Source organism: Staurois parvus, unplaced genomic scaffold (assembly GCF_062004578.1).
Source record: "Staurois parvus isolate SC_StPar_1 unplaced genomic scaffold, SC_StPar_1.0 ptg000155l, whole genome shotgun sequence".
In the NCBI taxonomy this organism is placed as follows: domain Eukaryota; kingdom Metazoa; phylum Chordata; class Amphibia; order Anura; family Ranidae; genus Staurois; species Staurois parvus.
The window spans coordinates 14,484,612-14,549,360 of record NW_028317951.1 but is presented as its reverse complement, the minus strand read 5'-3'; the positions used below and the strand labels follow the sequence as shown (position 1 = coordinate 14,549,360).

The window sequence follows — 64,749 nt, the reverse complement described above, 5'->3', positions numbered from 1 at the left end:
TTACATCTGTGGTCAGTGTAGAGTCCCTCTTTACAATGGTAGCCAGTATAGAGTTCCACTTACATTGGTGGTTAGTTTAGGATCCCCTCAACATTGGTGGTCAGTATATGATTCCTTCTTACATTGGTGGTCAGAATAGGGTCCCTCCTTACATTTATGGTCAGTGTAGAATCCCCTCATACATTGGTGATCAGTGTAGGATCCCTCCTAACATTGGTGGTCAGTGTAGGGTTCCTTCTTACATTAGTGGTCAGTGTAGGGTCCCTTCTTACATTGGTGGTCAGTGTAGGATCCCCTTCTACATTGGTGGTCAATGTAGGATCTCCTGCTACATTGGTGGTCAGTGTAGAATCCCTTCTTATGTTAGTGGTCAGTGTAGAATCCCTCCTTACATTGGTGGTCAGTGTAAGATCCCTCCTTACAATGGTGGTCAGTGTAGGATCCCTGCTTACATTGGTGTTCAGTGTACAGTCCCTCTTTACATTGGTGGTCAGTATAGGATCCCTCCTAACATTGGTGGTCAGTGTAGGGTCCCTTCTTACATTAGTGGTCAGTGTAGGGTCCCTTCTTACATTGGTGGTCAGTGTAGGATCCCCTTCTACATTGGTGGTCAATGTAGGATCCCCTGCTACATTGGTGGTCAGTGTAGAATCCCTCCTTATGTTGGCGGTCAATGTAGAATCCCTCCTTACATTGGTGGTCAGTGTAGAATCCCTCCTTACATTGGTGTTCAGTGTAGGATTCCTTCTTACATTGGTGGTCAGTGTAGTATGCCTTCTTACATTAGTGGTCAGGTTTTTTTTGCACAGAGTGGCCCAGAACCTCCTTTCTGGGGTTCTCTGCTGGCTGTGTCCACTCCTCCTCATCTGTTCCTGCCCCCATAGCAAGCGTTTGCTATGGGAGCAGATGTGCGGGCTTAATCCCGAGCCGGGCTGTGCGCATCTATTGACACACATATCGTGGCTCAGCCCGCCCTCTGCTTACAGAATTTGATTGACAGTTGGTCCCACTGCTGCCTCTGTGAACTAAGAGAGAGGAGAGAGGCGCTGCAGATGGGCACAGCGCTGGATTGAGATAGGACTCAGGTAAGTATAAAGAGGGGTGAGGGTTGATACAAACACTGAGACATTTTTTACCTTAAAGTGGTACTAAAGCCAGGACCCTGCATTCACTCTATCTGGTCTTCCACAGTACATAGAACATGTAAGTGCAATTATTTTAGCAAATATAAATGGCTAAATACCTTTTCTCATCAGCAGATAGAGCAGTTTTGTGACTTCTATCAGTGTCCAGCCCAGCACTAGCTAAAGCTTGTAGGAGGAGTTTTCTTTCTGCTCTAGGAGGATGGAAATCCCCTGACCTCTGTCTGGACAGGGCTGATTGACCCTGTGCTGATCACATGTACTCTCCCAAGAAAAAAAACCTCTCTAGCAATATACACGAAACTGAGCATGTGCATGCCTACAGTTCAGTCTGGACATAAGTGGTGGTCGCTGGAAAAAAGGGAGGAACAGAGAAGACAGGATCAAATAGCCTTTTTACACAATGCAGAGGATTAACCCCTTAGGTTTAACAGTGAGTATAACAAGCATGCTTTATTGCATATACAGACTGATTTTACTGTTGTGGGTTTAGTAACACTTTAATGAAGGGAATGCATTAAGATAAAAATGTCCAGGCTTTAGAATAACTTTAAAGGTTTTAGCTAGCTAAACAAACAAATAAATAAACACATTTTTGAAAATGAACATGTCTTCTTTGCTATATTTCTGCTTTATTATTAAATACTATGCCTACAGTGGCTTGCTGGATACACAGCCTAAAAGTTTTTTTTTTTCTTTTTAAATCAGGGTAACTATGCCTTTAGTACCGCTTTAATGCGGAACTAAACCCTCTTATCCTTTTCAGGCATGAAATCTGCCATCTTAGCCTCTGTTAGATCTGCAATTGGTATTGTGCTGCAAATGTGATCAGTTATGACACCAGACATTTAATGGCTTGACAGTTTGCTTGAGAGCACAAGCAAATGTGACAGTTAATATTCATAGCAGGTCTTGAACGTACTTGCTTTGGGAAACATTTAAAAGAGAAGTGTGTTTTTTTTGTTTTTTAAATGATACCTAGGTGGATGCAAAATCAGTTTGATGCTGCATCTGTCCCCTGCCGGCTCTAAGGCTGAGAACTCAGTGATCACATGACCGCTGTGAGCAGACAGCAGTAACTGTCAGTCACTGCCATGCTTACTGGAGCACTGGGCTGTGGAGGGGGAGGGAGCGGCTTGCTCAGGTTCTCAGCGCCTCTCTCAGAGGCTGAGCCAGGTGCCGCTGCAGAGTCTGGGGTGGATCCCGACTTTAAAGTCAAGATCTTTCCCCAGTCTGGACCATTCTTCTTTGCAGATTGCTGATACCATGGCAGTGGGGTTGATTTACTAAAATGGGTTGATTTACTAAAACTGGAGAGTGAAAAAAGTCATGTATATATATCTACAGACATATCAGACTGGATGTCACACCACTTCCTAAAACTCAATCTATCCAAAACAGCTCATAATATTTCCTCCCCCACGTGCTTCTTCCCCTGATTTCTTAGTCAGGATCAATAACACCCCTGCATGCCAGGGTGCTAGGGGTAACCCTGGATTCTGAACTATCCTTTCAGGCCCACATCCAATCCCTGTCCAAATCATGCCACCTCAACCTCCGCAACATCTCCAGAATATGTCCCTTTTTAACCAATTATACCACAGAGCTCCTAACTCACTCCATGGTTATCTTTTGCATCGACTACTGCAACTCACTCCTCATTGGCTTACCTTTACATAGGCTATCCCCCCTCCAGTCCATCATGAATACTTCTGCCAGGCTCATCCACCTTACCAACCGTTCAGTGTCTGCTACCTCTCTCTGCCAATCCCTCCACTGGCTTCCACGAATAAATTTCAAAATACTAACAACAACTTACAAAGCCACCCACAACTCTGCCCCCATCTACATCACCAATCTGGTCTCAAAATATAAGCCAAACCGCTCTCTTAGATCCTCCCAAGACCTTCTGCTCTCTAGTTCCTGTGTCACCTCCTCCCATGCTAGCCTCCAGGACTTCCCACAAGCTTCTTCCATCCTATGGAACGCCCTAGCCCAGTGGTTGGCAAGCCGCGGCTCGCGAGCCACATGCGGCTCTTTGCACACTTTAATGCGGCTCTTCTGTGTGCCGGGCGCCCGCTCCCCTCCCTTCTCTCGGGTGGCCGCCCCAAAAGTCAGGACTCTGCAACTAGCCCAGCAATGGGCAAACTACGGCCCGGCGGACCTTTTAATCTGGCCCGCGGAGTGTGGCAAACATTGTCTGTCAGGATGTAGGCGGGGCAGCGTGACAAACTCCTCTCCTCTCACAGTCCGCCCTGAAGACCGGAACGGCGCGGGAACACGGCGAGAGGAACGCGCGGAGCAAAGGTAAGTGAATTGACACAATATGGGGAATGAATTAGTATAGGGGGGATGAATTACTATATGGGGGATGAATTACTATGGGGGATGAATTACTATATGGGGGATGAATTACTATGGGGGATGAATTACTATATGGGGGATGAATTACTATGGGGGATGAATTACTATATGGGGGATGAATTACTATGGGGGATGAATTACTATATGGGGGATGAATTACTATGGGGGATGAATTACTATGGGGGATTAATTACTATGGGGGATGAATTACTATATGGGGGATGAATTACTATATGGGGGATGAATTACTATGGGGGATGAATTACTATATGGGGGATGAATTACTATGGGGGATGAATTACTATATGGGGGATGAATTACTATGGGGGATGAATTACTATATGGGGGATGAATTACTATGGGGGATGAATTACTATATGGGGGATGAATTACTATGGGGGATGAATTACTATATGGGGGATTAATTACTATGGGGGATGAATTACTATATGGGGGATGAATTACTATGGGGGATGAATTACTATGGGGGATGAATTACTATATGGGGGATGAATTACTATGGGGGATGAATTACTATATGGGGGATGAATTACTATATGGGGGATGAATTACTATGGGGGATGAATTACTATATGGGGGATGAATTACTATGGGGGATGAATTACTATAGGGGATGAATTACTATATGGGGGATGTATTTTCAGTTTTAAAAATGTGGCTCTCAAAATAAATTTCAATCGTGGTTTTGGCGAGATTTGGCTCAGTTGAAAAAAAAGGTTGCCCACCACTGCCCTAACCCAATATGTCTAGCTATTTCCTAATCTCCTAATCTATCCACCTTTAGATGATTCCTGAAAACCTTTCTCTTTAAAGAAGCCTATCCTGCTTCTAACTAGTAAACTGCCTTTTATTTCCTCCATCAGCTCATCCCCCCACAGCTATTACCATTTGAATCACTCAACCCTTCCTCCTAGATTGTAAGCTCTGATGAGCAGGGCCCTCTGTTTCCTCTTGTACCAAATTGTATTGTAATTGTAATGTCTACCTTCATTTTGTAAAGCGCTGCGCAAGTTGTTGGCGCAGTATAAATCCTGTATAATAATATCTAGATTGCATTTCAGTATATTAATGTGATTTTTAGGTAGTGGTTTGTAAGGAATGTGTTGATTGTATGCATTTATAAGAGATATGTATACAAGCATATTGTAACTTTAGTTTATGTGATTGTATTGCACTTATACAGAACTATTCACAGAAGTAAATTCAGTTTTTGAATGAAAAACTGCTCCTGTCAGTTTTGTTGGCTAGCTTTTGGCTTACCGTTAATAGGACAGCATAATGACTGATAATAGGAGAATGCAAATGATTATTTTCAAAGGAAACAAACATTTTCGGAAGCTGATACCTAACAGAAGGAATGATAGGTGTAGCTTCTGTGGCATTTCCCAGGAAGGCTGATGTGTCTGAGGGCTAGTTTGAGCTTCTATGGGTTCTCAGCCTCCATTAACTCCACAACAGTAATATAACTTTTATTGCATGATGACAAGTCATACAATTTGGTCATATATATTCAGACATGGATTGATGGGCATTTTATGCTTACAGCAGTCATATAAAACCAATTATATTACATGCAACAAGAGAGTCTGGCTAAAACACTCAGATTAGTAAATAAAGTAGGCTCAATGAAAACATAGAAACACTGACTGATTCACTGAGTGCTAATTGCTACTCAGAAGTACTACATGCTCAGTCTTGTCAGGGAATAGCCACAGCCCAACAAAACAAATCTTTTTCAATGGTGCCTTGCCTTTTAGACCTGTTCTTGGGGTTATTTGGGGTGCTGATTCAGAAAATTGCATTGGCTAGATTGCATCAGCTCTGGTTTCATAGATCTGGTCACATTTTTGTATCTTTTAGTCAGTTTTTGAAAGGATCTTGCTTATCAACTTGTTTTTCTAGTACCTAGTTTGTGTTTTTGTGTACAAGTTAGCAGATATAGTGAGAATATTTACATACAAATTCCAACTGTAATTTTATATTGGAAACATTGTATTTGAAAGTGTAATTAACCATATTATAGTTGTAGGAGGTGGTCGTATATTTCCTCTCATATTGTTTCATTTTTGCAGACTGAGCACCTTAGTGGTTATGGCTATTTTTGATCTGTTTCTGCATGCTACAAGGAAATGAACTAAAAAACTACTTTAAAATATCCTTATTTTTGATGGGCAACCAGAATGAAGAGTGGTATATGGCATTTATGCCAAATCTAGAGCTAATAGGGAAAAATTGGTGCCATTTTTGGAATCAGCGGGTAAAATACATCCAAGAACAGGTCTAACATTCGAGGCACCAAAATGTATGTTGGCCTGTGCAATGATCAGTAAAAACCTAAATTACATTAAGACAGTGTGGGCAAGCAGTACTGTGTTTAATGACTAGTTGTATGTTCAGACAGAAGCTGGATAAAAACGATCTTCTGAAAGATCAATGCCCGCATGAATTGGAGTAGGTGGTACAGGGAGTACTAGCCCAATAAAGTAAATATTGATTTGAACCTTCAGATGATAGTTTTAGTTTTGAGGTTAAATAGGTTACAGAACAATTAACACGAGGTCGAGTAGGGCTGGGGTTATGTGTAAGAATAAGGTTAAATGTCAGTAGTTAGATTTTTAGGTTTAAATTAGGAAATAGCAAAGGTGTTTTGGAAAAGTGTTTCTAAATCAAAAATAAATGTTTATTTTATTGAAGTTCACCAGCCCTCTACGAGCCGCATTTGCGTGGACACGGCAGCCCATTTATTTGAATGGGCTGCTGTGTCTCCTGAAAACGCAGGGAAAAGGACCCTGCACCATTTTTGAAAATGCTGCCTGTACGGAAACCAGAAGTGCACTATGGTTCCCAGTGTGGGAAGCCACGCTGCAGTTTTCAGTGCATGGGGGTGCCATCAGGATTAATGGCACCTACATGCATGTCCTGAACAGCAACACGTTTTTCTGTGCTGGTGGTTGCCTTTGCAGGAACATACCTAGCCTTCAGATATGGTAACTATATTTGTTTTCTTTCTTCAGGCTTTTTGCTTTATTTTCATTTGGCGATCATGCCAGTTAACACTACCTGTCCTAAGGTAACAATGCTCAACTGCATGATTGTTACCCTAGGACTGGAAGTGTGTCAGAACCATAGAGCACCTTAACAGTTCCCTCCACAGATTTGTCAGAAAACCTTTACTTTCCTTTCAGAAAAAAACATTTTCTATGGGACACTATACTATAAAATACTCAAACAAATGCAGGCCATTGATTACAAACCAGATTTGTTAATTTGCACACACAAAAAAAGTATTTTTCCTAACAAATTAATTCAAGACCATGTTGCAAAAATGGATACACCCCAATTAAAGTCTTAGGAGCAAAGTTACATTTTAGACAACAAAATCCTAATTAACAAGAATTCAACTACAGGTGAGTCTAATTCTTCATTAAATTCAAACTACTAACACAGACATACAAAGCCATTCATAACTCTGCCCCAAACTACCTCACCGACCTGATACCCAAATACCACCCTACCCGTACTCTTTGCTCCTCACAAGACCTCCTACTTTCTAGCTCCCTGGTCTCCACCTCCCATGCCCGACTGCAGGACTTCTCCAGGACTTCCCCCATCCTCTGGAACTCACTACCCCAATCCATCAGACTGTCACCTACCCTCCTCACCTTTAGGCACACCCTGAAAACCCATCTCTTCAGGGAAGCCTACTCTGCCCTCACCTAACAGCTGATCTCCTCCTACCACTCCATCCCCCACAGCCACTTCCTCCTGTACCACTATCCCCTCCCTCCTAGATTGTAAGCTCGAAAGAGCAGGGCCCTTGACCCCCTCGTGTATTGTATTGTTACTGTATTGTCTCATGTACTGTCCCCCACTATAATGTACAGCGCTGAGCAAACCTTTTAGCGCTATATAAATACTGTATTATAATAATAATAATAAACAGGTGTCCAGCAGACAGTTGATTGTAAAAGGGCATTACTTAACAAAGAAAACCCCTTCCCATTTTCTGCTGTCAGCAATGGCAACACATGGAAGAGAAATGTCACAAGACCTAAGAAAGAAAATAATTTCTTTACAGAAGAAAGGTGAAGGCTAGAAGAAGATCAGCAAAGCTGATACAAAAATTTAACAAAGATGGAACTGCAAATATCTCAAGGGACGTCCAGGCCATCCACAGAAGTTAACACCTCGACAGGAGCTTCTTCTGATGAGAAGGGTTGAAGAAAACCGTCATGCAAGTTCACTGCAGTAAGCTAAAGAAGTAGAAATCCAAACTGGGGTGATTGTTTCCTGTGACACAATACAGTGTACATTGCAGAGGAATGGCGTGCATGGCTGTCGTCTACAAAGGAAGCCTCTCCTAAAGCCCATGCGCAAAAAAGCCTGCCTAGAATTTGCCAGGGCCCATGCTGAAAAAGAAGAGTACTGGGACTCTGGAGTGATGGGACCAATGCTTTGGGAACTGATGGCTTCAAAACTGTATGGTGTCACAAAGGTGAAGAGTACGAAGAAAAATGCACGGTGCCTACAGTAAAACACGTTGGTGGCAGTGTCCTTCTGTGGGGCTGCATGAGTGCTGCTGGTGTCGGGGAGCTGCATTTCATTAATGGTATCATGAATTCACAGATGTACTGCTCTATATTGAAAGAGAAAAAGCTACCATCACATCGTGCCTTTGCCGTCATGCACCATGCCTTTGGCCATTTTCCACCATGACAATCATCCAAAAACACACATCTAAGGCTATTGTTGCATTTCTGAAGAAGAACAGGGTGAAAGTGATTCAGTGGCCAAGTATGTCTCCTGATCTGAACCCAATTGAACACCTACGGGGATTTCTGAAGAGACACTTTGAGCATCACTCTCCATCCAGGCTCTAAAAGAAGTCATTATTGAAGAATGGAAAAATATGTTGCCAACTTGTTCATTCCATGCCTAGAAGACTTGGTGCTGTCTTTACAATCATGGAGGTCATACAAAATACTAGATATAGTAGTTTTTGTTGTGGGGTGTATTCATTTTTGCATCAACTAATTTGAGTAAAAGTGAAGATTTTGTAATCTAAAATATCATATTAACCTTACTTTCATGTAATGAGCTAAGCAATTGCTCTATAAATCTCAGTTTTGTAAAAATTTTGGAAATTATTCTTGTGTTCATTGAGATATTGATTAAAGTCTTACTTTTCAAAAAGGGTGTACTCATTTACAATGAGAACTATATATATATATTTCAAAATTAAAACCTTAATGAACAGGCACACATTTAAAGGTAACATAAATTAAAAAAGCAATACATACATATAACATTTAATCTAGTTTTTCCAGAATTTTGGGTATCTGTCTACCATATTTAAAACATCGAATAATAGATTATGTTTACAGTATTTTAAAAATAATATAGCATCATGGTAATTTCTGATAAGCTTTCTGGGCTGTTTTTTGTTTGAAGTTTTCATTACAAAGGTGACTTGTAACTCATTTTCTTTTGTATGAATGCTTCCAAAGCAACAATACGCACTACTCTTCATCAGTTTTTCAGTGAATTCATTTGAAAATCAATTTGTGCTAAAGGAACATCACATGGACTGTCTTTATTTTCAGGTGCTGATACATCTGTAGCTTTTAAAGAATCAGGATCAGGAGCACATGGACTTGGCACTGTGTTGCTGCTGTTATTGTGTGCAATAGGTGATATCACTTCAGATGGCTGATCTGGTGGCACTGAAGCAGATGATGACACCGGGCCAGGTAATGATAAGCTTGTCATGTGAAATATGTTTCCCAAGCGACAGCAGATCTATGAAGAGCAAAACAGATTAACAGTAATTCAAGGAAGATAGCAATATACTGGGCCTACTTCACCTTTCTGCATAAACGGTGTAGCTATCTGTATGTGGAAGTGCATGTAGAAAGCCCGATTATGCCATTATAAGTTATAAGGCACTGCTCTCATCTCTGTCTTTGTACTCATGTTGTTTCAGTTCCATTACCTATAATGGCAGAGATATATATTGTGCACACAGTTCCACATGCATTCAATTTAATCAAAATGCAAAAGTGTGAATATACCTTAAAGCCTAACCCCAGCATCAATAGCATTTTAAATAGGGCCACCACCCTTTTCAGTGATCCTCTGTGTGTCCTTCTTCTTGGTCTAATGCCGGTGCTCTTCAAGGTACAGTGACACCCAGCATCATTTAACCCACATCTTGTGAGCCCATGGTGTCTTCAACCCGCCCCCTGAATGTGTGTCATCAAGCCAACTGGAGCTCACAGGGGCATGCTGCATTATTTATTGCCCCTCTTTTCAGCATTTAGGACCTACCTATAGGTGGTGATGGAAGAGGAAGGACAAAAAGAACCCTTGGTGCCACGTGACCAAACAACTGAAAACTGACAAACAACAGGTTTGCATATCGATTTGTTTTTTTAAATGGAGGGGAGTGAGCTCTAAAATGGGATGAGCCAGGAAATGAATTTTAATTTTAAACAGTTTTATACATATAGCAACATTTTATATACAGTATTATCTAAATTTGTCTATTAATGAGTGGTAAAAGTTCATTCACATCAGGGCAGTCTGTTGCAATGTTTTAAACATGTGCATTATGTCCCAAATTAACGCACTTTGCATTAATACAGCCCATTCTTGTGCATTCAGAAGGTGCAGGTGCATTCAGAAGGTGCTCTGGGGTGCCATTGACAATGAATGTAACCATAGAGCACCAACGTACAGACTGCAGACTGTAGTAACATATGTTTTACTGCACCACAGTGGAGGCAATGGACCCTTATTTTTGCTCACTGCATTAACTGTACTTCCTGTCCTTCCAAACATTTGTCTGACCTCAGTTTTTCTAGTACTCTTTCACTACTATTTGCTGTAGATTTTCAGTACTAGTTTCAGACTCACATAACCAGTTTCTAAACTCAATACGTTTCACTACAAGCTCCATGAACACTCAATATACTTGCTGTAAGAATTATAGTGAACAGGGGCAGACTGACAACTCATGGGGTCCCCGGGCAAAAGGGGATCATGGGGCCCCTGTGTCCTTGCCCAAACTCAAAAAAGGCCTATGAAAAAGGTACCAGGGGCATCTCATGGGGCCCCCTACTAACCCCGGGCCCTCGGGCTGTGCCCAAGTTTCCAAATGGTCAGTCTGCCCCTGATAGTGAAGTTGTATTTAGGGATCACAAATAATATTTAATATGATGCCTAATGTGAAGTATATCTCTTGAAGAAGAAACTTGGAAACAGCAGAGGTTTGTAAAAGCAATATAGGACTTTCTAAAGATATGTTGTATATTGCATTGTGCCTAACAGTGGTTATGTAATGCTAACCAGAACAATCCTCATCTGTATTTCTGCTTCTGTCTGTCAAAACTGTATTACATGAAAAGGAATCTGACGCAAAATGTGGTTGTGGATGTGGGTGAGGGATAATAAAACACAAATGTTCTGTTGGCTATGCTAATCAAGGCAGGCTCAGAAGCTGAGAGCTGATTACTGCTTACTGTGCCTTACTACACATCTTCACTGTGTCACTATGTAGTCTCAGTTTTTGGACTGTTAGGCATGATGTATCTACTGACATAGGAGCCGACCTGTCTGCTATATGGCCTAAGGCTAAATGGATCATTAGTTCTTGACATTGTATTCCCATTGCTGGTTGGTTTCCTTGCAGGGCCTCTGAGCAGTTAGCCTGGCTGTTCTTTGTACAATATTCTGCAGATGGGGTTGTTTTGTTAATTACCTTGGGTGTGCGAAAGGTTAGGGTTAGTATCAGGGGTTGGACAATTAGTTCCACTTTAGGGCTAAAGGTAAGTTTCAGTTTTGGGGAATAGTTAATTGTTGTATGTGCTTGGCTGGGGAGACAATGGGGTGAAGCTACCATCAGTTGGATTATGACAAACCCCCTAAAGTTGACGATACTGATGCGCCACAGAGCCCAGGTTTGCCTGGGATTGCCAGCCTCACCACTCTTTCACCACTTCCCTCAGGACCAGAGTGTAGACAAAAGTGGACCACCTTGCTCCCAGGTGCATCTCTTATTCATTGGAAACTTGGTTCTAAATGATTAGTAGACAGCCTGATTCTGGATCTGGGTTTTATGCATAGCAGAGTAGCTATTTTATTGTGATCTATTGAAAGTCATCCCATGGGCCAAGCTTTTGTCTTTTCCCATCCACAGAGGGGAAAAAGGGGGAGAGAACGTATCACAGCATGTTGGCCTCTATCTACCTGGGCAACAGCAGACCATCAGTTGAGAAGCTGCTAGGAGTAGGGCCTCAAGAAGTGATATCTTTACGACCCACCCTGAATATAAAAACCTAGAAAGTAACTCTTTGCCATGTGTGGTGAAGACACACTAATGCTTGGCTCTGAAGCAAGTGGCTTTAAGTGGAAGAAAAGCCTAACACTAACTACTCCTAAAATGTTTACCTTTCCCCTCCTCCTACCTATACTGCATACCTCCTCTCTCCTGCAGCAACTGACACAGGAGAGCCAGACCCTCAGGATCATATGGCCAGTCTTAAGCAGATTAAATATAGGTAAATACACAGATCTTTTTTACACAAGGTATGCATAATAGGTAGGAGGAGGTGAGAGGAAACCTTTACAAATAGTTAGTGTAAGGCTTTTCTTCCATTTTAAGTGCCTCTGGTATAAAGAGTGTCAGGAACAGTGATTTAAAGTGGAAACTTTACCAATAACAACTTGATTAAAAAATATTGTTTTTAGGAAGGAACATAGATTCCAAATGAATAATTATGCTACCAAAATTAGTGTGTACTGTGCATTGCCTCCAGTATTGCTCCTCTTTCTTTTTGCAGGAGGCTGCAATTTTGCTGAAGACCAGAGCCCATGAGCAGCAGTAAAGCTATAGGCTGCCAGCAGATTGGCCTCTAGTTGATCTGCCTTTCGGCACAGTGCCAAGAATAGAGGAAAACTGAGCATTTACAGAGCAGGTTGAGATAATGCCTTGATCCACATGTACAAAATGTTATTAGAACATCTTTTTTCCACTTAAGAAACATTGCTTGGTTGCATCCTATGCTATCATACACTGTAGCTGAAAAGCTGATCCATACATTTGTGTTCTCCCACCTTGACTACTGCAATGCTGTACTCCCTGGTGTGCCTAAATCCACTGTTAATCAACTTCAATATGTCCAAAATTCTGCAGCCAGAATCCTGACTTGGTCTGGTACAAGTGACCATATCACCCCTATCTTGGAGTCCTTGCAGAGGCTACCTGTCAGGTTTCACATAGACTTTAAGATCCTCTTGCTCACCTACAAGGCTCTTCATGGCTTGGCACCCCACTATCTGTCTGAACTGATATCAACTTACCCCCCCCCCCCCCGTATCCTCCATTCCTCAAATTCTGGTCTTCTATGTATCCCCCTTACTCACCTACTCTTGATGGAAGACAACCTTCTCCTGCTCCTGCTATGATATCATGATTGCTCAGCCACTTTGAATCTGCTTCTGGCTTGTCCCCTTGGGTTCTTGCGGAGTCATACTTCCACAGCTCCCGGGTGAGACTCCCCTGGCGATCAGCATTTGGTAATACTGTCATGTGTATTTTTAGCTGATTTGTAAGTATTAGGGTCCCTTCGGTGACCCTTGAGATTGGAACTACTTTATATATTACAAGATACCACTAGGTTGTTATATACAGTACTTGATGTTTTACCTTGCAGCTATTATACATGCATCTACTTCTGAAGAAGTGAACTAAGAGTCACGAAATTCGTTGAGTTTTTGGATACAATTTTAATGTATTTATGTATTGACATCTGGATTATATATGGACAATCGTATTTCCAATTATGTATGAAATGCTTTAATATGGATTTATTACAGATCAGCTTGTTACCATTTTATCCTCTTTTTGTTAGCAATGAAAAGTTTATTCATTTATTAAAAATTAATGTTGGAAACTAGTTATTCGTTGGTCATGTGCAACAAATAAAGTAGTATGTATGCATTTGAGAGCATGACATCACCACCCTGCCTTGACACCTCATCCAATCAGAGAATGCTTTGCATACATGTTGAGCGGCCAACCTCCTGCATTGAGAATGCATTAGGCTGGCAACTCAGTGTGGACCTAAAAGCAAGTGGAGATCGCTGGAGTAGAAAGGTCTACTTCAGATGTCCAGCTTCCAGGGGCATCAGCCAGGTAAATACATAGTTACATTGGTCCAAGCTGAACTATTTAAAAACTTACTATGACTGTAATTTATCTTTAAGGTTATGAGTTAAAGGATTAGCTTAGATGTTTATATTAGAGTTCAGAATACATTTTAGGGTGAGGATAAGTGTGAAATCTTAAGAGACAGGTCAAAGGTTTAAGGATAGGTTGAAGGGGATCTTTCAGGAAAATACTGCCTTCCCAGAAAGCTAGGGGCTGGGAATCCCATGAGAACATGCCTCTGAAAAAGGATGGAGGACATTCTCATGGTATTTTGAGTGCCTGCCTTTCTTAGGAGACAGTAGTGAGGCACAGATAGCTGTGTACTTGGATAATTATTTTTTGGAATATTTATTCATTAAAAAAAGCTTTTGCAGCCGATTTGACTTTGGGGGAAAGTGGGTTTATCATTAAAATGGAAGGTCATCTTTAAGAGTTGTTATGAGAGTTTTAAGAGTAAAAGCCAGATATATTTACTTATCTAGAGCTAATGGGGGTTAATTTTCAAAGAAAATTAGAGTACTTGACCATAGGCAGCCAATCAGATTATTAGTTGAAAAAAAAGACTGACTTGCTTCTAGGGAAAACGCTTCACTCTAAGAGCCGGTTCACACATATGCGATTTGAATGCATTTTGAACCGCATCCAATTCCCATGAAATTTGAAAAAACATTGCTTTCTACACTCACTGGCCACTTTTTTTTTAGGTACACCTGTTCAATTGCTTAGTAACACAAATTGCTCATCGGCCAATCACATGGCAGCAACTCAATGCATTTAGGCATGTAGACGTGGTGAAGACCACTTGCTGAAGTTCAAACCGAGCATCAGAATGGGGAAGACAGGGGATTTAAGTGATCTTGAACGTGGCATGGTTGTTGGTGCCATATGGGCTGGTCTGAGTATTTCAAAAACTGCTGGACTACTGGGATTTTCACACACAATCATCTCTAGGGTTTACAGAGAATGGTCCGAAAAATAGAAAATATTCAGTGAGCAGAAAGTTGTGTGGACAAACATGCCTTGTTGATATCAAGGAGAATGGACAGTCTCGATTTCAGCTGTAATATTCAGATGGTAGGGTTAGAATTTGGCGTAAACATCATGAAAGTATGGATCCATCCTAGATTGTAAACTCTAACGAGGCAGGGCCCTCTGTTTCCTCTTGTACCAAATTGTATTGTAACTGTAATGTCTACCTTCATTTTGTAAAGCACTGCGCAAACTGTTGGCACTATATAAATCTTGTATAATAAGAATAATCCATCCTGCCTTGTATCAACCGTTCAGGCTGGTGGTGCAATGGTGTGGGAGATATTTTCTTGGCACTAGCAAGGTGTACATAATAAAGTGGCCAGTGAGTGTATTGTGCCTGTTCACATATGTCTGGTGCAGCCGGAGAGCAGATTCAGTGCAAATTTTCTGAGCAGTGGCTCAGTTGCAAATTCAGGCCCATTGACTTCTAGTGAAATGCTCTGATTGGTCGTCATTCTGTTGTGAACAGGATAAATTCCTGACCTGATCCTGATCTAAACCTGGTCAGCTGAACAACTACACTGCTCAAAAAAAATAAAGAACTCTTTGAAAACACATCAGATCTCAATGGGGTAAAATATCATGCTAGATATCTATATGGATATGGACTGGGTAATGTGTTACAAACATAAGGATGCCCCATCGTTTGATGGAAATAAAAATTATCAAACTACAGAGTACTGAATTCAAAGACACCCGAAAATCAAAGTGGAAAAATGATGCACCAGGCTAGTCCATTTTGCTGACATTTCATTGCAGAAACTCAAAATGGTACTCAGCAGTTTGTATGGCCCCCACGTTCTTGTATGCATGCCTGGCAAGGTCGGGGGAGGCTCCTAATGAGACGACGGATGGTGTTCTGGGGTATTTCCTCCCAGATCTGGCCTAGGGCATCACTCAGCTCCTGGACAGTAGACATATGCAAATTGAAAAAAATTGTTTAGTTTCGATTCGAAATCTAATAAATTTCATGTAGTTGGATTTGGTAAATTAGTTCCATTTGTTTTCGAGATTCGTTTTGGTAATTCATATTTAAATTCAGTTTGAAAACATTTCAACAAAATTCGAAAAGCCGTTTGAAATCAAAAAGATTTCAACCGAATTCGAAAAAAATTCAACCGAACTTGAAAAGTTAAGCTGGCCATACACATGTCGATTTTTGTCCGAGAATATTAATTTCAAGAATATTCATTTGATTTTCTAGCCATTAGTGGGGTCAAACTGATGTTTGTTTTCTACAGCTGTGATGGAAAAATTTGAAGGGGCAAGAAAGAAAACTTTTCTCCATCAAAATAATTTTTGACCAGTGTGATTATCGTTCAGAAATTACATTAATTTTAAAATCAAATGTTCAAAGCAAAAGACAATTTTCAAACAACATTAGTCCATTCATCAAATGTGCAAACAATTTTCGTAAGACTTTTCATACGAATATTCTCAGCCGAAAATCTACATGTGTATAGCCAGCTTTAATCTTTTTGAAATCAGTCAAAATTATTTCAAATTTTAATAAGGCTAGCCACACGTGTAGATTTTTGTCCAAGAATGTCAGTTTCAAGAATATTTGTTTGATTTTCTAATCAGTAATGAGGTCAAATCAATGTTAATTTTCAAGAGCAGTGACGGAAAAATTCGGAGGAGAAGGAAGAAAAACTGTAGCTGCTGACTTTTAAAAAACAGCCACTCACCTGTATCTCGATCCCACAGTGTCCTACCCACAGCCTGTTTCACCTACTGCCCTGTGTTCCCAGCGCTGACATCTTCAGTGTGGGCACCCAGCTGTGACAGCTTGCGGTTTCACGACCGGGTGCTCACTGTGCATGTGTGAGAAGCGCTGCGCTTTGTGAATGGTCCCGTAGTCTTCTGAGACCTGTCACATGTCCCAGAAGACTACGGGAAGGGAGCGTAATTGGAGCAGGTACCTGTCAATTTTGGGTACCCGTTCCCCCCCACTCCCCAAAGGTGCCAGTCCTTAACGGGGAGCGGGTAACCAGTCCTTAAAGGTGAACTTCCCCTTTTGGGTGGAGCTCCACTTTAAATTTGTTCCATTTTGTTTTTGAATTTGTTTTTGAATTTTTGAATTTTTCTTCGAATCGAATTTCGCTATTTCAGATTCGTTATTTTTGTAATTTGGAATGCTGATACATCCGAATTTCCGAATAACGAAAATATTTGTCTGAAATTCGATTAGAAACGAAACAAACCACACATATCTACTGGACAGTCTGAGGTGCAATCTGGCGGCATGGGATGGACTGAAACATGATATCCCAGAGGTGTTCTATTGGATTTAGGTCAGGGAAGTGTGGGGGCCATTCAATGGTATCAATTCCTTCATCCTCCAGGAACTGCTTGCATATTTTCGCCACATGAGGCCGGGCATTGTCGTGCACCAGGAGGAACCCAGGACCCACTGCACCAGCGTAGGGTCTGACAATGGGTCCAAGGATTTCATCCCGATACCTAATGGCAGTGATGGTGCCATTGTCTAGCATGTAGAGGTCCCTCCATGGATATGCCTCCCCAGACCAGAACTGACCCACCACCAAAATGGTCATGCTGAACGATGTTACATGCAGCATAACGTTGTCCACGGCTTCTTCAGACCCTTTCACATCTGTCACATGTGCTGAGGGTGACCCTGTTCTCATCTGTGAAAAGCACAGGGCCCTGCCAATTCTGGTGTTCAATGGCAAATGCCAATCAAGTTCTATGGTGCCGGGCAGAAAACACAGGGCCCGCTAGAGAATTTCGGCTCTCAGGCCACCCTCATGAAATCTGTCTCTAAATGTTTGGTCAGAGACATTCCAACCAGTGGCCTGCTGGAGGTAATTTTTTAGGGCTCTGGCAGTGCTCATCCTGTTTCTCCTTACACAAAGGAGCAGATACTGGTCCTGTTGATGGGTTAAGGACCTTCTAAAGCCCTTTCCAGCTCTCCTAAAGTAACTGCCTGTCTCCTGGAATCTCCTTCATACTCTTGAGACTGTGCTGGAAGACACGGCAAACCTTCTCCCAATGGCATGTATTGATGTGCCGTACTGGAGGAGTTGGACTGCCTGTGCAACTTCTGTAGGGTCCAGGTATCGCCTCATGCTACTAGTGGTGACACTAACCCTAGCCAAATGCAAAACTGGTGAAAAATAGTCAGAAAAGATGAGTAGGGAAAAATTGTCAGTGGCTTCCACCTGTAAAATCATTCCCATTTTGGGGGTTGTCTCATTGTTGCCCATCTAGTGCACCTGTTATTAATTTCATTAACACCAAAGCAGCTGAAACTGATTAATAACCCCCTCTGCTACTTAACTGACCAGATCAATATTCCAGGATTTTAATTGACTTGATGCTATACTCTTATTAAAAGTGTTCCTTTCATTTTTTTGAGCAGTGTACTTTGTTAACCTCTTCCCATCCGGCCAATTGCCGATAAACGGCCAGACTGGAGCGTGCCGATGCGGGTGGACGTTTCTAGATGTTCCCCAGCATCCATTGCCTGAGTGCGCTCCCTGAGAGCAATGCACTACGATCGGTGCCCGCTGTATCCGGATGTCACAGCGGAACACAGATCGCTGTATGGCACCTCTTTGTGAGGTCCCGATTCATGTGATCACTGATTGGCCGATCAGTGATCCCATGAATAGTAGTAAACAAGATGTCACTTCCTTGCTTACTACTTGTGAAATCTGTGAATGATCACAGAGGTCACATGGTACAAGACTATTCACAACAGCCTTGCACCATGTGACAAGCTGTGACCAATCACAGCTCGCACAGTATTTCTCAATGGCCATAGGAATGCAGCCAGAGAGAAGGAGAAATGATTGCTTTTATAGCCTTTATGGGTGTAAAAGCAATCAGTGTAAAAAAAAGGAAAAATAAAATCTTCATCACCCCCCACAAGTAGTACAATGTCACTATCATGACACTGTACTGCTAGGGTGACAGTATGTAAAAAAAACAAAAAAAAAAACAAGGATAAATAATAATATAAAAAAAATAAAAATGTAAAACTTTTTTTTAAATTATAAGGTTTGGTTATGAACTAATTTGTTTTTTGTTTTTGTTTTACACTAAAACGATAGATGAATACATTTTGGCCAAGATTTCTGAAGAAAGATTATTTATTTGCAAAAGTTTATAAGAAAAACACTTTTTTTTCCAAAATTTTGGCCTTTTTCATTTATATAGCAATAAAATACAAATCCCAGTGATGAATACATACCACCAAAAGAAAGCTCTATCTGACTCAAAAAATTGCTAAAAATTTCATATGGGTACAGTGTTGCATGACCGCACAATTGTCATTCAAAGTGTGATAGCACTGAAAGCTGAAAATTGGCCTGGACTAGAAGGGGGTGAAAGTGCCCGGACTTGAAGTGGTTAATTAGCTGTGAAAACGGAGCTTCATTCCCACCGCACATATGTGAATTCACTGGTCTCCCAGGTTTAATAGTATCCTAAATTGATCACATTTACTCATCTGGTACAGTAATGACAGCCTCTAGTAATTCACTCTCTTTGTAGTTCAGTTAATAGAGAAAATTCAGAAACGGTAAGAAAAGTGGGTGTTCTGTAGTTCATACACTGTGGCTAAACACTGGGTGGGTAGATAATTCCAGTAATTTCTGCGGAATGCTGTGATTCATTTTAAATGGCACAGAGGTTTAGGGATGTGGAAGATGTAGCCAAAGAAAAAACAGCTCATTGCAAGACTGACAAATACATGACTATATAAAGTGAATAACAGACAGCCCAATAAGAAACTAAAATATGATCATAAAGGCAAACATAAGAAAACGGTAACTTTCCTATTTACCTACTAATGCCATAATTTCTTCTTTAGGTAGCAGCAAAAAATATAAATGTTACATCATGGTTGCACAGAGGTGTTTAAACTGTATGTAAACCCTAATCATTAACTTCTCTTTTTGTCCCCTTTGGTCTGTTAAATATATCACTGAGTGTGTTGTTTAATCTGTTGTATATGAATCGGTGCAATAGAATACCTGTTGATCCTGCCAGACATCCTGTGATGTCCTGTACATTATACAGTATCTAAAGCACACCTATTTTCTTGGCCATGACCTATAGAACATTTACCCTCTATGTTATAGAAAAGAGTTGAGGGGAAAGTGTGGTCCTAACCAGGGGCGGACTGACCATTTGGAAACTTGGGCACTGCCCGAGGGCCCGGGGTCAGTAGGGGGCCCCATGAGATGCCCCTGGTACCTTTTCATAGGCTTTTTTGAGTTTTGGCAAGGACACAGGGGCCCCATGATCCCCTATTGCCTGGGGGCCCCATGAGTTGTCAGTCCACCCCTGGTCCTAACACACTTTTCATCCTAGGGTGATAATGCTGCTCCTCCATACAGTACAGTGAGTGAGCATGGTCACCCCAGGACCTGAAATGTGCTACCGGCAGGATCACCAAAGGCACAAATGCATGAAAAAATATGCTCTAAACAATGGCTATTTTTTTGTTATGCTGCAGTGAACAACTACTGACAGCAAACAGTCAGATTTCAGTTTAGTGCACTGAGTGAAATATAAATTCTGATTGGCTGCTGTGGGTAATTTTGTGCCAAGCTATAGATATTGATAAAAATATAATGATAGAAACCACTATAACAAATTAAATATGCATACAAAATGCATGCCTGGGTCACAGGCTTTGTCTGATCACTGCTATTCATAAATATGTCACATTAAGTCATGCATTTCCACACCACTGGAATAAATACTAATGGGTACCATTTCAAAGGAAAAATGTTTTGCTCTAAGCAACAGCAATAATTATTCTCACACAGGAATCTGTTAGATACAAAATATTGTAATGGGAGTACAGATAATTACACTATCTCATATTTAATAATTTTTTTTTTACTTTTTTAAACTGAAGTTCGATACAGATTAAAAATAAGTATGTATGGATCAGTAATGGCAGTACACATATTCCTCTCAATATGGTAAACTCTAGGCAGAAATAAGGCATAAATGAAAGGCTGAAGTGAAACTATAAGTGGGCTCTTACACTTTCCAAATACTATGAACCAAATAAAACCAAATATAAAGAAAATAGAGAATAAAAGAGATATAGCTCCTTTCCTCCAAGCTAAATTACTGCCTGTGCAGAACCATAATACCATTCACATATTACCAAACGTGAAATACAAATATATATGAAACCTTATGTACGCCTGCACATTGCAATATTTCTGTAGCTGCCCCTTTAAGAGCAGGTGCGTTTCAATTTCTTCCTGAGGACAACACATGGCGAAACATGTAGAGGCTGCTTACGGTTGTTAAATCCAGCCAAATCCCTACATCATTTCCGGTATTTGGAACGCATGCCAAGGTCCAAGAAGTGGAAAGGTGGTGCTCAGACACTGTAACGAACTGCCTGACGGCACCCCTAGCAGCCCACTGGTCAGGTTTCCCCAGAGCGGAGTCTAAGTCCCGGTTCACTTGTTCACCAGGGCCACTGATGGTGGGGATGGACTTGGAGTGAACCGAGACCAGGTCGCGGCTCCTGAGTACACCCACCAGTGGTAGAGGAGCTCGCCAGAGGTTCCTGCAGGGTGAGAGTCTGATGTGAAGAGGCAGGGATACCCCGACAAGGTGGACGGATGGGTGGAAGGATGGATGAGCAAATGCGTGGTCAGACGAGCCGAGTCGGTAGCCGTGGGATCGGTGCGGTACAAAGCAGCGGGCACACGCCAGGTCAGCAACAAAAGATCAGATCCACAAGGGGGCATCCAGGAGAGAGGTCAGGCAAGCCAGGGGTCAAGGCAGGAGAAATCAGCAAGGTCAGAACGATCCGGGTCAGTAGTAATCAAATAACACAGGTACAGGAACAGAATGCAGAAGAGACCATACGGCAACCAGTGACAGCACAGGGCGGATTTAAATACCACGCCCTGCGCTGTCATTGGTGCCAGGCGCGCACCCGCGGGCCCGAGTGCGCATGCGCGAGCTCCGTCACCGCAGCCGGCCAGGACCTAGTGCCCGCACACCAGTGCGAGTCGGCACACTGCGCCTGCGCGGAGCCCTACACCACGGCGGCTCCTGACAGACACTGAGGGGTTTATTTACTAAAGCTGGAGAGTGCAAAATCAGACTCCCTTCTGCATAGAAACCAATCAGCTTCTAGGTTTCATTGCCAAAGCTTCATTGAACAAGCTGAGGTTAGAAGCTGATTGGTTTCTATGCAGAAGGGAGTCTGATTTTGGACTCTCCAGCTTTAGTAAATAAACCCCTGAGTGTATTTGTGCCAAGATTTTGGGCCCCACGTTTTGTAAGTGTAAAATGTAAAATGTTTAATACTTTTTATTGCCAAGCCTTAATTAAATACTGCACAATGAGAGATTCTGTCTTTGTGGTGCTTGGATGACACTGATGGAGAGACGTCGGGTACATATGACAAGTGATGATTGGAAGAAAAGTGAGGAACATCAGTTGGAGAGCATCTGGGGAAAACAGTGCTTCATGACCTTTCCTTTTAAATAAGAGGGTCATGGATCTTTGGTGAGTGCATTGTGGTGACACAGATGAAGCACTTTGGTAAGATTCAGTGGCACAGAAACAGTATTTCCATATTGGCGTTGGACTGCATGTAGCACTATTTATTGCTTATGTTATTTTGGTTCATGGCATTTCGTAATTGAGTGCGGGGTGTCTATGGGGAGTGTAAGCGCCCACTTATAGTTTAATTTTCATAAATTAAAAGTTCACCTTTTACAAAAATAAATAAATGCACATCTTTTTGTAGGTAAAAAAATGTGAAATTATTATTTTTTTACTCTGAAGCCTGTAAAGCATTGAACTTGCGATCAGCAGATCATGGGTGCAATGCCAGGATCTTGCAGATTCTCAGTTCACTATCCGCTTGTTCCTTGTATGGGCAGGCAGTTACTAAATGGCAGGAAGTATCAATGAACTAAGAGGACGCTCATCAGTGCCCTCACAGTTCTACATAATACCTTTATTACAGTAAGAGCAGCTAAGGTTTAACACTTCAGGTTATAATCAACTGTCGAATTTTGTAAGGTAATGGACAATCTTTACATGTTGCAATAGCATCTAGATACCTCGTAGCCAAGCCAAATTGGAGTCTGCATGATTCCACTTTAACACTGTTCTTCATAATACATACACACATCGGTGTTTAACATTTACCTGGGAGCGAATTTTTAGTGCAGGTCCAAGTTTCAGCCCCATTGTATCCAAGAGATGGTCCTCAGTGAGAAGTGGCAAGGTTATTCCATCAATGTCATGATCTTTGAAAACCTAAACATAAGTAAGAGAGACAGTTGAGACAGGGCCATGAAATGTGCCTTTTAAGCACGTGTGGGCCATGACTCACTTATAATTATTCCATGCTAAAAACCAGGAGAACTGAGCCACTATAATCAAATACAACATCTTCACTGAAGTGTTTCCAATTTCCAGAATATTACAACATGGAAGAGAAGAGTGGTTGTATATACAGTTGGCAAAAAAGGGAGAACTGCTGGAACAGAAACTGAATTGGTAACATCTGAAAGCAAACTCAAAGCTCCCTGTAGATCTTCCAGCTTTACTGGTTTACTCCTTTCTGGATAGCCCTGCCCGCATGTTATGTAATGGTAATGGTGTCAAGGACTGTAAGGGGGCTTTGGGTGAAGTATCTTATGAGGAAGGGATTGTTTGAGGAGATACTCCATGATGATAGCACCTTATGGAGGATGAATTTACAGGGAGGCCTCTATAGAGGCAGAGAAGGAGACAAAAAATACAGAAAATGACAGTGTGGGGACACAGGATGCCATCTACTGTATATATGCTTTAACCATAGCCCCTTTGAACCCCACACATTTAAAACAGAACTTCAGAGCCTTTCTCCCCCGATTCTTTTTCATTCTGGCATGTTCAACGGTTTGGCCCTGCGGCCCGTACCAGGGTGTGGGCAGCGCAGTCACTCTGATGGGATACTGGTGGGGATCTACCTTGACTCTGCTTTTTGCCGCATCCATCTTCCGACCCTCTCTCTTCTTCTCCTCTTTATAATTGGCTTCTCTTTTTTCTCTTCTCTTTAGACTCTTATCTCTTTTTTCTCTGTTTGGGTTTACACTCTTGGTTATACGGAGTTATCTCATTTTTGTTTCATACATCTTGCCTGGGGATGCTCCCCTTGCATCTATGTTTTTTCATATCTCCGTAATATGTGTTATCGATCCCTCCATCCTGCTGTTGTTTAGAATCATTTTCATTCATCCACATGGGTTATAGTCACACCTGTGATGTTTTTCTGTCCACTTACTTGACTACGTTATCATTATTTTCATGCTTTGTACTGTTAAATTTGATACAAAATATAATAAAGACAAATTTGCCTTTAAAACGGAACTTCACTCTCTCTCAATCAACACTGACTATTTTTAATCCTTATGCTGTCAGAATTAGTAAATAGATAGTAAAATGTATCATATTTACGTGTTTTAAACTTTTTTTTTACATTTCTTAAGTAACTTCCGGGTTTCCAGGTCTAGGCAAATGATGTCTTACATCCCAGAAATCGTCATTGTGACGGGAGTGACTTTGGGTGGGAGGCCCATGGAACACAGCCCCCTTTTGAGGGGTGGGAAGACCCCTGTGTCAGCTCCCCAGCTCCCTCTTATTTATAAGTCACCCTGTGCCTCTTAGGGGTACAGGGTGGAATGTTCTAATATTGGGGTGGGGGGTTGTTTATTGTTTAATGCCAGGTGGTTGTCCCACTGTTCTATTATGTGTCTTGCTTGAGAGCAAACTATTATGGGATGTATGGGTTTGTGTATTGTCTATTGCCACCTGGTGTATCCCATTGTTCACTGCCATGCAGCTGCCTCCCATTGTTCTAGCAAACTATTATGGGATGTAATGTTTCCAGCAGCCCTTCCCCCTGATGGGACGGCCTGCTGATGTGTTTCCTGTTACTGGGTATCAGGGATCGCGGCTCCGTAGTCCCGGATCGCGGCGCCGTCCCCCGCGCATGCGCACTGGCGGCAGATCGCGCCGGGACACAGGCACTAGGTCCCGGCGAGCCGCGGCTGACAGGACGCCGCGCATGCGCAGTAGGAACCGCGGGCGCGCCTCAGGCGTCCAATGACAGCCGGGGGCGCGTCCTAGCCGGCCAATGACAGTGCAGGGCGCACTATTTAAAGATGCCCTGCACTGTCACAGATTGCCGCAAGGTCTTTCTGTGATTCTGAGTTCCTGCACCCGTCTAGTGACCCTGATTGACCCTGACTACGCTGCCTGCCCCTGTGATTGACCCGGATTGCCCTGACTACGCTGCCTGCTCCTGTGATTGACCCGGATTGTCCTGACTACTCTGCCTGCTCCTGTGATTGACCCGGATTGCCCTGACCATTCTACGGACTGACTTACCCTGCTGATCCTGCGTGTGACCCGACTACTCTTTGCCCACCAATTCTGTACCCCGCTTACCCTCACGGGCCCACGATCCGTTACTACCCTGCTGGGGCCGCCATCCTCTTCACATCTGGCTCTCCCGGTACCTGTCCCCGGAGGTCTCCTCAGCCACTGGTGGGCCTGCTCGGAGGTCGTGACCTGGCCCGGGACTGTTTCAAGTCCATCCCCACCATCAGGGGCCCTGGTGAAAGCACAGCCGGGCTTAGACCCCACGCTCTGAGTAGGTCTGTCAGTTGGCAGCCTGAGGCACCACCTGGCGGATCATAACAGTACCTTGCGGCCATGACAGAGCCAGGAAGTGGACCGGCGTCCCTAGAGGATATTTGCCAGCACCTGGCAACTTTGACCCAGGCTTTCCAGAATTTCCACAGTCGCTGCGCCCGACTGGAGGACCGCATGGAGTCATTAGCCCCCCTGACTCCCCCTGCTTAGAGTCCTCCATCTGCAGAACCTCCCGCTACCCCGGTATCCGGAGCGGTTGCCACACCCCTAGCATCTGAACCCCGCGTTCCCCTGCCGGAACGATTCCGTGGTGACCGGAGCCGCTTCCGAGCCTTCCGGAACGCTTGCACCCTGTACTTCGACTTGCAGCCCCGCACGTTTACCACCGAGACCGTCAAGGTGGGGTTTATAGTCTCTCTCCTTCAGGATGAGCCCCAGGATTGGGCTCACCGTCTGATGGAGAAGCACGACCCCCATCTTGACTCCGTGACCGAGTTCTTTCAGGCCATGGCCGTTTTGTATGACGACCCTCAGCGGGCTGCTTCCGCAGAGGCTACCCTATACTCTCTACGGCAGGGCCGCCGGACAGCCGAAGAATACGCGTCCGATTTTAGGCGTTGCATGGGAGACACCAGATGGAACGATGCGGCCTTATGTCACCAGTTCCGCATCGGACTGTCTGAGTCTCTCAAAGACGAACTAGCACGAGTAGGCCTACCTGACTCCCTGGAAAAACTGATTGAGTTGGCCATTCAAATTGACCGTAGACTAAGGGAACGTCGGCTGGAAAGGAGCAGCCAGGGTCAAAGGGTGGCATGGATTCCATCGAGAGACACAGCTCCAGCCCCAGGGAACCATCCGCGAAGCACGGAAACAGGGGACAACCCGGAACCCATGCAACTGGGACTGGCCCGTTCCCACTTATCGGTCGAGGAACGTCAGAGGAGACGATCACAGAACCTATGTCTGTACTGCGGGGAAGCTGGTCACCAGGTGCGCTCCTGTCCTGCAAAAATGAGTAAGTCCACTCCCGTTTCTTTTACTTTACCTGCAGGAAGGGATGATCAGTCAAGTTACCTGGCCATTCCTGTGTCTTTACAGCTCCTCGGAGGAACATTGTCAGTGACCGCAATCGTTGACTCAGGAGCCTGTAGTTGTTTTATCGATCTGACTTTTGCCTACCGGCAAAAAATCCCTCTCCAGACCAAAGAAAGGGGGTTCAACATCTTCTTGGCAGATGGGTCCAGTATAAAATCAGGGGTGGTGGACCAGGAGACACCACCCATTTTCACCACAATGGCAGACCATCACCAGGAGTTCCTCCGTTTGGGTGCCATCGCATCTCCCCTTTTTCCAGTCATTCTGGGGCTCCCTTGGCTGAGGGCCCATAACCCCCAGATTGACTGGGAAAAGGGAACAATTCAATTTCGGTCACGTTATTGTTTGAGTCACTGCCACGTCACAGGATCCGTGGTTCCCCGGTTCCTCCTGTGCTTGGATGGCGACACCAATCTATCCCAGGTTATTCCTCCGGCCTACCATGACTTCTTAGACGTTTTCAGTAAGCGAGGAGCTGACATTCTTCCTCCGCACCGTTCCTACGATTGCCCCACAGACCTCCTACCCGGATCTGAAATCTCATTCGGCCGTATCTTTCCCTTGTCTGAAACGGAATCTGGAGTACTGAGGGAATATATTGACGAAAACCTTCGGAAGGGATTTATTCGTCCATCCACATCCCCAGCCGGGGCCGGGTTGTTCTTCGTAGAGAAGAAGGACAAATCGTTACTGCCCTGCATAGACTACCGTGATCTGAACAAAATAACGGTAAAGAATCGTTATCCCTTACCCATAGTCCCCGAGCTCCTCCAGAGACTGAGATCGGCAATGATATTTACTAAATTAGACCTGCGGGGGGCCTATAACCTTGTTCGTATCAGGGAGGGGGATGAGTGGAAGACGGCGTTCCGTACGAGATTCGGTCACTATGAGTATTTGGTGATGCCGTTCGGGCTCTGTAATGCACCGGCAACCTTTCAGCACTTTATCAACGATGTTTTTCGTGATTTCCTCGATATTTTCGTGGTGGTTTATTTGGATGACATCCTAATTTTTTCCCCCTCACTGGAGATTCATCAAGGTCACGCGTTACGGGTATTAGAACGGTTGCGTCAACACGGGCTATACGCTAAGGCAGAAAAGTGCTGTTTCGAACAGCGCGAAATCACGTTCTTGGGACTGGTTCTCTCTTCCGCGGGGGTCGCAATGGATCCCCAGAAAGTCACCGCGATCTTAGATTGGCCAATACCCGCCGACAAAAAGGGGGTACAGCGTTTCATCGGCTTTTCTAACTTTTATAGAAAGTTTGTTAGGAACTTCTCCGGTCTGGTCTCCCCGATCACGCAACTGACGAAACAAGGGGTCCGCTTTAAGTGGACTCCCGAAGCTCAGACTGCATTCGAAAAGCTCAAGAAATTGTTCACCTCTGCTCCCATTCTCTGCCATCCGGATTCTTCTCTCCCATATGTTTTGGAAGTGGACGCCTCCGAAAACGCGGTAGGAGCGGTTCTGTCCCAAAGGAATGGTACCAAGGAACTACTGCACCCTGTGGCGTTCTTCTCCAGGAAGTTGACACCGGCGGAACGTAACTATGACATTGGAGATCGGGAGCTCCTGGCCATTAAAGCCGCTCTAGAAGAATGGAGGTATTTACTGGAAGGAGCCACGCACCCAATCCTAATATTCACAGATCACAAAAACCTTGAATATTTAAGAACGGCAAAACGACTGAGACCTCGCCAGGCGAGATGGGCTCTTTTCTTTTCTCGATTCACATTCCATATAACGTACCGACCCGGTACTAAGAATACAAAACCAGACGCTCTGTCCCGCATGTTTGAGGACCCCGACGACGCCGTGGTACCTGACACCATCTTACCTTCTGGAAGCTTCCTCGCTCTACAAACGGAACTTCGCTCCCGGCTTCTCGATGCTTCTGTAGGACTACCAGTTCCGTCTGGGTCACCCCTCCAGAGCCACGGTGGGCTGTTTTGGAAGGAAGACCGGATCATGGTCCCAGAAGAAGTGCGATACTTGGTCCTAGGGCACTGCCACGACCATCCAATGGCGGGTCACTTCGGGGTTACGAAAACTCTGGAACTACTACGGCGCTCGTTCTGGTGGCCGGACATGATCAAGGATTGTGAGCGTTACGTCCAGACGTGTCCCCCTGTCAAAGGAACAAGCCCTCCAGGAGCAGGGCATGGGGATTGTTACGTCCATTACCCATACCCAAGCGGGCCTGGCAAATGATAGTCATGGATTTCGTAGTCGAACTCCCACCATCCCAAGGCTACACAGCAATAATGGTGATCGTCAACCGTTTCTCAAAGATGGCACATTTCGTGCCCCTGGAGAAGACCCTATCGGCACCGGAAACGGCACGGATCTTCATTAAGGAAGTAGTGAGGCTTCATGGGGTTCCCGAAGATATAGTGTCAGATCGGGGGGTCCAATTCACCTCCAGGTTCTGGAACGCCTTGTGTAAAGCGCTGGGAATCAAGCTGTTGCTTTCATCCGCCTACCATCCACAGACCAACGGCCAAACCGAGAGGACCAACCAAACGCTGGAACAGTACTTACGATGCTACACATCCTACCTTCAGGATGACTGGCTGACGTTGTTGCCTTCCACAGAATTCTCGTACAACAACTCGAGTCACTCAGCTACGGGTCAATCTCCGTTCTTTTCCAATTACGGGTATCATCCCACATTCCTCCCTGATCTGATGCCTGAAAATCCGGTACCGGCGTCTCAAGACATCTTGAACTTCTTTTCTGTCAATAACAAAATGATTCAGGAAGCCATCGCTAAAGCCCAAGAGGACAGTAAAAGGGCGTTCGACAGAAAGAGAAGAGGAGAGTTACTGCTTCAACCAGGGGATCAGGTTTGGCTGGCAACGACCAACTTGAAGATGCTGTGCCCTTCAAGGAAGCTGGGACCCAAGTACATTGGCCCATTTCCGGTAAAACGAGTAGTCAACGAGGTGGCCTACGAACTCGAGCTTCCACGGACCTTCAAGATACATCCTGTGTTCCATGTGTCTCTCCTGAAGCCATCCAGACCGGATCCCTTCCCGGACCGTGAATCCGGACCTCCCGAGGCAGTCACCATAGGTGACCAGGAGGAATATGAAGTGGAAACTATCCTCAGTTGCCGAAAGAGGGGGGGCCAGACACAGTTCCTGATAAAATGGAAGGGTTATGGCCCTGAGGAGAACTCATGGGAACCCGCCCAGAACATTCACGCACCCAGGCTCATCCGAGAGTTTTGTCGTAGTCACCCGCGGTGGAGAGATCAGTGGGGCTCCCGGAGGGTGCCCATTGGGGGGGGCCATGTCAGGGATCGCGGCTCCGTAGTCCCGGATCGCGGCGCCGTCCGCCGTGCATGCGCACTGGCGGCAGATCGCGCCGGGACACAGGCACTAGGTCCCGGCGAGCCGCGGCTGACAGGACGCCGCGCATGTGCAGTAGGAGCCGCGGGCGCGCCTCAGGCGTCCAATGACAGCCGGGGGCGCGTCCTAGCCGGCCAATGACAGTGCAGGGCGCACTATTTAAAGATGCCCTGCACTGTCACAGATTGCCGCAAGGTCTTTCTGTGATTCTGAGTTCCTGCACCCGTCTAGTGACCCTGATTGACCCTGACTACGCTGCCTGCCCCTGTGATTGACCCGGATTGCCCTGACTACGCTGCCTGCTCCTGTGATTGACCCGGATTGTCCTGACTACTCTGCCTGCTCCTGTGATTGACCCGGATTGCCCTGACCATTCTACGGACTGACTTACCCTGCTGATCCTGCGTGTGACCCGACTACTCTTTTCCCACCGATTCTGTACCCCGCTTACCCTCACGGGCCCACGATCCGTTACTACCCTGCTGGGGCCGCCATTCTCTTCACATCTGGCTCTCCCGGTACCTGTCCCCGGAGGTCTCCTCAGCCACTGGTGGGCCTGCTCGGAGGTCGTGACCTGGCCCGGGACTGTTTCAAGTCCATCCCCACCATCAGGGGCCCTGGTGAAAGCACAGCCCGGGCTTAGACCCCACGCTCTGAGTAGGTCTGTCAGTTGGCAGCCTGAGGCACCACCTGGCGGATCATAACACTGGGTGTATTTCCCCATCCTGTGTATATATCTTGTATCTGTGTTAAAATAAAGCAGTCTATTTCCTGTCTTTCATACAAGTCTGGTGCTGTTTCGTCTTGTATGGTCAGTGGTGGTGTCCGTGGATCTGTGTTCGGACAGGGAAGCAGGAGTCTAATGGAAATACCCTAGTGCAGTCGGGGTCCAGTTCGTTTACAGTCAGGAGGGGAGGAAGGGTTTTCTCAACTAAGCACACCCTGCCTGCATGCCTGATCTAAGGGCAGATGGATTCCAGTAAGTAAATTCTACATGTGTCATCTGCCCTTACTCAAGATGGCCACAGCCAGAATTGCTAGGGGATATTTTTCAAAGTGATTTCTCAGCAAAATAAAGCATGGAGACACAGATGAATGGGTGAGTTTGCTTTGAATATTACAAATGCATGAAATAAAATTTTTGGTTTGTGCTCAGATGCATTGTAGTTCTGCTTGAGAACTGATTCACACATGTGTGGTGCGGATTGAAGCTCAGGTTTCACAGATAATTGACACAGTAGTTGTTCAACGGTTCAGGTCAGGTTTACTTTAGTTTCGGCACAGGATTAGCTCAGGATTTTATCCTGTGACACATGTGCGGTTTATAAACAGTTCCCATAGAAGTCAATAGCCTGTAATCCACACCTGAACCGGACTGCATTGTTCAGAAATCATACAGGACTCTTTTTCAATCCGCACTGAATCCGCACCGCCAGTGCACAGGACGTATGTGAACAGGCACCATAGAAAGCCATGTCATGCGGATTGGATGCGGTTTGAACCGCATCCAATCCGCATATAAGTGACCCGGCACTTAAGTATGCTTCCTGTGCTTTAAATATTTTATACACAATCTAACGCATGTCAGAGTAAAATAAAACAATGGGCTGAAGTATGCAGAATTAGTCTCCATTCACAGTTGTGCAACTCCAAAGTCTTAGTGCGACTATGATCTAACTTTAGCACTCACATCAAAGTAGTGCAGGAACCTTTTCAAAGTCGCTGTGACTTTAAGTGAATGGTGCCTTATTTTTCAAGGAGCTGCATTATGAGTACTGAAGACTGCACCTACTTCATTAAAAAAAAACAAACAAACATTATAGCACTTTGGTAATTAACTTTATAGTATCAAATTTCATAATTTACCCTCTCAGAATAAGGTAGTCATCTGCAAAATTACCTAAGGAAATATAGAAGTTCTTAAAGGGTAACTCCACTTTTGTGGGAAAAAATATAGCAACAAAATTTTTTTTTATAGCATATGCAGTTGCTATACAATCCATATTGCAATTTATTGTTATCATAAAATGTCCTTTACCTTTTCATTCTACAGAACTGTAGTTTTCTTTGAAATTTAATGCAATATGGCATTGCATTGAGTTTCGTACACAGTTGGTATGGAACATACAGTACAGTTCTGCCCAGTCTGGTAGATTTGCCTTTGTATAGGATGGGTGAAGCTTGGGGTTGGGTTGTTGTGAAGTGTTGTGAAGCCTGAGTTAACAGTATGGAGTACTGAGATGGAGAAACCAGGTCACCCTTCTCCTCCTCATAACCGCGGGGGACATCTCCCCGAATCCTGGCCCTCCACCACCTCCCTCACCCGCACAAAACCCTCCCGCCTCCACGTCCTGCCGCAACCCCGCAACTTAGTATCTGTCCCCCTGCTCCCTAAAATCTCCCCCCCGTTTTCATGTGCACTCCTGAACGCCCGATCGGTGTGCAACAAGCTTACCGCCATCCACGACCTCTTTGTTTCCCGCTCCCTCAACCTCCTGGCGATTACGGAAACCTGGATCCAGCCCACTGACTCTACCTCCCCTGCTGCACTCTCCTACGGTGGTCTCACCTGGACCCACTCACCCAGGCCCAACGGTCGTAAAGGTGGTGGGGTTGGCCTGCTCCTGTCACCGCTGAGCACCTTCCGAGTCCTCCCAAACCCCCCCTCCCTATCCTTCTCCTCCTTCGAGGCCCACTGCGTCCGACTATTCTCCCCAACCCCCCTGAAGATTGCTGTGATATACCGGCCTCCTGGATCCATACCCCGCTTCCTGGAAGACTTCTCCTCCTGGCTACCCTTCTTCCTCTCCTCTGAGCTACCCACTATCATCCTTGGGGATTTCAACATCCCTGTCAACCTCGACAACCCGGACACAGCCCGTCTCCTCCACTTAACCTCCTCCTTTCCACTTGCACAGTGCATACAATCCACCACCCACTCCGACGGTAATATCCTAGATCTTGTCTTCTCCAACCGCTGCGCTTCCCACAACCTCACTAACACCCCCTTCCCTCTCTCTGACCACAACCTGATTACCTTCTCTATCTCCTCATCCTCCAACGCCTACCCCTCCAAATGTCACACTTCTACCAGCCGTAACCTCCGCAACCTTAACCCTGCCTCCCTCCACTCCGCAGTTGATCAACTCCATGACCGCATCCTCCCCCTGTCCTGCCCCGACTTGGCTATGACCGCCTACAACAATGTGCTGTCAACAGCCCTTGACTCACTAGCGCCTTTAACCACACGCAACATCAGACCCCGACCGCTCCAGCCCTGGCAGACTGATCACACCAAAACCCTCAAACGACACAGTCGTGCCCTGGAGCGACTATGGCGCAAAACCAAATCCCAACAAGCCTTCACCCGATACAAACCTGCCTTCCACACCTACACCTCCTCCCTCCATACTGCCAAACAAGCCTACTTCCTGACCCTCATCAAGGCCCTCTCCTCCAATCCTCGCCGACTCTTCTCCACCTTCAACTCTCTACTCTCGCCACCCCCACCTCCACCCAGCACCTCACTCACTGCCCTTGAGATTGCCAATCACTTCAAAAACAAGATTGACACAATTCGCAAGGACATTGCCGCAACTCACACGCCTTCTCAACCCGTCCCCTCTCACACAGCTACCCCCTCATCCCCCCTCCCCCTCGACATAACCCACAGGGACTTCGTCGCTGCTCAAACTCCCTCCAACCCCCTTCCCCCTCACTCAGCTACCCCCTCTACACCCCTCTCCCACGGCCCCACCACTGCTCTGACCTCCTCTCCCACCCCACCCTACATTCCTCATACTGAAGCTCCCCCAACATTCTGCACCTTTGACCTTACTACCATCGAAGAAGTCTCCAAGATCCTCTCTGATGCCCGCCTCACCACCTGCCCCCTTGACCCTATCCCCTCACAACTCCTACAACCTCCCTCCCCCTCCATCCTACGCTCCCTCACCCACATCTTCAATCTCTCCCTCTCCTCCGGCACTTTCCCTTCCCCTCTGAAACATGCACACATCACCCCCATATTTAAAAAGCCCTCCCTGGACCCCAATGACCCGAACAACCTCAGACCCATCTCCCTGCTCCCATTTACATCTAAACTCCTCGAGCGCCTAGTCTACGCCCGCCTATGCTCTCACCTCAACGACAACAACCTCCTCAATCCCCTACAGTCCAGCTTCCGTCCCCTACACTCCACCGAAACTGCCTTACTCAAACTCTCCAACGACCTGCTAACCGCCAAAGCTAATGGCCACTATTCAGTGCTCCTACTCCTTGACCTCTCTGCGGCCTTTGACACAGTCGACCACCCCCTCCTCCTCAAAAAACTACACTCCCTCGGCCTCAGAGATTCTGCTCTCTCCTGGCTCTCATCCTACCTGTCACAACGCTCTTTCAGCGTTACCTATAATGCCACCACCTCCCTCTCACTCCCCCTCTCTGTTGGGGTCCCTCAAGGCTCTGTCCTCGGGCCCCTTCTCTTCTCCATCTACACCTCCTCCCTTGGCCAACTCATACACTCTCACGGCTTCAACTACCACCTCTATGCCGACGACACACAAATCTATCTCTCAACCCCCCACCTCACCCCCTCGGTCTCCGCCCGAATCACACACCTGTTGAGCGACATATCAGACTGGATGTCGCTCCACTTCCTTAAACTGAACCTCTCCAAAACCGAGTTTCTTGTCTTCCCTCCAGCCCGGACACCACCCCCCATTGACTTCTCCATCATGTCCAACAACGCCACCATCAAACCCGCCCCACAGGCCAGAGTACTTGGTGTCATTTTGGACTCCAACCTATCCTTCCAGCCCCAAGTCCACTCTTTAACAAACTCGTGCAGACTCCACCTCCGCAACATCGCCAAAATCCGCACGTTCCTAACTCCAGAAACCACTAAACAGCTCATCCACTCCCTCATCATATCACGACTAGACTACTGCAACTCCCTCCTCACTGGCCTGCCTCGCCGCTGGCTATCCCCGCTTCAGTCCATCCTGAATACGGCTGCCAGACTCATTCACCTTTCCAACCGCTCCGTTTCCGCCACCCCCCTCTGCCAATCCCTCCACTGGCTTCCGATTGCGCAACAGATCAAATTCAAAATCCTAACGCTGACGTACAAAGCTGTCCACCATACTGCCCCGAACTACATCACTGACCTAATATCCAAGTACCGCCCAGCACGCACACTCCGCTCCTCACAAGACCTCCTTCTCTCTAGTTCCCTGGTCTCCTCCTCCCATGCCTGCCTCCAGGACTTCTCCAGGGTGTCACCCATCCTCTGGAACTCCCTGCCCCAACCCATCAGATTATCACCTACTCTCCTCTACTTTAGGCGCACCCTGAAAACCCATCTCTTCAGGGAAGCCTACCCCGCCCCCTGCTAACTTGCCGACCTCCTCCACTCTTCCTACCACTCCATCCCCCACAGCTATCTCCTCCTGTGCCACCATCCCCTCCCTCCTAGATTGTAAGCTTGAAAGAGCAGGGCCCTCGATCCCCTCATGTTTTGCATTGTATTGGTATTGTTCTGTCACATGCTCTGTCCCCCTTTATAATGTACAGCGCTGAGCGAACTATTGGCGCTTTATAAATACTGTATAATAATAATAATAATAATAATCCATTTTCCCCATATGGACTCATGCTAGAAAGGCCTTTTCTTGGAATTTGGTTGAATGCACTACTGATATTGTTAACAAGATCTGTGACGCTAGTAGGTACGATATGTATATTGATCTGTGACAGAGGGGTTCCTGATAACAATAAATACTTGCCATGGTGTGGAAGTAGTAGTAAAGAAGTTGGATTTGGCTACTGGCTGGAGTGGTGTTATTTAAAGGGGATACCTCTTCTCCAAACTGACAGCGTGTAACGTGAGTCCATACACAGTGTTCCGCCGCACTTTCATGTAATTGTTATGCCCTGTATTGAACTGCATGAGGTTATCTTTTTTTCTGTAGTATGGTGATATCACGTGGCAGTTTTGGGCTGCTGCAAATTGTTTACTAATGTGATTTTGGTATCTTTCTCTGTCCTCCCCTTCTGTTTAGTGCTAGTTGCTTAGTCCTAGCTAGACTCTCCCTATTTCTTCCATGTTCTCTCAGTCAGTTAGTTATTCCCAGAGACAGGGCTCAGTAAAGTCATTGGCTTCCTACATGTGGTGGCTAAGTGGTTAGCACTTCCGACCTAGCAGCACTAGGGTCTTCGATTCGAATCCCAACCACGGCACTACCTGCCTGAAGTTTGCATGTTCTTCCTGAGCCTGCGTGGGTTTCCTCTGGGTACTCTGATTTCCTCCCACACTCCAAAGCCATGCTGGTAGGATAATTGTCTCCTGTCTAAATTGAAGGAATGAGGGGGGGTATCTGACGTCATCATGGCCATGCCGCCGCTGCGTTCCAGCATGCGTTCCACCAAGCTCAGAGGGAGGACGTGCACGCCGGCCGGCCTCACCTCCAGCTACCACGCTGCTCCAGCAGCAAGCTGACCACTCCACACCGCAGCAGATGACGGCTTTTCACCCTGGAGACCACCCTACTGTTTTATCATGGTTTTTATGCCTATATACATCCTATCTATGTGAGTATTCCTACACATATACTTAAATAAAGAGACATATTGCACTTAGAGGCGCTTCTCTCTTTCTCTCATCCTGTCTAAATATGTATGTATGTATTAATGAATCCCAACCACGGCACCACCTGCCTGGAGTTTGCATGTTCTCCCTGTGCTTGCGTGGGTTTCCTCTGGGTACTCCGGTTTCCTCCCACACTCTAAAGACATGCTGGTAGGTTAATTGGATCCTGTCTAAATTGGCCCTAGTATGTGTATGTATGAATGTAAGTTAGAGATCTTAGATTGTACACCCTTTGAGGGTTAGGGACTGATGTGAATGTACAATATATATGTAAAGTGCTGCGTAAATTGATGACGCTATACAAGTACTGTACCTGCAATAAAGAAATAAAATAATACATAAATACACTTCAAAAGATTGGAAAAACATCCCCTGTACTGCAGTTAGCTGAAGTAATTGTGTTGGATTCAACTTCTGTGTCTTATTGAAGAGTTAAGCTGTCTATGAATGGTGTCAAGCAGGACACCATCTGACTGGATCTGAGGATGTACATCAATGCATAAAGTGGCATTTGAAACCCAATATGCTATCACAGTGTGAATACATCGGATCCTGAACACACGTATCAGGTGTAGACCTATATTGGTCAAGTGTTTGGTGGGGGCTAGTGGGAAGAGTGGGAAGAGGTCTACTCTCTTGGCATACAGAGAGTACAGGACTCCTCAAATGGAACACCTGAGCCCCCAAGTCTCATGGGTGAAATCGTCTGAGGCGTATGCTACAACCATTAGAGAAATACTAAAGGTCTTGTGAAGTGCTGTAGTGGATCAGGTGGATGGTGTAGCAGAGTTTTTAACCCACCATCTGTACACACAATAAGCAGATAGGATGGATCTGCTTGGGCTTTGGGCAGTTACAGTACTGAAAAGGTGGCCCTGAATAGCCCTGTATTTCTGTTAGACCTAGCAGAGCGAACACTACGAAGGACAGCTAGGGAGTAGCTCACAGACTGAAAAGTGACCAGTTTTATGAACTGAACATTTTTCCTTATCACAGTGACTGTGGGATTAGAAATGTTTGTTCGTTCTGTTATTGTTGGGTTGAAAAGCAATTGGAATTTGGTTTTGTGTTGACACATGACAATTGTGTCCCAAGAAAAGCCTTGCCTATTCCTGGAACCTTAGGCTGGCCATACACTACACAATTTTCTGTCCAATTTCTGCCCAATTTCCTTTAGATTTACCTTCAACTATGTAGTGCAAGGGCCTGCCTAATTGAATACAATTGAATGTGTTGACCCCCTATTACATAGTTTTTGGTAAATCTAAAGCAAAATTCTAAAGAAAATTGTATAATGTATGGCCAGGCTTACAGGGACCAGACCTGAATTTGCTCAATTCTGCAAGGGTGATATGGCACTGCTACAATCCTTAACAGAACAGTATCTGTACTAATAAGACTCTATGAAAATATGCAGTCTATGATGCTTGGACAGAACATGCAGTCATCTCTGGTCAATGAAGTCTCAAAGACATATTAACTAATGCTGTAAGTACATCTGGCATGCCATAGGACTGTGAATCAGCAATCTGCTTTCCTGTGATCACAGACAGAACTGCAAGCTACTGAATTCATCTTGTGTTTGTCTGCACTCAGCATGAATGTAAAGTAGCAGAACAGTTCTGAATATAGAGCAATGTGCCAAGGAATACTGATACTTATTTTGCATTCACACCCATGTGTTGGTTTGCGACAAGTTAAACCAGCAGCTTCACCAATAACAAGATGGATCTTCTTATGTAATAAATTGTTTTGATATATACTTATTTCTTTTAAAGGGTCAGTCCTTTCAAAAAAATGATGTAGGGTATATGTGGAACCTTGTAGTCTGAATCTGAAATACTGGATACTTACAGGTCCTCATGTTGCAGTCTCCATAATATAATAATGTTAGAATCAAAAAATGTTTAAAATGTATAGAAAAGGTGAGAAAATAAAATAAAAAAAATGACTGTGGTAACCCTCTCATAATGACTAGATTGGATGTGCAGACCTAGAAACCCATCTCATCGTGGCAGTAACCTTTAATGAAGCCTTGAATGCCAGTGAGACTATATTACATTTTGTATATTATGTGTCAGAAACAATTGAGTACTGTCCGTGATACTTTTTTTATTTGCACTAACATACAATTTTGAGGACAAGCTTTCGGGGAATGTCCCCTTCTTCAGGTCTAAGCAGTACTGAACACAGATTTAGCAGAATGTTGGAAGAGATGTAGGGGATGGGGAGGAAAAAAAAAAAAAAGAGAGAGATATATGTATATATAGAGTATATTATGTGTCATAATTCATGTACTAAGCAATGCAGAAAAAAAATCAAAAGTACATTATGACCTATTTTTTGTGCCATCGGTATATCTGAATGGAGTTATTAACTGTTAGAAGAGAGCTTCTATTTTATTTATTTGCATGTTCTCCCTGTGCCTGCGTGGGTTTCCTCCGGGTACTCCAGTTTCCTCCCACATTCCAAAGACATGCTGGTAGGTTTATTAGATCCTGTCTAAATTGGCCCTAGTATGTGTGTGTATGAATGTAAGTTAGGGACCTTAGATTGTACACTCCTTGAGGGTTAGGGCTATTGTAAATGTACAATATACTACATATATATGTAAAGCGCTGCGTAAATTGACGGTGCTATATAGGTACCTATAATAAATAAACAAATAATTTAAAGTATAACCAACGCTTTTTTGGCAATACTTCTCTTATGAATCACAGGATTGCAGTTCGTTCTGCACTCCTGTAACCTGTTTTCAGCCAACAATGGGCTAAAGCCCACTCTTAGCTGATATCAGAGTCAGTCCAGGCTCTGAAAAGATCCCAACCATATAGTTGGGATCCACCCAAAAACCTGGACAGGCAGCTGGCTCACCCTCTCAGGAGTGCTGGTGGGAGACTGAGCCAGCAGCTCCCTCCCCAGCCTGGTGCTCCAGCGACTGACAGTCACCACTCTCTGATCAGAGCAGAGGGGAGAACTGAGCGATCAGCAGCCTTTGATCACGCAGTTCTCAGTGCAGAAGTGTTGGGGGGGGACGGGACAGATGCAGCATCGTGTCGATGCTGCATCAACCTAGGTGAGTATACATGTTTCTTTCCTCTCATATTTCTCTTTTAAACAAATAATATAGCATGTACAATTACTGCGCTTGCCATTTTGTAAATTAATGTTATTACAAATTTCCTTTCCTTTACAATGTGTTGCTGTTGTGATTTTCTAAAACTGCTTCAAAAATTCAATACAATATGGCAACTTGAAGTGTTCTGTATACTGTTGGTATACAGAATTCCCCCCAGAAATGTCATTTCCTGCTTGTGCGATTGTTTCAGTGATCTTCTCAGATGTATGCATGAAGATAAAAGTACAATTTTAGGCATACCCTGTAATAAGAATTTCATTTTGGTGAAATACTCTATAAGGGCCTAAAAAGGTGCAGTCACTGCAACTTTCCTTATCAGAACACTGACAGTGCACAAGGTGGGTACAATGAATCAGACACTCCTATTCAGGAATCATTCTGGAAAGGACATAGTGAAACAAATAGCTTTTCCTTCCTTCAGGTCAGAAAAAGGTAGGAATGTGTAACAGTGTTTGTTAAAATCACTGCAATTCATCCAAAGTTAATAGTATTTTTCTCAGCAAAAGTGGAGTTATAATTTAACTAGCTGCATTTGGGTCTAGAGAACAAACCATATGCTGAAAAGTGAATACACTTACATAAAAGTGGGAATACATTCATACACAATAGCATCACTGAATGCAGGCACCTCTGTCTAGGTATGGCAGCCATATCCACCACATATACTGTAAATGTGGCCTAAAACCCCTTAAAGCAATCTTAAACCTAAAAGCAAACATTTATTATATTGCAGCTTACCAGTTCTTATATGTGACATCTCTATTAGTTTTCTTTTTTAGGCTTTCTTTTTTCTATCTTCACCTGGTGATCTAGCCAGCAAGTCTGTTGTTTATCAAAAGCACAAGCTCTCAAGCAGAATATATCAATTTACATTGATAAGACAGCTAATTTAACACTGGTAGGGTGATTAAAATGATCAGCTTTTATTTATTCATGCTAAATCTTTATCCCATAAAGAAAAAAAATGTTTACTGTAACTTTTTATACAGTGTGAGCTGGAGGAGATTGTTTGCTTCAATTTGTTTAGTGTATTTAAATCTGTTAATACATTTAACATTACCCTCCACCCAGACTGACAATGATACTGTTTGCTGTGCCTCCTGTGCTCATTCCTGGCCAGATCAGCAGGTGAAAGCAGAGGGAAGAAAGCCAAAGAAAAGAAAACTGATGCAGCCACCACATCTAATGATTGCTAAGCTGCAATATATTACATTTTTGGTTTTGGGTTTAATAAAATATAAATCCTTTTGATCCTTCTGAGGAAGAGATTGTAGTCAATCAAACTGGACAAATACATATAATAAAACATGTACCTGAGCATAGGCAGAACAGCCAGGTAAGCTACAGATAAAATTATAGACATCCTGAGAAGTCCATTTACAAATATCTTGAATAGTTGGAATATCTTCTCTGTTCAGGAAGAGGCTGTGTGCTCCTGTTAAAATGTAAAAACGAATGGGCATTATTGAGGTTGAAATGTAATTGTATAGATTACCATTGTTATACGAAATGTATTAAAGCTTGATTATGGCAAAACATATTTTTAGTTTTGAAAAGAGTGGAGAAAGAATGAAGAACTTCTAATAAGGAGATTTCATTTGACTTCCTGTTCCAGAGTAGGGAAGGGCGACTATGTCTTGGTTCTTGAAATTCACTGACTCAGGACTTAGTGCCAGGTCCCATTGAATTCCAATGGGAAATTCCCATAATTATATATACACGATTTTTAGCACTAATTGGCAAAGGGATTTATTTTACTTTAGTTGAAGAGTACAAATCAGTACAAATCAGCTTCTAACTTCAGCTCTTTCAATTAACCTTTCACAGAAAAACATGGAAGCTGATTGGTTTCTATGCATAGCTGCACCAGATTTTGCTCCAGCTTTAGTAAATCTACTACTATCGAAAAAGCATGGAAAGCTGAGCACTGTCAGAAGGTACATGTACCAATGCAACAATGGTTTTTTAAAACTGAGAGGGTCTCTTAGTGTGACTTTAAGGGAAACAATGAAAATACACAAATCCTTTCATTAAGATGATTGGGGGATAGTTTTAAACTATATTTGGTGTTTGTAGACATTGGTGGCAGCATCGGCAATGACCGATTTTTCATTTATCGGTCCGTCTATGGCCAGCCTATGGCAACAATTGGACATCAACAGAACTGATTTAATCGAGGACAATAGCCCTAAGGAGTGTATGCCTAACTTTTATCTTATCTATGGGGATAAGAACTTAATATGTAGAGTCTAGAAGAAAGAAGGGAAAATGGAGACATGATTGGAACCTTTAAATACATCAGGGAGGTGAATAAGGTTCAAGAGAGCAGGATTTTCAATATGAAACCAAGATCAAGAACATGGGGACATGACTTCAAACTAAAAGAAGGAAAGTTCAAAAGTAATCTTAGAAAGTATTATTTTACTCATTGATGTTTGGGATAATCGTCAAACAGAGGTAGTGGGTGAGTCAAGTAACAAAAAAGGGCAGACTTGTTGGACCACTTGGTCTTTTTTTTCTGCTGTCACTTTTCTATGTAATGTGACTGATATAATGTAAGGTGCTTTAGAGGCACACAGTTCTTGTATAGTTTTTTTCTTTCAAACAATGCAGAGGTGTACTGCCAACAAAGGCAGGTCGAGGAACAGATAGTTAAGAAAAGTGAAGGCTGCCCTTTGAACGCCTAATCTTAAAAAGGGCCCTATCAACATATAATAAACTTGAAAAAAAAAAAAGAAAAAAAAAAAGGAAAACCCCAAAATGCCAAGCCTGAAACATTCTTGAGACCGTACATGAAAAAAACACTTAAAAACCACATGACAAAAACCAATAAATAAAACCCCCAAATAATACCCACTAAAACAAAAGCTCGCTTTTTTAAGGGAAGCCTTACTGCAAAAAAAAAAAAAAAGAAGCAGTTTAACCTAAAATGAAGGCCTTATCAATATGAAATACTAAACAATAAACCTAAATATAAATGACTACCCAAAGAGCTATTAATCAGAAAAAAATACTATTTTCTAAATTTGTCAGCTTTCCTTTTTCTTTCCCTATAGAATATTCCAGTACACTGACATTTTGGTTCCCTGTGCCCTTCCTTTTATAGTGAGGGGGCTGGCTTATCTAAATATCCACTAGCCAGCCTGTCAAAGGCCATGCAGTGCATCATGGTTTAAAAAACATTCTCCTGAGTCAATCTGCACATAAATTCACTGGGAATAATGAATCTTAAACCCATAATGTTTGGGTCAAACCCATGGCAGCAGCAAACTCTAACCTTACCTCTGTTCCAGAGACCACCATCACTGAGACAGGAAGAGAGGAGAGTTCTCTCCAGTAAAGAGACAGCTAAATCTGAAATATCTTCTAACCCTTCTCCACTTCTCTAAAAGATATTTTTACTGATGTATCTGACCCTACTGGAGAGATTTCCACTCTTTTTCAGTTTGCAGGATTCTCTCACTGAGGCCAGAAGTGAATGAATTCATTCCCAACAAGAAATCTACTTTCATAAAAGAGAAACCATCTTTTACAGTGTGACTGTTTAAATCGAAATGGAGAGTCCTGTTAATCAAACTTCACTTGTCAGACTGCCAGAACATTTTTTGGTCCAAGGTCTTACAACGTCAAAAACTGTACTATCAAATCAAACTCCAGACAGATATAAAAGATAGAAGCACCTGAATTTTACTTGTTGTCAGCCTCTTTCAGTCAATTATACAGCAGAGCTCAGAATGGAAGAGGGGAAAGCAGCACAATCAGTTGTGCTGCAGTGGGGAATCCTGAAAGGCATGGGCAGAGTGACAGACAGAGGAGCCCATCAGTCTGCTGCTATGACTTTTACTGTACAGTCACAAGTCTTCTGCCATTTCAGACAGTAAAACAGATTTTATATGCAAATTTCATCTATGTATTTAGCTGTTTGCCTGGAATTCATCGTTGAGACAAATTACTAAATACCAGTTGAATACTGTATAGTTCAGTAAGGAAATTAGAGATACAGACCTGGAAGGAGTGAAGGGTTCATGGTTACTTGAAAACCATATGGACTTGCTGAAATGGGCACAGGAGACTGGTAAATAAATCTGTCCTCAAACGCTGTCCCAGGATTGGCAAGCTCCTTGTCAGCACCATTTCGTCCTCTGCTTGTCTCTATAGGAGTGGGATTGCTTGTCTTCTCCTGGCTATCTGGGATTTCTAAAGAACTTTTATCCATTGTAGGGCCTGAGTGTGCTTTTCCTTGGTCACCTTTGTTGAATGTCTCTGAGTCCTCTTCTTTTTTCTCCTCCTTATCCTCTTCAGCATTATTTGGTGAGGAATGGGATTTATTTTCTAGCTGGAGTTTGGATACACCTATGGAACTTTCTGCAACTTTTTGATTGCTAGCTCTTCTGCCTGGTCTTCGAGCTCTTTCTCTTTGCAGACTACTTATGGGAGCATAAGGACTGCCAGCCTTCAAAAGAGCACTGCCATGAAGTATCTCTAGGGCGTTACGATGAACAAACAGATCAGATGGCAGTTGACCTTCTGGACATATCTGCCTACCTCTAAAAGCCACTGGGTTCGGTGGCATTCCATGGTAGAGAAATGGGGAGTCCATATCTACAAAGCCTTTTCTATGTGCCTTGTCCACTTCTCTCTGGTGATACATGGCATTCATTTCCACGTCCATCCTGGTGGTATAGAAGAAAGTGAAAGAAAGTGTAACTGCATAAGAGTTAGTAGAATATCTGTGATTTACTTTATTAAAAATGTTCTCATAATAAATAATTTAGTGCTATTTTCATGGTAACACAGGTCTGTTGGTATTTATGGCAAAAAATTATGTATTAACCACTTCCAATGCAGTCTTTTTGGCAGCAAGGCTTTAATGCTGAGCAGCCACATACATGCTCCCCTATGCAAACACTTTACTGTGGTGAGAGCATGCTCCCTGCGTGCTTCAAGCATAGTAACTGGCGGGTACCGAAAAGCTCCTGATTCATACTTGCGACTGGGAGCTTTCTGATCATGTGACCTCTGTAACTGGCAATAGCAGAGGTCACATAATCAGATTGCCCACCTCTGCCTCCTGGCATTTAGAGCCTGTTAAAGGGACAGGAGGCGGGTGCGGGAAGCTGCTAACATAGAGGGGAGTCGATTGTTAAAATAGTATTTATAATTAGTGGAAGCTGTAACAATAGTGGTGTCAGCTCTCAGTCCTGCCACCAATAGGTGACAATAGTGGTGTCAGATTCAATCAAGCAGCCACCTACATGTGACAAGAGAGGTGTCCATCCCTGACCACTTTTACCAATATGAACGGCTGGTCAGATCTTAAATGATGTTACCAATATGTGTCGAGCACACTCAAAGCCTCACCCTCCACAAAAGATTTTCCAGGTCTCAGAATACATGGTCTAGGTACCAGTAGACTGAGAGTGATCAACAATGGTTTTAGTTAACTGCACAGTTAACCTGTTGCTCACCACACAGCTGCCACCGGGTGTTTTATCGGAAACACCAACTGTTCAATATCTGCAATGACAATTATGACTTTTAATAAACGTCTGTAATACACATTGTCACAACAGACAGGAATATTTCAGATATTCAAAGAGACAGGGATTTTTTAAGTTCTGCCTTAGAGATAATTTGTACAATTTTACAATATTGGGTTCTGGCAAAATGTATTCAATGGTCATAAAATGGATTATTTTTGGCTCTCGTTACAAAAAAACCCCCATAAAACCCCCCCCAAAAACTCTTGACAGAAATGGCCTGATCACTCAAGAGGTCTACGGAGTGGCTACTACTATGTAGCTGCCACTCCCTCAGATACAGTTTTCTAAATGTATTAATATCTTCAGATGCCTACAGGTTACATTCCAGAAACCAGTATATTATTGTGCAGAATAGGATTATCATTTGGATGAATACAAATATGATGGGTATACTACCTAGGAGATGGAAGGTGCCTAACCACTTGCCTACCAGGCACTTATACCCCCTTCCTTACCAGGCCAATTTCCAGCTTTCAGCGCTGCCGCACTTTGATTGACAATTGCGCGGTCATGCAACATTGTACCTATATGAAATTTTGATCATTTTTTTCTCACAAATAGAGCTTTCTTTTGGTGGTATTTAATCGCCACTGGGCGCTTTACTTTTTGCGCTATAAATAAAAAAAGTGCAAAAAATTTGAAAAAAAAAAAAAGTTTATTTGTTTCTTTTATAAAATTTTTCAAACAGGTATTTTTTCTCCTTCACTGATGTGCGTTGATGAGGCAGCACTGATGGGCACTGATAGGCGGCACTGATGGGCACTGATAGGCAGCACTAAAGGGCACTGATAGGCAGTACTAATGAGGTGGCACGGATAGGCGGCACTGATATACAGCACTAATTAGGGGTCACGGATAGGCGGCACTGATATGCAGCACTGATAGGCGGCACTGATAGGTGACACTGATTATGGGTACTGATAGACGGCACTGACTGGCATCACTGCTGGGCACTGACTGGCGGCACTGACTGGCACAACCCCTGGGCACTGACTGGTGGCACTGACTGGCAGCACTGCTGGGCGGCACTGGTGGGTGGCACTGGTGGGCAGCACTGGTGGGTGGGCACAGGTGGGTGGCACTGGTGGGCACAGGTGGGTGGGCACAGGTGGCTGGCATTGCTGGGCACATGTAGGTGGCACTTCTGGGCACAGGTAGGTGGCACTGCAGAGTGGCACAGGTGGGTGCACTGCTGGGCACAGGTGGGGGCACTGCTGGGCACAGGTGGGGGCACTGCTGGGCACGGGTGGGCAGAGCTAGTGGGCGCACTGCTGGGTGGAACTTGCGGGTGTCACTGCTGGGCACCGATCATCAGGGCACTGATCATCAGTGCCCTGATGATCGGTGCCGATCCCCGCTCTGACAACTGCCGGTTCTCGGCAGTACTTTCCTCACGATCTGACAGCGTGAGGAAAGTGCAGCCGAGAACCGGCACTTGCATTTCCCTGTGATCAGCGTGTCATTGGACACCGCTGATCACGTGGTAAAAGGCCGCTGTGATTGGCCTTTTACCACATCACGTGATCAGCTGTGTCCGTAGGACACAGCGATCACGGAGATCGCCGGGTGCGCGCCCCCTGGGGCGCGCAGGAGAGCGCGTTCTGGGAGGACGTCATATGACGTCCACCCAGAACTGGCCGGCCGCGGTGAAGCCGTCATTCGGCTATGCGCGGTCGGCAAGAGGCTAAACTGTCCCCAGTTCTTCCTAATAAAGGTGTGTTTGGTCTTAAAATGCTGGTAATTATTTGACACATGTATATAAGTTCTTATGCTTGATCTAATGTTATCAGCTCAGGAGTTATGACATACATCTACATTTTGACTCTGTAGGGAGAGATATTCAGCCATGACTGTGTATTCTGTTTCTATTCTGCAGGCTAAACAATTTAGGATAGGGCAATAAAGCTCAGCCTAATGCGCTCAGCCTGAACAGATGTCTGCTTAATGCAGGGGTGCTAAACCTGTGGCCCAAGGGCCACATGTGGCCTTCAGAGCCCTATGATGTGGCCCTCGAACTCAAACCAGGGAAGTGCAAGCCTGGGGTCGGCAACCCAATAATCGCAATCTGGACTTGCCGATCCACCATCCCAGAACAACTTGCCATCTTAGAGCATCAATTCCAGAGTTGAGGAAGCAGGTGGCCGCGGAGATAGCAGGAGCTGAATATCCCAATACTTTCTATGTAGACCCAGCTCCTGTCCCAGATGGAGTGACACTTTGTGCACTTCGTCTGGGACCTTTCTAGCAACCTGGAAAGCGATGCCAGCAGAAGCTGGAAGACAAAAAGACGATCAATGTATTAAACAACATGCACACTGTGCTTTTGAAATGAAAATATTAGCAACTATTAACAACTATTAGGCTGCTTTTATACAGATCCATGGGGGCAGCGCAGTGCACCTGTGGGGTTCCTGCAGGTTAGTTGCACTGAGTCATAGACTTCTATTATATCCTGTGGAAAGCGTGCCACACCAGCAAGATTTAATAGAAGTTTATATCAAAGTGCAGCTAACCTGCAGGAAAGCCGCAGGTACACTGCGCTGTACCCGCAAAGCAGATACACCACAGAGCAACAGTGTGAAAGAAGCCTTACAGGGGACTCAGGACTGTAAGGGCTCATTTGCATTTGCAGTTTTGGAGGCAATAAAACCCCCATAGTTGAGATGTGCTTTTATCACTCCCCCCAACCACTGGTGTAGCGTCAGGGGTCTCAGTGGTGACCTTGCCTGATGCTCGGGTGTCCATGAGGCCTCCCTGTTACATTCTGTTTTACAGCTGGAAAGGAGGGGCAGCTGTGGAGGTATAAACAGGAACCGATCATTTCCATTTTCCTCCTGCAACCGCTGAAAGCTGGCTTCTCCTCTTCTCCTCCCTGCTGCCATTCAGCAGCTGCAGGAGGAAAAATGTTCATTATGCTATTTAAAATAAAACAATCGAAACTGAACCATTTAATTTCTTTGTGGCCTGTGACCGGTTCCCAAATCGCTTAAGTGGTCCTCGCTCTTCAAAAGGTTTAGCATCCCTGGTTTAAGGTTTCTAATTGCTTAATGTGTTACTAAACCCAGGACCCTACATTCACTATATCTGGTCTCCCACAGTACACAAAACATAGAAATGCAATTATTTTAGCAAATATAAATGGCTAAATACCTTTTTTCATTAGCAGTTAGAGCAGTCTTGTGACTTCTATCAGTGTCCAGCAGAGCACTGGTTATAGCTTGTAGGAGCAGTTTTCATTTCTCCTGATTGTCCTATGAGGCTGCATAACCCCTGAACCTCTGCCTGGACAGTGCTGATTTGCCCTGTGCTGATCACATGCACTCTCCCAAGAAAAAAAAAAAAACTTTCTAGCAATACACACCAAACTGTGAATGTGCAGCTTGCCCCCAAGACTTTTTATTAGCAGATGGATAGTAGAAGAAGAGGAGAATCAGAGCAGACAGGACAAGACATCTTTTTTACACAATGCAGAGGATTAACCCCTTATGTTCCTTAGTGAGTATAACAAGCATGCTTTACTGCATACACAGACTGATTTTACTGTTGTGGGTTTAGTAACACTTTAAGCCTGGAAACTGGAATGTTTTATGATAGCTTTTAAAACACCAGACTTTGGATACTTGTTTCCTAATTGCTGCTAAAGTAGATACAACCCCATTAGGTCCTGTTGATGGGATTTATGATGGATTAAATTAAATGGTTATCTGTTTTACCACACTCTGTTTTGATGTTAGTTGGGATGCTAATTAAATGCTAAGTGGTTCTGTATCATTCTATTATAGTACTGATAAGTGCGGCTAAAAGGTTTTTATTTTAGGAGATGCAGGACTGGGGTAAAAGAGGTTATGGAATCCATTCCATGCTGCTCATACAAACATATTTGAATCTAACCTGTGTTGCAACACAGTAAATGTTAACAGAAAAAGGGGCATTCTGCTGTTCCTTATTTAGTTTTGGGTTTGCCCAAACCTCATTATCTTCACAGCATAAATCTTTAAGTGAGTGTAAAGGTTGAAGATTTTTTACCTTCATGCATAGAATGCAATGCCCCCTAATACTTACCCGAGCCGATCTCTATCAAGCATTGTGCCTCAGCTCTCCCAGGTCTTTCTCTCCTCATTGGCTGGGACACAGCAGCAGGAGCCATGGGCTTTCACTGCTGTCAATCACAGCCAGTGAGGAGTGAGCAGGGGGCAGGGCTGAGACACGCTCTATGTGTCTTATAAACACACAGATCAAGGCTTGGCAGCGAGCATGCATGAGTGCCCCTGGAGCAAGAGTCTTGATTTGGGGGCACTCAGCAGGGGGAGGGGACCCAAGAAGAGGAGGATCAGGGCTGCTCTGTGCAAAACTACAGCAGGTAAGTATGACATGTTTGTTATTATGAAAAAAATGAGCCTTTTAGTATAAACATAGAGCTAGAACTTAGTGCCCGGTCATACCGGGTGCGACTTGCCATGAGATATTCTATGCTATGCAAGTTTCATAACACATGGCAAGTCATACCCTATTGTCCGGAATTAAAGTGGCCATATCGGTGTGATTCTGACTTGGTTGGAGTCGCACCGATTTCTAAAGTAGTGCATGCACTACTTCAGGTGCGAGTTGCATAGACATCTGTGTCTTGCAAGCCTCAGATGTCTTGCAAGTTGCACCTGAAGTCAGAATGACATCCAATTTGGAAATCGTGTGACTTCAAAGTCATTACATTAGTTCTCATTGCAAAAACCTGTCAGGTCACCATTATGCTAGGCAGCTGGAAACAATGATTTTTAGTATAACATTCAGCCTGATAGGTTATAACAACAACTGTACAGAATTACGCTTTACTGCTACAACCTGATTTGCCTCATTATGAATGTTTTGGAGACAATGGTGTTGATTTACTAAAACTGAAGAGTGCACAATCTGATGTAGATCTGCATAGAAACCAATCAGTTTCCACTGCACCAGATTGTGCACTCTCCAGTTTCAGTAAATCAAACCCACTATTTTTTAAAACCTAGTGATTCCATAAAATCTTTTAATACAGTGTGTATGGATCATGGGCAGGGGCGGACTGACCATTTGGAAACTCGGGCACCGTCCGAGGGCCCGGGGTCAGTAGGGGGCCCCATGAGATGCCCCTGGTACCTTTTTCATAGGCTTTTTTGAGTTTGGGCAAGGACACAGGGGCCCCATGATCCCCTATTGCCTGGGGGCCCCATGAGTTGTCAGTCCGCCCCTGATCATGGGCATGGATGTACTCTTTCTTTAGTTCTCTTTGTGTAGGCTGCTCTGTCTGGCTGGTTTGAGAGAAGCTGTAGGGTACATTATGTGGGATGCTAGGTCCCCTTTTTTAATGTAACCCAATAATGGCCAGTGGATCCATAAATACTAACATAACTACAGGTGAAACTCAAAAAATTAGAATATCGTGCAAAAGTTAATTTATTTCAGTAATGCAAAATAAAAGGTGAAACTAATATATGAGATAGACTCATTACATGCCAAGCAAGATAATTCAAGCCGTGATTTGTCATAATTGTGATGATTATGGCTTACAGCTCATGAAAACCCCAAATCCACAATCTCAGAAAATTAGAATATTGTGAAAAGGTGCAATATTCTCGGCTCAAAGTGTCCCACTCTAATCAGCTAATTAAGCCATAACACCTGCAAAGGGTTCCTGAGCCTTTAAATGGTCTCTCAGTCTGGTTCATTAGGAATCACAATCATGGGAAAGACTGCTGACCTGACAGTTGTGCAGAAAACCATCATTGACACCCTCCATTAGGAGGGAAAGCCTCAAAAAGTAATTGCAAAAGAAGTTGGATGTTCCCAAAGTGCTGTATCAAAGCACATTAATAGAAAGTTATGTGGAAGGGAAAAGTGGGACCTGAACCCCATAGAGAATCTACAGTATGGGGCATTGCCAAGAGAAAGATGAGAGACATGAGACCGAACAATGAAGAATAGCTGAAGGCCGCTATTGAAGCATCCTGGTCTTCCATAACACCTCAGCAGTGCCACAGGCTGATAGCTTCCATGCCACGCTGCATTGAGGCAGTAACTGCTGCAAAAGGGGCCCAAACCAAGTACTGAGTACATATGCATGCTTATACTTTTCAGAGGTCCGAAATTGTTCTATGTACAATCCTTGTTTTATTGATTGCATGTAATATTCTAATTTTCTGAGATTGTGGATTTGGGGTTTTCATGAGCTGTAAGCCATAATCATCACAATTATGACAAATCACGGCTTGAACTATCTTGCTTTGCATGTAATGAGTCTATCTCATATATTAGTTTCACCTTTTAAGCTGCATTACTGAAATAAATTAACTTTTGCATGATATTCTAATTTTTCGAGTTTCACCTGTAGATATGGAATACAGCTAATGTCATAGCAAAATGTAATTTCTGTGTTCCCAAGACCTCTTACCTCGCGGTCCTTATTACCATAGATAATTGTGGTCACGCTGACTTGTATAGAATAATTATTTTCCCACCTATACATCCCTACCTTTTTCCTTTTTTTCCATAAGTATTTGTATCTGAACCATATAATTTACCTTTGTTTCTTACCTTAAGTTTTTGTCTTAGTTAACTTGTCTGTATGAAAGCTTAAAAAGCCTATACTAAAAATATCTGATTAAACAATATTCAGTAATCAAATAAATATCAATAATCAAATTGCTTTATTATTTCATGAACGTACCTTGTCATATTTTGTTTCTGCAGCAGTTCCTGTCTCCTGGCCACAAAATCCAGAGGCTCTGGGTGCAGAAAGCTGCTATATCCTAAATAAACAAAAATAAAAGCTCTCTTCATAAATGTAAGCATTTATGAATTGAAAATAATTCAGTTTCATTTGTAAGGAAATGTTTAGTTATACGTGATAAAATAGCATGTCATAGAAAGCGCATTCTTGTCTTTACCTGGGCCTGTGAAAGTTCTGTTAGACATGATGCTTGAATGGCTGGGGACTGATGAACCAAAATGAGACCCCATGTGTAGCTGTCTTGTATCGTTGGGAATGATCAAATCAGATGATGGTAACAGTTCCCCTCTAATATAAAGAAATCATATTAGTCAGCTAATCTGACATATACAACATTTTTCTATATTCATATACAATGTTGTGCTATATGTTATTTTACACAGTTATATGGTACGGACATTTCTACTGCAGCACATCACAGAGAACATTTACCCATTCAAATTAGTCAAACACCAAAAAAGTTTACAGTTTAATAGCCATACCACATTCATACAAACACACCAGCATCCCAGAACTGCAAGGCAAAATGAAAGCACTTCTATACATAAACGTAAAAACTATACGTATGTAAATTATACATAAAAACTGGTGACAAACTGCTCTCATGGTTTCCCACATGCTAATAATAATATCACAAGGACACTGTAACCATTCAAAGCCCAGGAACATCTGTTATGTCTTTACTATTCAAAGCTCCTAAAGTACACTTGAGGCTGCCATTAGTAAACTTGTGAGGCAGGCGCTAGTTCAAGGCCAAGCTTACACAAGGTGATACAATATCCTCAGGACTTGTAAAGCCCTGGGAGTTGGTCAATACATATGTCCACTGTTGGTTAAGATAGAAGAATAAATGTATGCCCCGAATTTGTTTAAAAAACATGGGATCTTAATTGGTAACTTTCCAGTAAATGTCCCTATTCCTTTGCAAAGTTTGCATATTTTGGAGAACTCAGTGTAGGTTTTAGTTTGGAAGTATCCCTCTGCAATGAATTTCATTTTTTTCTTTTACAGATTGTTAAAGGAAATATGTGCTGAGAGAAATAAGGGAACTGCCATGGCTTGCCTTCTAAGAATATAAATTGCCTGGTTGGCTATGGCTTCAATGTTTTTACACCTAGAGCAAGCATGTAGATTGGAAACAGTGAAATCGGAGCTCCGAATGTGCATACTCACTCCAAGTCAGTGACATAAAGTAACAAAGCAATAGATGATAGGAAGAGAACTAGTATTTTCAGAGAGGTTGGCAACGGCAGCTTCCGGATTGACCAAAAACCACAGTCAACTCTGTAAGTCTGGGTAGTAGGATCCATTTCACATTCCATTTGCAGAGGTGCTTGCCCATTTCGCCTGTGGAAAGCAACAATAATGAAAGGAAATGGCTGCACACTCTGCAATGTTGTGATGTTATTAAATAGAGTGGACAGTACAAACAGGGGAAATGTTGACGCGTTTCATGCTCCTTCACGCTTATTCATAACACTGTTGTAATGAGCAGTATGAAACGCATCAACATTTCTCCTGTTTGTACTGTCCACTTGTGTGCTTTGAACGTTTGGAGATTTCCAACATATTTTTTCAATAAATCATCTTGAGATAGCAGAGTGTGCAGCCATTTTCTTTCATTATTGGCAGCTTGCAGATATTCTCATTGATGAATAACCCTTGGATTACTGACATTTTATGTATCAGACATACTGATCTTAAAGTGTAAGGTATGAGATTGTGTAGTTGTAGCTCCTACAAGGGATGGTCTCTCCTGTGCCAAAAGTACCAGGAAATTCCTTCAATTCCAACTGTTAAATGGTATGGCCATTATTGAGCAAAGAACAGGTTTGCTTTTTAGAGAAACTATATGGCCAGGCATGCTCTGTAAGTGTCTGCCTTGACATGCCTGTCTTACAATAAATCCCTTCGACTTTGAGTAGTTCTGTTGTAGTTGCTGTAAACATCAATACTCCTTTTTTGTATATGTTTTATTTAACAAAGGAATTAATATTCTTTATCCCATGCATTAATATTCTAAGCCCTTTAGTGATGGAGCAAATGGCACCTGTCCAACAACCGCGGCTCAAATTGTGTTGGCATCACTGGCATCCTCTGCTGAGCTGGCATCACTACTTGAGGGTTAACAGGCATTATTTGATTTCTCATCATCATCTCTTGCCTCTGCCGCAATTCTAGGTATAAACACAAAAAAGACATAATGATAACAAACATTACCAAATTTCTGCACTGCAGAATTCAGAGCCCTTCCTTAAATATAAAAGCTGATGACAAGGAAATTGTGTTAGCCATAGAAACCAGTAATATGTGACTGCCTATCTTGCAGCCTGCATTGAAAAAGAAAAATAAGATCACATATGTAAATTGCTAGGGTAAAAAAAATCTAGTTTTTATACACCGCTTGAATTTGTTAGAATATTCAGTAGGTCTCTACAATAAAGGAGTACATGCTTATACAGACTAAGATGGAGAACTCTGTACTTGATTACATACCAGTTTTTGCCCACAGAGATAACAGAGTTGATTAACTGTATACTATTCCTTGTTCACTGTGCAAAGGGCATTGTCTCCTAAATTAGTAAATGTGGTGAAAAATCACTTTCCAAAGAATACCCAATAATGTGCAAGGAAAAGAAAAACCAAAAATGTACTTTTGCTTGCCCATGATTGGATGATGGAAGTCAGCAAAGCATCACCTCATTCACTAAGCTAAGTAAAAAAATCCTTGCAAGGTGAACACCCTATTTTTCTTTAGTAAATTAGCCCAGATAGGTCTAATCATGTAATACAGCTACTCCCTAACTCAAATAAAAGTTGACAATTTTAATAGAAGCCAATCCAATAGGGCAAACAGCAAACTTTAGTAACCTATTGTAACCAATCAGAATCCAGCATTCAATGATCCAACATTAGCAAAAAGAAATATGGTAACTTTGGTTTACTATACTTTGGGCTTTAGTTTTATTGCAGCACACACATCTAACTGACATAGAACAATTGCCTGAATTTGTGCAATTCATATGTAATTACTGAAAATAGACAAAATCGCTTTGGTAGTTAACCACTTGCCTACCAGGCACTTATACCCCCTTCCTTACCAGGCCAATTTTCAGCTTTCAGCGCTGCCGCACTTTGATTGACAATTGCGCGGTCATGCAACATTGTACCCATATGAAATTTTGATCATTTTTTTCTCACAAATAGAGCTTTCTTTTGGTGGTATTTAATTGCCACTGGGTGCTTTACTTTTTGCGCTATAAATAAAAAAAGTGCAAAAAATTTGAAAAAAAAAAAAAAGTTCTTTGTTTCTATTATAAAATTTTTCAAACAGGTATTTTTTCTCCTTCACTGATGTGCGTTGATGAGGCAGCACTGATGGGCACTGATAGGCGGCACTGATGGGCACTGATAGGCAGCACTAAAGGCACTGATAGGCAGTACTAATGAGGTGGCACGGATAGGCGGCACTGATAGACAGCACTAATGAGGTGTCACGGATAGGCAGCACTAATATGCAGCACTGATAGGCGGCACTGATAGGTGACACTGATGATGGGTACTGATAGACGGCACTGACTGGCATCACTGCTGGGCACTGACTGGCGGCACTGACTGGCACAACCCCTGGGCACTGACTGGTGGCACTGACTGGCAGCACTGCTGGGCTGCACTGGTGGGTGGCACTGGTGGGCAGCACTGGTGGGTGGGCACAGGTTGGTGGGCACAGGTGGGTGGCACTTCTGGGCACAGGTAGGTGGCACTTCTGGGCACAGGTGTGTGACACTGCAGAGTGGCACAGGTGGGTGCACTGCTGGGCACAGGTGGGTGCACTGCTGGGCACAGGTGGGTGATCTGCTGGGCACAGGTGGGCGGAGCTAGTGGGCGCACTGCTGGGCACAGGTGGGCGGAACTTGCCGGTGGCACTGCTGGGCACCGATCATCAGGGCACTGATCATCAGTGTCCTGATGATCGGTGCCGATCCCCGCTGTGACAACTGCCCGTTCTCGGCAGTACTTTCCTCACGATCTGACAGCGTGAGGAAAGTGCAGCCGAGAACCGGCACTTGCATTTCCCTGTGATCAGCGTGTCATTGGACACCGCTGATCACGTGGTAAAAGGCCGCTGGGATCGGCCTTTTACCACATCACGTGATCAGCTGTGTCCGTAGGAGATCGCCGGGTGCGCGCCCCCTGGGCCACGCAGGAGAGCGCGTTCTGGGGGGACGTCATATGATGTCCACCCAGAACTGGCCGGCCGCAGTGAAGCCGTCATTCGGCTATCTGCGGTCGGCAACTAGTTAATATCATAGAATAACAACGACTTGCAAAGGTTTTTTTTCCCCAAGAAGCGGTCTAAAGAACATTTTACAATCACTCAACTGTAAGACCATGTAAGGAAGTGTGGTCTTTATCAGATGAGAGTTGTAGTGCTGTAGTTTGGGGAACAATTACTTCATCTCTTTACTACTGCTGTTCATTAATATAGAAGACAAATCCTTAATAAGTCATCTCATTTAGATGACACATTACAGTAGATAAAGTGATTAACAAGAGTTGTACCCAGATCATAAATACTGTTAATATGGGAATGTGGTCATAGTATAAACATAACCATAGGTTATAGAACATTGGATCTTGCTTTCTGATGGTAATATATTTGGAAAAGAAATTTAATCTCCAAACACGGAAAGTTTTCTTCACAGTGAGAGCTGTGAAAATGTAGAATAGACTCACTCAAGAGTTGGTTCTGGCCAACTCAGTGGATTGCTGTAAAAAATGCCTGGATTCTTCCTCAGATACACAGAATATAACTGGATACTAGCAAGGCGGCCAGAAAAATTAATGAGGGACTCATCAATGCAGATGCTTTGCTGGGGAGTATAGCAATCTGCAAATTTTTGGTTAAGGTGATATACAAGGGGCCGAATTTTGTGGAGATGCTCAAATTCAGGGTCACCTCAAGGATGACAGAGTGTATTGTCATTGAAATGCATAACACACATTATACTCTTATATCTATGCCTGGCCATGGCAGCAGAGAACACGGCATATGATGAATCGGGTCTGTGGACCAATACAACCGCAATTCATTTTTTTTAGTAACGCCCATGTTAGGGTTAGGCCTAAAAAAACTTTAAATTTGGAAATCGTAATAGGTTTCCATGCGAATGGTCAGGCATGGTTTGAATTTGGGTTGGCAGCGATAAACTGTTGTGCATATAAATTGCTTTGATGCACAATCAATGCATACAGATCTTTTGTGAAAAACAGCTCCAAAAATCAAGGGGAGTAGTTAAATTTGCTGTTTCCATCTGAATTCTGGGTTGGGCAGTGAATGGGGGAAGTACGGGTATTGCAGAATTTGTGGGCTGCCAATCAGGATTTGCAAGCACATCCAGAAGGATACTAGGGGCTCTACTGCCTGTGTACACTACTTGTGCTCGCCACCGCACCAGCTTGTACTGCACTTGTAGGACTTGCCACATCACCAAATGATACTGCAGTGCTGGTATGTATAAGACGATGTACTAGGCTGCTGGTACTCGCCAGTTCACCAAAAGGTAGAGTGGCACTAGTACTGGCACTCTGCTGCATATGAGAATCATCATGCGATTGTAACATCTCAGCAACCTGAGAATGGGGTCGGGTACGCCTGACCTTAGCAGGGACCTCTTATCCTTCATCTGAGCTATCTTTCAGGGTGCTGTCTACAGGTTCGTATTCTGAGACTGATTGTGTCAGCGAGTCTTCCCCTTCACTCTCACCTGATATCCTCAGAATCATGTAGGCCTCTTCACTAGAATACCTTTCCATTTACATTTTGGCCACTAAATTTATAGGTACCTAGTGCGACTCATGGGAAAAAGAACACCTGGCTGTCAGGTAATGTTTGAACTGCTACAAAAAAAATTAACCGGCAAGTCCTAATAGACATCAGGCCTGATTCTGTGTACACTGCGGTTTTGTGTCCAGTGTATCAAGTGACAGTGATCTACTGACACTGCACTTGCTGGGGGAGAAGGGGGAGGGTAAATGTAGGGGCTAAACTAAGGTGCTGGCAGGTGCCGGGGCTGATCCCGCTAGCACTGCATTTTTGGGGAAACTATACTAATGTGAACGCTGGTATAGTGCTGATCTGATCAAAGATATTGATCCGTTTAGACGAGGGGTCCTCAAACTACGGCCGCCGAGGCCATTAATCCGGCCCGCTGGCAGGGGCGTATTTTCCGCGAGGAAGGGACACTAAGTACAGGGGCTGGCAGGGGGCTGCTGTACCTTACCTGGCTCCGGTCCCAGTCCCACGACGATCCAGTCCAGGAAGCGCTGCTCCTTCATTCACTCCAGCCACTCCCTCACTCCTGCCGCTCGGCTCCGCCTCCTTACCGGTGATTGGGCACCAGAACTGTAGCTCAGGAAAGGCACACAGGCGGCCAATCACCTGCGAGGAGGCGGAGCCGAGCGGCCCCGCGAACATTGAGTGAGGGAGAGGCCGGAGTGAAGAAGGACAGCTGACAGGTAAGTGTGCCATGCTGATGGTGCTGCTGCAACCAGGTATGCTGGCTGCAGCAGCACCATGCTGGAGCAGGGGTCAGCAAGTTAAGTGTCATTGGTGTCAGTGGGAGGAATAGTGCCCCATCATTGGTGTCACTGATACTAATGATGGGGCATTATTCCTCCCACTGACACCAACGATGGGGCACTATTCCTCCCCCACTGACACCAACGATGGGGCACTATTCCTACCCCCACTGACACCAACGATGGGGCACTATTCCTCCCCCCCACTGACACCAATGATGGCGCACTATTCCTCCCCCCCACTGACATCAACGATGGGGCACTATTCCTTCTCCCCACTGACACCAACGATGGGGCACTATTCCTTCTCCCCACTGACACCAACGATTGGGGCACTATTACTCCCCCCCACTGACACCAACGATGGGGCACTATTCCTCCCCCCCACTGACACCAACGATGGGGCACTATTCCTCCCCCCCACTGACACCAACAATGGGGCACTATTTCATCCCCCACTGACACCAATGATGGAACACTATTCCTTCCCCCACTGACACCAATGATGGGGTACTATTCCTCCCACTGACACCAATGTTGGGACACTATCCCCCCTACTGACACCAATGTTGGGACACTATCCCCCCCACTGACACCAATGACGGGGCACTATTCCCCCCCACTGACACCAATGACGTACTATTCCTCCCACTGACACCAAAGATTGGGCACTATTCTTCCCACTGACACCAATGATGGGACACTATTCCTCCCACTGACACCAATGTTGGGACACTATCCCCTTCCCCCACTGACACCAATGACAGGGCACTATTCCCCCCTCCACACTGACACCAACGACGGGGCACTATTCCTTCCCCCACTGACACCAATGATGGGGCACTATTCCTCCCACTGACACCAATGATGGGGCACTATTCCTCCCACTGACACCAATGATGGGGCACTATTCCTCCCACTGACACCAATGATGGGGCACGATTCTTCCCACTGACACCAATGATGGGGCACGTTTCTTCCCACTGACACCAATGATGGGGTACCTTTCTTCCCACTGACACCAATGATGGGGCACTATTCCTCCCACTGACACTAATGATGGGGCACTATTCCTCCCACTGACACCAATGATGGGGCACTATTCCTCCCACTGACACTAATGATGGGGCACTATTCCTCCCACTGACACCAATGATGGGGCACTATTTCGCTCCATAAGACACACTTGGGGGAAATGTCTTATGGAGCGGCCGGCCCAGTATTCCCGCTGCCGTTGTATGTCCGCAGTCTCTGGTCATCTCCTGTACTGTGTCCGCAGTCTCTGGTCATCTCCTGTACTGTGTCTGTATTTGTTCATAGTTTTTTTTTGTTAAACTATAGTCCGGCCCTCCAACGGTCTGAGGGACAGTGAACTGGCCCCCTGTTTAAAAAGTTTGAGGACCCCTGGTTTAGACACTATACTAGCAATGGAGGTTTATTGTGTATATGAGCTTGTTCTTGGCAATCAAGGGGTTAAATGTGATGACTGGTGTAATGACGGGCAATCTGACGCAATCTGGGAGGGATGCTAACTGACCATAATGCTATCTGAAGTTGCTGACAACACTAATACAGCGATCAGCAAAAAATCTGAACACTGTACTAATGACACTGGTGACGGGGCAGTGAAGAGATTAACTGGGGGGCGATCAAGAGGTTAAATGTGTCCTACAATGTGTTCTAACTGTAAAAGTGTGCTGCTTGTACTCACTGTGTCTTCTTTCTTCTCTCTCTGGGACGGAATGTGCCCAGAGTGAGAAGATTGCATCATTTCCTGTACCTATGTAAGTGTAAACACAGGTATAGGAAGATTCCTGATAGGGCAGGGATCGATCATCCAATTTAGGCCAAACATCACTGGCCTAAATCGGATGATTGATCCCTTGGGAATCAGATCATGGCACCCACTGGTCCACGGGGGGCGCGTGCCCCCCGTCCCCAGCCCTAGGTCACTGGGGGAGCGCAAATCACGTATATATACATGATTTTGTGCACCTGTGCCACCCTGTAGCAGTATTACTGCTATAGGGCAGTCAGGAAGCAGTTAAATTAGTAAAAACTAATTTAGTTTATACTATTACTAGCAAACATACAGTATTTTGCGATTACTCTTCTATCTTTCACTTATGTATTTTTTTCTTTTGCAACACAGTATGATATTTTGAAAACCAATAATTTAATAATTTAACACAAGTAAGCAGATGACTTCTTGGGTTACCTGCAGCAGACATACAGCCGGAGAACTGGTAAAGATGCTTCCCCTCCAAATTACCTTGGTCACCAATCACTGACATTTTTTTATAATGCCTACATACAGTTACCTGTTGAACAAGAAAATTACTTACTTGCATTATATAATTTCAATAATAATGTAGATTATTTTTTTACAAATCATAAATTCATTAAACAGAGTTTCATTAGATTAGATCAGAAAGAAATAATGAAAAGTGATTGGTTGCTTTCACTTTTTGCAGTTTGTATCCTATCTCTGCAGTCTCTCCTTCACAGTTGCCAAATATTGCCCTGAGCAGCTTAAGGCACCGTGAAGGTTAACAGCAGCTGTTACTGAGAAAAGTTACACGGTTTACCTGCCAGCTTCTGCCTTTGCTGCTATTCATAATGCTCGTAGTACTACGCTTTCATAATGCATCACATTCTATGAATGGATGAGGAGCAGGATCTTCTCCATCCATTCACAAATCATAATGCATTGTGGGAGTGCATCTTTCTCAAGGTGGATGGAGGTCAGTAATGATAGCTTACATATTTATTTCAGAACACTACAAATACAGCCTAAAGCCTAATTCCAGGTTTTCTTTTACATTAAAGTGGTTGTAAACCTCATTTCAGTTTGCTACCTCTTTAATAAGTATGAGTCACTTTTAACAAGTTTTCCTGACAACAGATAAAAAGGTGACAGAGGAAGGAGCTCCAGCACACAGCCTGTGATTGACAGCCTCAGCTCTCTTCCTATGTGCTGTGTAAAGGGGATGTGAAACCTTCCCTCCAATTAGCTCTCACTGAGCTCTGCAGATCCCTGCCCCCTGCTTTCTGGAAACTCAGGTAAGCTGTATAAATTCTGTACTTTGGATGGTTGTACAGAAGAGAAGACTGCAGGTAAACAGGTACAACTTATCTATGAGAATTTATTTCATCTCTGTTTGTCACCTGAGACTAGTCACTTCACTGGGTATAGTATATATAAGGGTTTAACAACCATTAAAAATAGTTACATACAGTTTATACCACATAGCCACATTTCTTAGTAAAGGAAATAGTTTGTTTGGGACAGCTTGACCAAAACAAACAATTTATAATAACTTATAACCTGGAGTTAGGCTTTAAAGTGTTACTAAACACACAACAGTAAAATCAGTCTGTATATGCAGTAAAGCATGCTTGTTATATTCACTGTGGAACCTAAGGGGTTAATCCTCTGCATTGTGTAAAAAGGGTGTTTGATCCTGACTTCTCTGATCCTCCTCTTGTTGAAATGTCCACCTGATACAGACTGAACCCGTGGACACATGCATATGCTCAGTTTGGTGTGTATTGCTAGAGAGGTTTTTCTTTTCTTGGGAGGGTGCATGTGATTACAACAGGGCCAATCAGCACTGTCCAGATAGAAGGTCAGAGGTTTCACATCCTCCTAGAGCAAAAAGAAAACTCCTCCTACAAACTTTAACCAGTGCTCTGCTGAAGTCACAAGACTGCTCTAGCTGCTTATGAGAAAAGGTATTTAGCAGTTTGTATTTACTAAAATAATTGCATTTCCATGTTGTGTGTACTGTGAGACCAGATATAGTGAATGTAGGGTCCAGGGTTTAGTAACACCTTAACTTCAAGATCATAGAAAATGCCACCATGCAATCCAAGGAGAAAAAACACCAGGAGCTAATAAACAGGCTCTGGAAATGACTAAAAAACATACACAAATATTGTCATAAATATTAGGCTTTAACAAAAATGATCAAATCAGAATTAGTAAAGCAAGATGCAGTTTTTTTCAATGCGCTGGCATTCAGCAATATGTGGCAATGATAGAGCTGTGCCAGAACAGAACAAGTTAGCAGAGCACTGGCTTATTTCCATTTGCATTATGCCCAGATATTAGAGACTGTGTCCTGTCTGTTCACATTATGCAGGAAAGTTCAAAGTGTCGTGGAGCGTGAAACGATGCTAAGCTTATTGTCGCAGTTTAGACAAGTGAACCGACACAGGCAGAAATTTAGGAAAATAAAACAAAGGGAAGCGTCCTGTAAAAAAATCACATTAATTCTAAGAGTGTGATATTTTATTACAACTTGCTTTATAAATTTCATCATTTTACACACTGCACACTTAAAGCGGTGTTAGACCTCAGATACAAAAAGTATAGATTACAGCGTACCAATTTTTGGATGTAATAGCTGCATTAGTTTTCTTTTTTAGGCTTTTCCCCCTTTATTTTCACCTGGCAATCTGGCCAGTAACACACTTCCTGTCTTAGGGTGTCTTCACTCTGGATGGAGGAGCAACGGAGACACCCTTGGACAGCAGCATTGTTAGTCTATGGAGTGGGTAGTGTTAGGTGCACTAGCTGGTTTAGATTCCAATACTTTTGATTGAACACTTTTTCAAAATATATAAATAAATGGAAATATCATAAACAGCGCTCTCAAATAACCCCTTAAATAATGTATAAACAAGTATAAATAAATATAAATACTAAGAAACAAAAATTTTAATAAATAAAGACTGCTACCAAAAAGTGCAAAAAAAGGGAAAAAAATCAATCCATAATATAAAAAAATAAGTTCATAATAAAGTATAATCCAAATATAAATTTTCTTCAAAAGGTATTCGCCACAACCGTGATTTTCATTGTGCTCAACACCCCATCAAAGTGCTAACTCACTAGATGCTGGTGTTTAATCAGCATTTCAATCAGATATCAGTAGATGTGGAAGATTCATAAAAAACCCGATTAATTCAGATAATACTATTCATTAATCAGATGGTCTATCCAATTTAGACTCAATCAAGGTAAGTATAATCCAATTCCATATGTGGCTAAATAAAGTACACTCGCCATAGCATAATAACGTTTATAAATTTATTGTATCAAAATTCCCCCCTTAAGAATCAAACTCACAACGTGTCAGATAAAAAACAGCATTCAACGATAAGTATAGCTGCAAGCAATCACCAGCTCTAACAGTAGCGTCTCACCACCTGCTCTCAACAACAGATCTTGTGGTTGTGCTCACATGGTCCAGCCATTTGATCACGGCATAAGTCAATTTATACAGCACTTTACATATATACTGCACATTCACATCAGTGCCTAACCCTCAAGGGGTGTACAATCTAAGGTCCCGAACTCACATTCATACATTAACATACCAGGGCCAATTTAGACAGGATCCAATTAACCTATCAGCATGTCTTTGGAGTATGGGAGGAAACCCACACAGGCACAGGGAGAGCATGCAAACTCCAGGCAGGTGGTGCCGTGGTTGGGATTGAACCGACAATATCATCTCCTCAACTATCTCAATGATTACTTCCTATAAATGGTGAGACATTGGTTAGGTCAGTGGCTCAGCTTTACTAGCTCTATACAATTCAGATAGGATGGATACCAGCACTCAGCAACCAACGTATTGATGGTCAAGTAGCACATTACAGCACTTTATATCTCTTCATGCATTTGATTAACATTAAAAATATACTCTCAGGTTTTCCTCACTGTTCCTTGAAATCTGGTGGCTGCCATGATAACCAATTTGACATTCTGTTTCTGCAGGTATATGCAGTAGGTGTCCTTTAACTTTCACAGACATTACTTATGGTAGACCTTCTAGTCCTTGCAGTTCTATTACAGTTGTAGATAATGGAGCATTTTGCTTTTGTCATTTCAATGCAAAATGCACCATCAATTACTTCCAGTACACTTTCCAATGTGTGTACCTGACAAAGAGACACGATTTGTAAAGGGTGAAGAATGTGATGCATGAAACGCAGAAAGGGGATGTGATCAGCTAAAAGTGGGAGTGATCATATGGCTCTTTTTAAAGATATTGTAGCAGCTTTGATGAATCCCACCTGTCAATGGAAGAATTATCCTAATAAGGACAGAAATGTATCCAAGAAGGTATTATTCAATAATAAAATCTCTATGTACAGTATTTGTTTCATTA

The 64,749-nt window shown here is 43.7% G+C and overlaps 1 protein-coding gene across 1 annotated transcript; it reads right to left on the bottom strand.

Annotated features, from left to right (window-relative positions):
• Nucleotides 1-8,731: 8,731 nt before the first annotated feature.
• On the bottom strand, nt 8,732-60,861 carry SAMD7 (sterile alpha motif domain containing 7). Its single transcript, XM_089675677.1, has 8 exons — nt 60,786-60,861; nt 54,036-54,162; nt 52,143-52,273; nt 51,923-52,004; nt 43,685-44,352; nt 40,993-41,114; nt 22,942-23,052; nt 8,732-9,326 (listed from the first exon to the last, which is right to left on the bottom strand). The coding sequence occupies exons 1-8, from the start codon at nt 60,859-60,861 to the stop codon at nt 9,057-9,059; spliced, it is 1,587 nt and encodes a 528-aa protein (XP_089531803.1). The 3' UTR covers nt 8,732-9,056.
• Nucleotides 60,862-64,749: the final 3,888 nt, after the last annotated feature.

Coding starts and splice junctions, on each gene's coding strand:
- SAMD7 (XM_089675677.1), bottom strand. CDS start 60,861: ATGTCAGTGATTGGTGACCAAGGTAATTTGGAGGGGAAGCATCTTTAC. Junction 54,163..60,785: donor CGGCTGTATGTCTGCTGCAG/GTAACCCAAGAA, acceptor GTTTATACCTAG/AATTGCGGCAGAGGCAAGAG. Junction 52,274..54,035: donor GAGCCGCGGTTGTTGGACAG/GTGCCATTTGCT, acceptor TCTTTATATTAG/AGGGGAACTGTTACCATCAT.